This window comes from Antedon mediterranea, chromosome 4 (genome assembly GCF_964355755.1).
Source record: "Antedon mediterranea chromosome 4, ecAntMedi1.1, whole genome shotgun sequence".
Lineage (NCBI taxonomy): Eukaryota > Metazoa > Echinodermata > Crinoidea > Comatulida > Antedonidae > Antedon > Antedon mediterranea.
The window spans coordinates 11836324-11908412 of record NC_092673.1 but is presented as its reverse complement, the minus strand read 5'-3'; the positions used below and the strand labels follow the sequence as shown (position 1 = coordinate 11908412).

Sequence of the window (72089 nt, the reverse complement as noted above, 5' to 3'; positions counted from 1 at the left end):
TGTAACTCCTCGAGCTCCCCCCCATGCTCAATGTTTTTGTTTCTATGGAGCGCCAAAAGAGCAACAATAATAGTACAAGTATAAAAACAGAAAGAAAACAAAACAAATCATGATTTTTAAATTAAAATTTATTTGCCAGTATTTATTTCTTCGTACTTGCATGATTATGCTATTATCATTACAATTTTAATTTTACATTGTTCCATCCACACTGTAGATGGACTCCACAGAGTTTTCAGCCTTCTATATAATTTTGGCTCTTTTGACGTTCCATAGAAACAAAAACATTGAACATGGTAGGCCTACAACTGCTACTGTACTGTAGGCTAGTCATGCGAAGTTTGCAAACAGTTTGTGTGCGAGAAAAACGTCTGTAAAATCATCAATTTAAAAATGTATTTGTTACTTTTTATGTGATTCTTTTTCATAAAAGTGCCAATTCTAAGGTGTGGTATTCAGAATAAATGTTGGGAGTTAAAATACAAGGCAGGTGCGAAAGATAAATATTTGTAATCTTGGGTCTTAGCTTTCGTGATCTTAGGTCTTAGGGGGTCTTAGCTTTCGTGGTCTTAGGTTTCGTGACACCCAGGTTAAGTTAGCCCTACTAACTAGAGGCTAAACTCTAGTCTAAGGCAGGCTAGAGCCTTCTGACCCTACTATAATATAATACTAATAGCCTTAAAATAGAGGGCTAGTTTAGTTAGTTAATCTGTAGGCATTACTTGTAAATGACGCACCTCTCCTCCGGAGGATCGTATAGTGGGGCATACATTTGAAAGTGCATAATTCCTAGTCTAGTTCTAAGGGATGCACTTTCGCACCTACAAGTACAAGGGCCTACTGGGAATAGATTATCTTCAGCTAATCAGAGCCACACACAGACCATTGATAAGCAAGCTTTGTGGTTTCTCTTTTTGTGTCTCACTATTCAAATTCAAGTGAAGTGATTTCAAACTGAAATCGCTCATTTGTCAAATGTGTTTGTGCATAATTGATACAATTAGACCTTTTTATTATCAATTAAAACATAATAATGATGGATGATGAAAGCACAATCATATATCATATATTCATCAATGCTCAAAATAATATCCTAGCACAGTTACCGTACAAGAATAAATATAATGCCTCTCTTTTTCATCATATATTTTATATTTTATTGATACACTTGATTTTAAAACTGTAGGTAAACTGCTGCACATTTTCCCTTGATTGGGAGATACTGGTAACAGGAGCTGACGATGGACTTGTACGCGTTTTCAACAACTTAACAGAAAAGCTTGTTTGTCGATTCAAGGGACATCAGGGTAACAATATTTGAATGATGTTTGAGCTAACCTAGATCTAGATATTTTGTAGATTTTGTAAAACAAGGTCACATTACAAATATTGAAAATAAATACATAATTGAATAATACTTAAGTGCAGGAATAAGCTTTCATAATTCAGTATTATTACATTAAGGTCAGGTGTACTGTATATATTGTTTAATAAAAGGTCTTTTAATGTTAATATCTGTATGTCAAATCTAATCTAATGATATCTATATTATAAATAGCACTAAGCAAAAATGCACTATCTTTTTGCTACATGCTTCGGGAAATATATTCCCGAGAGCAAAATATCATTCCCTGTGGGATGTCAAATCTTATATTTTACCTCTAAGCAGGCAGTCACACGTAACACTTTTAAAAAAACAATCTGACCAATAGGAATATCTGTTTGGGATCCGTTTTGGTTCTTTTTATATTCTCACTAAAAACATTTTAAAATCAAGCTCCTTGAAAATTTATTTTTTTAAATGAAGGTCTGATGCTATATATTTAAACAGTATTCTTAAAGCTCATCAAAACACTACCAAACTACACAGTAGGGCGCATTTTTGATAAATAAAGTTTTATAGTGTAGACAGTTTTACTGTAATTAACTGATAGTGATACAGTTTAGTTTCAATTGTTTCTTCTTTATTTAAAAAATAACTGAAATAAGAACTTTTATATTCTAGGATCTATAAAGAGTGTTTGTATCACAGCAGATAGTAAATACGTTGCAAGTGCCTCTTACGATAAAACTGTTATTATTTGGAATACAAGAAATGGCGAAATAAAGCATGTTCTTAAAGGTATGTCAAACTATATGCTCTCTTTTTTTTGTAAAAACATTGATTGTTTTTCATTTCACTCATTTAAATTATGCCTACAGTACTTATATAATGCATTGCCTATATTTAGTTGATAAATTGATAGATTGATAAAGAAAGTGCTAATTTAAATTAATGTAGGGCACTCAAAAAGTGTGGAAATGGTATGTTTTTCTCATGATGGATCTATGCTTTGTTCTGGCGGTTGGGATCATGACATCATACTCTGGCTGGTTCAGGTACAATATTTTCTTCCATTCTACAGACATGCTATTTAGATTAGTTTGTTAATAGTTAGTTTAAGATTCATTTCAGGGTCATGGCCAGCATTTTCAATTTTCACTACCCACTCCAATTCCCCAGCAGAGATCGTCATATTTTATATATAATAATTATGTTTAAAGCATCTTTGCCATCTTTTTTTAACCCCTCGCTACGGCCTTGCATTTATGATAATCATGTACAGTACATACCTTTATAATGTATTTTTCATGTTATGCGTTACTTGTTTATTAAGGTACTTTGACTGCCAGAGGTTTTTCCAGTTAGAAACTGCAACCGCAATTTCAATGTTTTTACTAAGCTGATTGAAACTCTGCATGTGATCTGATTGATATGTAATTTAGACTAAAATAATCATAAAGATTTTAGCTTTACAATGGTACCAAAAACGATTTTCAAATCACAATATGTATAGGAACCCACTTTTAGTTTTGCGCAGGAAAGTTGAGATATTCGCTATTTTGTGTAGGACAGCACAATATGAAAATATCGCTGGTGAGGTGATAGGCCTATAAAAACAAGTTGTCACCATCTGAAAATGTTTTTCATTTTATAAATCGTAAATCTGACTACAAAGTTTGGCCAAAAATCCACATACTAAAGACACCAGGCCTAAAGTTGGCCCGGAATCGTTTTTGCGACTAGGAATGGTGCACCGACCGAAATGCATAACACCATGAAAGACTTAAAACGTGATCGATTTTTAATCACGACCAAATGATGATAATCAAATATCCATAGCATTTCCAAACAGGTCTGTTGTGTAAAATTTGTTTCACTTAGTGAAACACCAACACACTTTAGGTTATACATACAATAAAAAATAATAAAATTAAAGATTTCAAATTCAAAATGACACCATTATTTTTTATTCAGATAACAAACAAACATGCCAATCCACAAAAACCTTTGCAATGCTTCGGGCTAGCTAGCGCGGCCGATACAATACGTGCCTGTTGATGTTTCGACAGGTATCGTTTTGTAACCAGATTAGTTTCTTTCAAATAGTAAAATATTTACGTTCCAGACTGAATATGGTGTCCATATTTATAGTATATACCAATAATTAACCTATCTACTGGATTTCGTAAAAAAACACAAAACATGGAGATCTTTGTGTTTGGAAACACAAAGCTTGACTGCCAAACACGGAGATCTCCATGTTTTGCGTTTTTTGGCAGTCAAGCGTTGTGTTTCGTGTTTGGCAGTCAAAGTGGTAAGTGGACATTACGATGGGTTTTTTTTTTTTAAATAGGAAGGAGCTGCAAAAAATGTCCTAACTGGACATAAAGATCTTGTTCAGTGCTCAGCATTTTCCTTTGATGACAAACTTTTAGTGAGTATTTCAGCTCTTAACATTAAGTCCTAATAGCCTAAAGTGTTCACCATTGAGTATACTTTGAGTTTCTAATTCAGTAAAGTATTCAACTATCATAATTTAGTTTAATATCAATCCTGGAGCTATACAGTACAGTAGAAAAGATTCCTCACAAAAAGAACCATGGTTCTTTTTGTGAGGAAATTAAATGGTTCCAAAATCTAAATCTCAAACATTTTAAATGCTACTGTTTCCTACTAACCTATAGAAAAATTATTTTGATAAATTGTCAATACTCAGCACAGTTTATAAGAAAAAAAAATTTATTTGACTTTTGTTGACTGTTTATTGTTCTTAAGGCTACAGGTTCATGGGATTATTCAGTAAGAGTATGGAGGCTGTCAAATGATGTACATATGCCTGATTGCATTGTGTTGAATGGTCACAAATCAAATGTTTTTGCTCTATGCTTCTCTAAACTTGGAATGCTGGTAAGATTTTCTATTTTTTTTTCTTCTGATTTTTGATTTTTGTTTTGACATCAAAATTGTTAATGATTGATTTACCATACCATTTTAAACACTCTCGTGTGAATGTCTATAACAGTATAGTTGTGTCAAACATTGTCTGAAATGCAAATGGTCTTATACTTGTATACAATTCTTCATAATTAATTTTAACTCCTAACTATCTATCTCAATTTATTTAGATTTGTAATAACACATTCAACCTTAGGCATAGTCACTTAAATGTTGCTCTGCCTTTACATAAGACTGAATATAAAAAATGTAGCCTTACATGAAAGTGCACTTGAATGGAATAACCTTGGTGTTGACATTTAAACATAAACTTTAATAACACTTTTAAAGATGTATTTTCCTCCAAAAACAAGAAAAATGAAGATTAAATCAGACTTTGAATATGTTATTTTGTAGTTTTAATCGGTAGAAGAAAAAAAAATGTTTTCACTTATAAAATGAAAAACTAAATGGTTAAATTTCACCAAAAACCATTGGCTGGCAGCCAATTTTTTTGCTTTAAATTATAGTTTTTTCAGGTAAATACATTTTTTTCGATCCAATTTTTGGTCAAAGTGAATAATTATAATGTGACATTAAAATGGCATATTCAATAAAAAAATAAAAAATAAGGGGCACAATCATAATATTGTTAAAAAACATTGTTGAAATTATAATTGTATTTTTTTTTGTGCACAGCCGCAGAAGAACAACCATGTGTTTGGCCTGGGCCTACAGTAGGTGGTTACATGAAGTTGAATTGTAAAACAACCATGTGTTGGGCCTGGGCCTACAGTAGGTGGTTAAATGAAGTTGAATTGAATTGTAGAACAACCATGTGTTGGGCCTGGGCCTACAGTAGGTGGTTAAATGAAGTTGAATTGTAGAACAACCATGTGTTGGGCCTGGGCCTACAGTAGGTGGTTAAATGAAGTTGAATTGAATTGTAGAACAACCATGTGTTGGGCCTGGGCCTACAGTAGGTGGTTAAATGAAGTTGAATTGTAGAACAACCATGTGTTGGGCCTGGGCCTACAGTAGGTGGTTAAATGAAGTTGAATTGTAGAACAACCATGTGTTGGGCCTGGGCCTACAGTAGGTGGTTAAATGAAGTTGAATTGAATTGTAGAACAACCATGTGTTGGGCCTGAGAGTATTCACCATCTTAGCCACGGGAGCAGGCCAGTTTCAGTTTCATTTCTCCCTCCGGTATTTTTCCCACAGGCCGTTGCCAAATTTGGACTCATTTAAACAAACCCAATTTGTGTTTTGTATCTAACATTAGGATTGAGGGATAGGGAAGAGGATGGATACAAAGGGGAACCATTTTTAAATATATTCTTTATTCACTCAGTAACTAATTATTTTTGTTCTATAGGCCTATAAATAATATACCACTAAATACAGTAAAACATTTTGCTAAAACTGTCACTGTCGATTGAAATAGTAAAGTACATGTGACGATACACCACTACGACCTTTATGTTTTTTTGTAATTATTAATTAATTACAAACGTTGAGAAGCAACTGTCGGTAATAAAGTTTATTTGTATATTATACAAATAATTAGATTGGGAGACTGAAAAAATTGGAATGTTCCATTCATCGCAAACCAATACATTTGTATAAACGTATATTAAATCTATCAAAATAGTATTTTTAAAGAAAATTGGGCTGTCTTCAACATTATGATGCTGTACTCGAGCTGTTCAACCAGTTTTCAGCTAAAAACAATTATCATAGAAGGAGATGGGTAAATGCGAAGCATCCTCGTATTATTGTGTGCAGGTATTTTTCAAGATGGACATCCATTAGACAGTGTATACGACGATCGGAAAACACCCCTATTTGGGGCAAAACTTAAATTCGTTTTAATTAATGTCAATAAATAATTTTCTAACTCAATTTAATTAGTAAACAGGGTTACACCAGGTGGTTAAAATCAGCACCGAAAGTACGAACCAACTTTATATACCATAGAGTAAACATTCTAGAAGTAACTCGCGGTTTACCAAATTTTATTATTGAAATAACAATGAAGAAAGAAATTATACAATAGCTATAATATTGCTAACAATAAACACAATATCAAAGACAAAGTCATATGTAAAATCAATGTGGACATACATTTAAACAAAATAAAGATAGGTAAGAACTATAAATATTGTATTTATTGAGAAAAATCATGAACAGTTTGAGAGAATACTGTAGTGTTAAATAAAGAGTTTAATAGAAACAGTACTAGGGCCCTTTACAAAAAATACTATTATACTTACTGTACTTTTCAAAAACAGATTTAAATTGGTTTGAATAATGATAAAATATAATGATGTGGGGGGAGGGGGAGGGTGGGGATATGGTCCCAGTGAAAATGTCCATGGGAAAAAATACTGTAGGTAAATATCTGGGAGTAAAATGGTCAGGAGGAACCCAGCCTAGAACACCATGGTTGGTTGATTTAATTTTACTGTAGGTCTTTAGGTGAAATTTATCTCATACTACCTTTTAGCTGTTTAGTGTATATGCCTACATACTGACCAGCATAGTAGGGTTTTTGAAAGAAGCAAGATAGTACATTTGTCTTTTTTTTTTTAAAGTAAGTGAATGTGTAATTGTAAACATAAATGACAAACATACAATTGTGTTGATGATTTGTTTTCTAGGCATCTGGGTCGTGGGATAAAACTGTACACATATGGAATCCTGTACATGGTACAATCATTCATGTTCTTAATGAACACACAGGCTGGGTACGTGCTGTATGCTTTACTTCTGATGGTACTATGCTTGGTAGTGTCAGTGATGATGAAACGGTAATTATAATTTGTCATTTTAAGATTGTGTATTCTGCAATAGAATGTTGTACCCTATTGAGACATAAATTTAAAAACAACACGTTTTGTCTACAGTAGATGCCTGTGACAGATTGTCTCTGAAAAATGTATATATCAACAAAATTGAGTTATTATATTTCATTTAATATATCGCAAAATGCAGGCTGCCTCTAAGCACTGAACAATTTACAGAAAATGTTATAAAACAGCAACAGATTAATCATAAAATTGCAATTTAAAAAGGTGGCATTTGAAAAGTTGTTGGATGTGGAGACCGATTCAGATTTCCTGAGTTTGGAATAGCATTCCAATGAACAGCAGCTGAAGGCTGTTAGAGTTAGTGATTTTAGGGTTCCAAGCATTACAGTTCGATGTGTGCATTTTTTCATTTTAATATTTTAAGTTATTTATATTTTCTCTTAATTTTTAGATTAAAATATGGGATGCAGTTAGTGGTAAATGTTGTAAAACAATTGAGGTACGTTCAACATTGATTATATAATCAAACCTATTCTGGTCATCTTTAGTTAGAACTTTGTAGCATGAACTAAGTTCATATCAACATTGAGCATGAAACATTTAAGTAGAATTTGATAACAAATCATATCATTTAATATACTTCTAAATGTATATGGTTAATATTGTACAATACAATACATTTATTGGTATGAAATTAACGCTTTAATAATTAAAGCATGAAAAATGAAGACCCTTTCACTGCAACAGCATTAGTTCCACCTATGTGAGTAATATTTATTTAAGAAAAAAATGTTATTTTAATAAATTGCAAAAAAAATACTAAATGAGATTTTTGTGGTGTGTCGTGGGCAAAAGGTTGGTCAACAGTTAGGAGTAAAAAAAAACCAATTTGCATATTAATGATGTCATGTGACGTCATTACAGCTATTTTGGAAGTCCTTTTTTTTGTCAATTCAATGATAAAAACTATTTTCTATGATAAATTCTTATGGAATATAGGTTTCCCTCTGGATATTGATGAAGATATGTATAATAAATAAAACTAGATATGAACTAGTCACTTTGACGAGTTAGTTATCCGCACGACAAACGCCACATACACGCTATACGTTGGAATGTTGCGTCACAGAAAAAGATTATACCATGATGACATGAAGAATACCGAATTCTGTCTATTTTGTGTCCTATACAGTATACATAGTATAATCTGTATACATATGACATACGGTGTAGAATAGGTGAAATTACGGGACCCACCTTTGATTCTAATTTTTAACATGATGACGTCATAAAAATGAAACACAAAGATAGCAATTTCGGAAGAGAATAATCTGAGCAACAACATAGTAACATGTTAAAGATGTATTGTCCCTTAAAACACAAAAAATGAACGTCAAAATATTCTAAATTTAAATTGGCCATCATCAAAGTAATATTAAAGTTATTCACTTTAAGCGGAAATTTTCCCCAAAAACAACACGTTTACATAACAGGTAAATTAGTTTGATTAAATTTGGTCTTGAAAATCATCACGAGCAAAAGTAAACAAAGATTTCAAACCACGAGTATATTATGCTTGATGCTAATTAGGATTGTTTACAACTCGTCACGGTTGAGAAGGTGTTTTCACACAGATCGCCAGGAAGTTTTATGATTATGCATACAGAGTAGCCAAACAAGCGCGTTGCATTATGGGATATGTTTTGATTGAAAACTTTGACTGGAAGTCAAAGTTATTTTTGGAACAAAAAAACGTCTATTTCAGTTAAATGATTTTTTTTTCGACTAATTTTTGGTGAAAGTTAATAACTATTATGATAATTCAAAATAACCCACCCTTTTTCGAAATCTTTTATTTTTAATTTTTTTGGAATTCGTCAAAGGGACAATACATCTTTAAAGAGATTCAGCTACGTAGAATATAGATGCGCATTCTTTTATATATGATGAGCTGAGACGCAAAAGATGAAAATCTTTATTCAACTGGTCATATGATGATGTCACAACATCCGATAGAAAAAATGTTTACATGAATTCATATCTACAATTCAACAGCTTCCAGAAAACATTTTAATAATGAGTATCACTTTTCATTCAGAGAAGGTATAAAAGATTAAAATTTACAGTAAAGATGAAAACAAGTTACTCGCGTTTTTGACATGATTAAAGATAATTTATTAAGCAAACAAATATTAAAATCTGGAGAAAATTTAGGTATGGATAAGCGAGATGCGCTCTATTAAATGTGATGAACTATGACAAAAAAGAAAAAAATTCTATATTTTATATTCGGGTGGTCATATGATGACATCATAACATCCTAGAGGTAACAATTTTGCATAAATTCATACCTACAACTTATCTGCTTGCATAATAAGTTAAAAAAATTGGGGTCACCTTTGATCCTGAAGGGCTATAATAGGTTCAAAATAGGCATTATTTTGACAATATTGTAATTTTGACAAAAATGCGCTCAAATTGTCTAATTCAACGTGTTCGTATGGCGTGATTAAAAGTAGAAATGGTCTTAATTTTTTTTTTCAATAACTAGGAAAGGCTAGAAAAATATAATATATATATATATATATATATTAATTGTTTACATTCCGTGTGCATCACGCGGAAAAAAGTGTGCGCAGGAAATTCTGACATGGCAAAATGTCATGATTTGCGTATAAAGTTGATTTGAAATGAATTTTGCGCATTTTCAAATTTTATATGTGCGTGTGTAACTTTGTGTACAACACACCATTTTTTATCCACAGAAAGTTTGCCCTTAATATTAATTAAACTTTTACCAAGTGTCATTTAAAAATGAAATGTTATGTTTACACGTTTTAGAGTTACACGAGACACAAGAATGATTTTGAAAGAAAGAATATTACAGAGAAAAAAAAGGATTTTATAGAATAACAAGGAGTTATGCGAAGGCATTGTGGATAACTAAATATAACAACATTTGGATTATTTTTATCGTTTACAATTACGCATAAATCTTGGGTCAAAATCGTAAAAAAATGACATTTTCCAAAAAAATATGTGTTGTACAAAATAACAATTTTCAGAATTTTTTTTGCCTATTACGATGAACACGATATTTGGGTGGGTGAAATTTGGTAATGTGGGATGTTTTTCCGCCATTATAACTAATAATACAACTTTCCAAATTGAAAATGATATCTATTCCCCAGAGAGCGCAAGTTGAAATTGAAATTTATTTGACGATGATAACACATATAGAGGGTGCATGTTGTGCTAAAAAAATGAATGGCAAATATCTTCAAGTTTATCCAAAATTATAGAGGTTGCTATATATTATAGGCAAAACGATTAAATAATTGTTTTTCCCATACCCTGTAATACCAGGAACACGCAGTGAAAGGGTAAATAAAATCAGATTTTAAATAGGCCATTTTGTATTTTTAATAAATTTAATCACTTCCTCAAAAAAAAAATATATATATAAAATACAAAAATAATGTTTTCACTAAAATGACAAAAACTAACGGTTAAATTCAACCAAAACCCCATTGACTGGCACCTAATTTCACTATTTTTTGCTTTAATTTACATTTTTTTCAGGAAAAGAATTTGTTTGTTTTTTTCGATCCAATTTTTGTGAATAACTATTAATTATGGAAAAAAAAATCAAAATGACATTCAACAACAAAATGTGAAAAAAAAAACGTTTCAAGGGGAAAATATATCTTATTATAAACTTATTATAGGTCTCATATTTTTTCAAATCCTATTATTATTTCAGGGTGAAGTTGAACAGCTTCAAATGTGTTCTTTTTCAATTGAAGGAAGCTTAATTGTGTCTGGCGCCCTCATACCCATTAAAAGAAAGACTACTATGACGATGGATGAAAGTAAACCGGAATAGATTGTAAAATTGTATTATTTCAAATATATTTTAACTTTAAGTCTGAAGTGAGTTTATAGTGCGATCATGTACATTATTCAGAACTTGTAACATTGAATAATCATGAGTTTCAACAGTAGCAGCAGCATTAAATAATGACACTAAAGGGCTATACATGTAGACTAATGTGTAGAGGCTTTACTGATATTTGCCTCTCTCCAGGTGTAAAAATGGGTACCTGGTAAGGTTAAGACACAACTTATATACAGCGCTTAGAGGTTTTACAACATTAGGCGCTTTATAAATTTAGGATATTATTACGGTATGTGATTTGTGTAAATACAAATAATAAATTTAACAAAATTGTTCCCTAATAATATAGATTATAACTGTAAATTGTATACCAACTGAATTGTATGCCTTTTGATGTGTTTTTTTACTGTAATATGCCTTTTGCTTTGTTTTGCCCTGCATATGCTTGGTCATCCAAGAAGTGACTTAGGATGTATGTAACATTTTCTTTTTTTTTTAATAAATGATATACTATATTATATTGTTCCTCTCTTTGTAATTAAATAAATACCTCATCAAATGTAAACACAATGAAATTAGATATCAGAAAAGGACACTAGTTAATGTTTGTAGAGCACCCAGATGGATACCCATAATAAATACCAATTTATATATTATTTATAAAATACATTCTTTCTTTATAATTCAATTCAATTCAAAATTCTTTAATCATCCCACACTGGGAAATTCAAATAAAAAGGTCTGGATTAAAATGATCTTACAAAATATACAAAAGCTTCTTTCTTGATTGTTTTTGACGTTTTATTTTGTTTGGAGGCCCATACATGCATTATGATTATTTGTTTACTATTTTGGCCTACACAAAACATTTGATTGTGTATTATATTAAATTATATTCATTATAGTATAGAACCTAAGATAAACTATTACTTAATTTATCAACAGTTGCCCTTTTATTTTTTAGATAGGAAGGCTATTGTTACTGGGAAAGCTTCCAAAATGAATGTTTACTATATAATAATTTATTTTATTTATAATTTGTGAGTATTGTTATAATTGTAATTAGATTGTAGTACCATGAAGGAATTATTTAGATCAATAATTCATCCATCTAATTACAATCTTTTTTTTATTCGTTTTTTGCTTTCTTTGTCTTTTCTTAATGGTAATTAGCTGGCCTACTATATTAATTATCACTAGCCTATAATATCTAATATTAATAAAACAATGGTAACCTTTTACTAAGAATTACTACAATACAAGTCATTTATCATAATATCTGTGATTCCTATCATCATTACTATTGCTATTTTTACTTATGTGCGGTTTAATTGGAAATTGTAATTTAACATCAGCTTAAAACTCTTCTTTTTAATTAATAATGCTTGTATTGTTAGGCGTTCTGTTCTTTGTAGGGCACCATATTACTTCTAAATAACATGAAATTTCTAAAAATGCCATGCAGTTTTATCAACAGCTGCTGCTGAACACAATGATATGCAACACATTCTCTTCAATACATGCCTTCTCATCTACCTATACATTCACATTTTTTTGCATATAGGTACATATGCATCATTTTTATTTTATTAATTTATATTTTACTCTCTCTATATATATATATATATACTGCGGCCTTCCGTGGTTGTAGGGATGCGTGTGTGTCGTGGGGATAGCTACTCCAGATATATTATCTTTAATGGTGTATATTCCAATGGATTGGTGGTAATAAAGAAATATGAAAACAAGAACCTTTGTTGTAGTTATACAAATATAAACACACATACGGTAGCAATAGCTTATAATGTAGTCAAATAATAATGTAGTTGCGTACCCATCCCTTAAAATTACTTTATCCAACCTACTCACGGGTTGTCTACAACATCCTGTAAGCATACAATTGTAAAAGATCGATATGTTTTTAATAATAACTATGTTTAATCAATTAATAAGTGAGCACCCTTCAGAAATCCATCGCCAGCTTAGCTTCGTGAAAATTATTTTATAGAAAAATTAAATCCGCTTTAAAAACGAAATCGAATCGAAAATACATGTAATACATATAACAGTGATATTTATTAGGGCGTTATCCGTTTATATATAATTATATATACGTGCTGTTCCGCCGTACCACGTCGAGAATGTTAAAGAGCCGCTATCCAATCGAGTTTGAACAATACCATGAAAGCTCCAGTGGGTAATGGTTAGGATATCTGCATATCAAGCAGAAGGTTCCGGATTCGGGGATTTATAAATAATTTTATATTTATTCGGTATAGGCCTATAAAAAAAACCATGTGATTTACAATAATCATATTAAGACAATAATAAGAGTATTATATAGCTACTGTCATTTATCAACGGTTCGTAAATTAATACCATTGTCTACAAAGGTTGCCCTTTTAATTTTTAGATATTAAAACTATATTTGGAGGTAACAGTTTTGCCATTTTCTATCGGTGTAATAGGCCTGTTTATACGCATAATCTTTATGTGGTTTGGTTTATTGGTGTTCTAGGTCGGCCTACGTTATGCACCTTTGATATTTAGACAATTATCCGAGTAACCTAGTTAGTATAAAGCATCTTGATTTCATCGATAACTAATTTCTAGCATGTCATGGTTTTGATGACTCCTATGACAGACACTTCAAAATCAGCATACATGCAATCCAGTTTAATTAAAACGGCCACTTGAAGACGCTAGCCAAGCCCTTCACATATCGTCATTACGTTCGACCCTTGGACTCACAGAATCAATTCAAACGAATATTAAGAAATGTAAAAAAATGATCTCCGTAAAAAGTAGGCCTAGTAAACTAAAGAAGAACTAGCTACAGGTACTTCCTTTTTTCTTGATAAAAATAAATATTAATTTGGATGCGAAATGTTAATAGTTCCTTCCAGTTAATTTAAAGAGTATAAAATAAATATTGGATGACATCACTTTAACAGATACATAACATATCAAATGAGATAGTTTACTACTAGTTTTATTCATTGCTATTATTATTATTAGGCCTAATTTAATATAATTTTAATAATTCCACGGACAAAGCATGACACATAAGCTTAATAATTAAAAAGCTAGGAACCAAATCTTAGTTTATAAGAAGAAGGATTTATATGAAGAATTTGCTAAAAAAAAGTTGAACACGAAAAATTGAATTGTTTTACTATTCGGCCTATTTATTGTAAAGATTCTTTCAGCAGGCTTGTTAAACTGACTTCTCACCTGAAGAACTTATAGCTGTCTTGAGAGTTCCGTTGTGTAATAGTATAATTGTTATAGATCACTAGCGTTCTGATTGGCATTTATGTTATATTAAGTAACTGCTTCCAGTTGCTTTCTATTTTCTGGTTCGTTAACAGTCCTTGTCTGAATTCTTCATGAACTCATGAAAGGTTACCTGATCAAGTTGTCACCGTCTTTACTTATTCAGACGAACTCAACCGCGCAAATCGACAGCGTTATTATTATGTGACTGTTATTTCCTACCAGACGAAAGATTCGTTTGACCAGGGATAATAACAGAATTTGTTCTTTTCCATGATTGGAATAATTGATAGAACAGAGTAATGCGACCAACAATTCTCATTTCAAATTTTATTGAAATATTAGATCTGTTAAACCCAGCCTAATTTATTATATTGGGGACCCTCTTAGACAAGTCTTTGGGCTTGGCAGGTTATCCCCTGCTTTCCATGTTTAATTTCTCAAGTTTAATGTATTTATTATTTTCAATCATATTTATTCTGTTTTATAAATTGTACTGTTCTTCGAAAGCAATAAATAATACTTTACATACTTGAGCATTAAATTAAATGAAAAATAGTCTCTAAGGGAGGAATTATGCAATTTTGATAAACAACATGACCTAAGAAAATACAAATGAAATCAACAAGACAACAAACTGATGCATATAATAAAATTACAAGCCTAGATCATGTTTGAATTTAGTAAGGTGACGATTCAATTGCATGATTTTATAAGCATAAAATTGAATAAAATGTGTATTATGATCTTTCAAATCTAACATTTTATTATTGATTTTTTTTGTCTGCTAACAATGGTATTTATTGAATATCAAAAGTAGATGAGAGTAAATACTTGTAACAACAACAAAATAATAAAACAGTTTATTATCGGCCTATAGACTTACTGTACGTTAAAAAGATAACGTTTGAAAATACTATTTTGGAGCTATTTATTTTCTGAGATTACGAATTTTACTTTTTTATTTATCTTGCACACATGACCGAATAGCAATAATGACAATAGTGATTTTGACTTTGTTGAAAACCCATATGGTTATGGCACGGAGATATCCGAATAATATTGGCAATACTTGACTTACGTTCACATGCCTCGCGACGAATAAACAACCATATTTTAAAGTATATAGATCGATATTCCTGTGTTTCTCTAACTCGTGTGCTATTATTACAAACCATACGATCAGAATAATAATAATCATAGTAGACCAATTCCCATTCATCGCCAATCCAGCTTTCAAAAGTTGTGCGGCCTTCGTGTTTCTGAATTTTATTCAACCACACTATAAATAAGGCCTCTACAATATGTATTTTTTGTTTATTTAGGAAGACCCGCATTTCATTTCAGTCACTTCACATAATCATATGTTTTTTTCAAAAGGTTTTGTAATATTAGTATAACGTTTTATTTCTTGAATAATATGGCCTATCTAATCATTTTAGTTGGCAAGTCAAATTGTTAGGTACGATATAAAAATTGCTGAAACAAACGATGTTTTGTCGTTGTCAGTGGATGCGTGCCAAGCTATTATCTTTTTATTGTAACAGTCGCCCATGTTAAATACCGTACGTCATGCATATTATTTTATTCTGTATTTATTTTAATTGCCACACTGATATAGGCCAACATATCGAATATTATGGTAAATACATTAAGACAATAGTTTTATTTAGTTTATCATTAGGCCACTGTAACCATATAAAGTGGTTTGAAGTTATACCTTTTGCGTTATAAGGCCTAATTAAAGTAGTCTATCTCTTCTTAGGCCTATTATATTTTGTATACATTATATAAATAACTTGTTTTCGTCACTGCGTACACAAACTTTTCCGATCATCTAAAATCACTCAACATTTTGGTGGAGTGTCGAGAGGCTTATGCAAAGTTCGATTTTTATTCAATTTTAAAAAAAATGTTATTCTATGCTGATGACAAAAACCAAAATGTGGCTATAAGACTGTAGTTGGAATATTATACCAGGGCCTATATATAATCTATTTTTTCTCTACGTAATCTGACACTCACAAATGGCGGCGATATGTTTATAGTAGTTAGCAGAGTCCAATAAAAGAAATTAGATTTGATAATATCTGTGTATGATCCGATGAGAACACCCGCCCGAGGTATGGTGTTTGTAAGTGCGTGGCCATTGATTTATCTAAGAGAGTTTTTAGTTCAAATAAACATAGTAAGGTGCAATGAGTGCTAAGGTGCACACATCTATAACGATCAATGGTTTTCGCATTGCAGTTATTTTATATTTGTCTAACTGTACGATGATGATGAAAGTTCCAACGGCTGTATAATCGATTCGCGAGAATGCAAGGAAATACGTTTGCGCGATGAGGCGACAAGCATGGAACCGGCTTGGTCGCTCAACCGAAATAGCAACACCAGTCGCATCGTCTCTTTCTAACGACGGGGTCGGATTTTATTGGTGTGTGTTATACTGCAATTAAAAACTTGAAGAGAACACAATCCCATAGGCAATTAGTTTGGTTAATTTTATCAACGGTTGTCTTTGGATATTGCACCTTATAAAAAAACTCACATAATGTATAAGGAACTACAAGCTTTCTTTCAAATCGGTTATCTTCTACTGGGCATTTTAACGGCCACATAGGCACATGTAAAAATACTGTAACAATTTCATTTTATAGATGAGAATATTGATCTTTAATATTATTAATTTATTTAAGTGTTACTGTTTTTTTCCAATTCCCTTCATTTGTTCCTGAGTGTTCTTTGATAACTTATTTCCAAAAGTGTACCAAAGTGTATAGCGAACACACTAAAGTAAAAAGCGATATGAAATTTTGATTTTTGTTCTTTTTGTGTCGATATATATTAGGCCTAAAATATGTATTACCATGGACCTATGTTACAAAGAAACTAGTGTATCATCAGCCGAATGACTTCTTGGTGTCTGTTCAGACGACGTGTATTGTATTGCAATCTGACATTGTGTTCCCACTAGTAATTGTGGCATATAATTAAATGTAACGGATTAGCAAGTGCAACAGATGAATAAGAGCAGAATACAACAGCTTACGGTCCTAACATAAACAGAGCCAAGGTTTGCACCGCCGCCGCACATCATTATGTCGCCTTCATATTATTTAGGTCTATTGATGGTGTATGCCACAATGCGTACAGAATACTGTGCGAATTTCTTTAAACAATGTTCAAAAGAACATAAGTTGATATAACCCTAACATTTCTTTATACAGCATTCAGATTCAAAAGAGTATTCAATTAGTGTTGAACATATCGAGTATAATGGCATGAGGGCGTGTTTACACACAGGCTACTCTACTTTAGGTCAGAATTATTGCTATATGTTATTGTGTAATAATTTGTAATTTTAACATTTGGTTAATGTTACGTTTCTGAGTGAGTGATTACTTGATTATTAGTAATAATGCTAGTCGTTAAGAGTGTGGACAAAGTTTGTAACGTGTTTACAATTATCACCGTCCGACGAACAGGCCGACCATTATCAATTGTGTCCGTCACGAAGCTTAGCGAGTATTTGACCTTGGTCCCTTGAATACATTTTATTTTCTATCTTGTCAACTATGATTCAAGTTGTCACTATCACTTGCTGTTAGGCCTTGTTGCCCTGTGCTTCTTGGGCTCTCCTCCGAGAACTGATGGCGATTTCTTTCACCAGCTGTCAGCCCGAGAACAATGGATTTTGCCCATCGGTGTATCTCCATCACAAAGCACCGTTGGCAACACAGGGCTTTGCTTTTGTTTCAATTTGGCACGTGCTTACTCTTGAAAATCAAAGTTCAATTTACCTAAATAAAAATAGACTTCCCTCCAATCATCATGAAAATAAACGAAATAAATTCCGCAATATCTATTTGTATTTTTAGATTATTAACACCCGCTATTAATATTCTAAAAGTAGAAATCCGTTTATTGGAATATCTGCATATCATAAAATTAACTCTTTAGAACTATGGCCCTTCAATCACAAAACAAATAAAGACGTCAACAAAGCAACAATGTCACTAGTCAGACGATAATCGATCTGGATTAACTGGATCTACATTAATTAGTGTATTTTTCATTCAAACATAGAATTATTGTTTATTTCAGGAGTAGGCAAACGTAACCGTATTTTTGATATTATATTATTATTAGGAGCACTAGAGCAGGAAATATTGATATATCGCTCTTCCTTGGTATAAAACATAATACAGCATTTATGCATATATTATTTTTAATCCTCTCAGATATATACAGTATATGCCTACGGTAGGCTTATCAAAAAAGCGTTTGAAAAGTACTAAAATGATTTTAAATGTAAACATCAATATTGCATTTTATTATACAATTGAATTAAATTTGTGAACATAAAATCCACAACGTATAGGTCACACGACCATGACAGTAACAATGATGAGTGAATATGAAAAATGTATGTAGACCTATGAAGTGGTTTGTGTTAGCGATTGGTACACAGTGTACTCTATATTACTGTGTATGCCTACAATAATGCATATTATACGGTTATCCTATGTGTAATAGCAAATCAAATACTGTCACAGTAGTAAATGAAATATTTAATGTTTGTGTAAAAAACATAAATAAAAAATCAATGAATGACATTATGAATTTGGTCAAACAAAATGAAGAAAGATAAGGAGAACAAACAATACAAAAGAAATGGGTGTTAAAATGGTATATAGAAATAAAATAAAATGAAACATTATTGTTATACAGTTATATAGAAATATATTCTTTGATGAAATAAAAGTGGTACGTACACACAAGCTAAATAACAATAAGTAGAGGCAAACATGGTATATGTGACTGTTTAAACGATATGTAACTGATATATTAGGTAATGAATATAATACTGCATCAAAGTACCATATTATTCAATGAGAGATTTTAACATAGGAATATATCAGTTTTTAGTGTCTTTTAAAAGTAAGGACACACGGATTACATTTTATCAACTTAAAGTTATTTTATAGAATGACACGTTGCAAGTTATGAATATATATGAATGATCGATATATAAAAAATGCCCGTCAAAAAGACACAATAAAAACAGTTGTTAGTTTTTGCTACTCTGTGTATAACGAACTAGGCTACATTACCTGGAACACCATACGAAAAAATAACATAGGCCTATCTCATATTTTACCATCTATTTAACTATTTAGCATTCTGGCAATTTTAGGATATTCTCTTTTTCGTTAACATATAATGTAGGCTATATATGTAGGCTATATATGTAGGCTATATATGTAGGCTATATACAATTGTTATGTGTTTATATGCATAGTATTATTCTTTGTAAATATGTAATATATAAATAAATTATAAATAAAAGTGATCATTTCATTATAATTCATATACACTCTAAGCAATGCAAACATTTCACAGAAAACAGACTTGTTTTTTTTTTTTTTATCAAAGTGAAACTAATTCGTGACAGTGGAAAATGAAATAAAACAATGTTTACAGTTTAAATAATTTATATATATATATTTTAATTGTATATTTATTTTGTTTTCCTTCAAGATAATACATTATATTGTCCGAGTTGATTGTACTCATTATTTGTTGTCGATGACGCAACCGTATTAAATAATGTCAACTACATTCGTGAATATTCATTAAATATTTAATATTCATAGTAGGCGGATACATTGAACCAGTCAGTGACTACGGTTTTGCTCTCAGGAGGAGTGAAAACGCGGAAGAATACCTAGTGGCATATGCTCCACCCACATACGAAGTGTCAAGTGGTATGAGTGCGAGTGATGCCTTTGACTAGGACGTCGTCGATCGTCAGTCGTTTAAAGTCACTGTTACGTACGCGTACACGTAGATTTTTATCTGTCGATTATTTTCGCAGCGATTGTGTTTCTGGTTGTTTTCAGATAACTTGAACTTTCGATGATATAACAGCAATATTGTTAACGTTTGGATTACTAATACAATTGATTGGATTTGATCATTTTTACTATACTTGGTCGGAACCTGTTGTCTTTTTTTGAAGTTTTGGACTACTTCAAGACATTTTGTATTGATATTTGATTGAACAGGTGTGTGATGAATTGTTTCAGTGTTTACATTTTCTTTCAGAAGATTATTGATAAATTCATAATTTGTGCATGCATTATTGTTCAATTATTTATAGGTCAATGGGTGTGCTAGTTATAGAATTCGTTTATATAAACTACAGAAGATATGACATAATTCGTTTATGAAGGTCGTAAACTAGTTTTATTCATTTTACCAAATTACCTGACGTCACAAGTTGGAGAATACATGAAATCATGTTACGTGACTCACTTCACAATGTAAACCGGTACATAGGCCTACACCAGCATACCAAACAGCCATATATCCAAATATAATAGGCCTACACCAATTAATTTTTTTTTAAATTTTGTAGTTCAAATTTAATTATAGTAATTATACTGTTATAAACCATATTATGTTATTTATAATTATAGAGGAATTAGTTCCTCCATGTTTGTATTTATTTAGCGCCAAGGACACAGCAATTCATTTTGATTGTTTAAAATGGTCAAACAAGAAGTTAAAACATAGGCCTAACTTATTAATATGTTGTTACAATTTGTAATATTTTAAGAGTTAAAGAATAAATCTTGATTTTCAAGTTTGTTTATAACAATATAAACAAAACCTTTTACTTTTGCTTGTCGATAGGTAAATATAATATATTTAATTCATATTGTCTTTTCTAAGGGCGGTCAAAAACTTTACGGTTATAGGAACTTGTTCCTCAGTTTGTCTGCCACATTCTTGACCGCATCAAACAACATTAGGGCCTGTATAACGTTTCTTGTTTTTTTATTGTTAAAAAGTACCTGTTTTTCAATTACCAAATGCCTGTGCAATTTAATTGCATTCAGTATTATTATTATTTAAAATTTCCATTTATCAAAAAATCCATAGTAATTATTATAAACTTTTATTGCGCCAACGTTAATTATTTGGGCTTTGGATTCTGTGCTTACTCATTTGTCAAATGTAATGGGCTATGTTAAGCCTATCTATCGACTGTTGTTTAACATAAACATTATGTAAAAGCAGTTGAATCTCACACCCTGTAAGGTTTGTTGGTAATTATTGATATTCGTCGAACATTGAAATTAATGTTTTACTTATACCAAGCACTATCATCTTACTCTTGGAATCAGACTGGGTATCTATTGTACCGTTATAATAAACGTAGGCCTAATAATAACTGCGTCTTGTACTAAACATCTCCATGCGTATTTTAAAGATGTAAGATCATTGATTGTGATGTAAATTAATGATGGTTTGTGTGTTATTGATGATGAAAATGGTCACAAAATTGGTTCGATATTGTTTTATATACTGCGCCCATATTGCATTGTTTTTTTTGTTGTAATTTTCAGATTCATTGAGTATTGCAATGAAGCTAGAGGGGCAAAATATGACAGATGAGTATCCCATCTCACCACCTACAGGTAACATTATGTTATTTATTACGTGTAATTATTGCATGAGAATTGAATATTAAAGATACTCATGATGTTGGTTATCCGGAATAGCTTAAATGTCATTATTCCACTATTTATTTGATTACATCCCCTCAGATTGCATTAAAGATTTTACATTTTTTTTGCTTTAGATTACAGTTTTTTAAGGGAAATATTTTTTTTCTCGATCCATTTTTTGGTAAAAATGGCATATTCAACAACAACATTTTGTTTTTTTTTAGAATATAATATATAGTAATTTACCGTAAAAATTACGTGAGACTGAAACTACGAAATAAACAAAGCAACGTTAGAGTGGTAGCCTACAAAATATTGTTACTGTATGTGGATGGCCACTAATGCACAATAAAAGTAAAATATTGATATCAAATAATATTGATATCAAAATATTGATATGGTTGATAGAACACGTATAAATAATTATTATGACTTTCATTAAGAAACAACTTACCCAAGGCTTTAAATATTATGACATTGATGGATAGTTAACTTATTATATGCCATTTTATGTTTATTCTAATATTTCATCTTATGTGTGTGAGCACATAATAATATAGTCATGGGTATATCAATTTCTTATTTCTACGTCTTTGATCTTGAATTGTTGCACTTTGTTTATAAAATTTACCTGTTAATTATTAGATAGCTTATTTTATATCATACTTCGAAATGTTTCTGCGTTCGATTGTTAGTAATTAGTTTGTAATAATACACCATTACATTTTATACAGTGAAGGTAGTTTTGGACGAGGCTTGATTTTAATACAACGATCTCTCTCTCTGATTTTTTAGATCAGTCATATCTGATTGTAGGTATACGAAATGATTTACCCAATAAAAATGCAAAAATAAAAGGATTCTTAGGCTGGGCCAGTCCATGTTTGATCGTATGTTTTCCCTCAAAAACCCAAACACGCCCATGATCATCACCATCAAACAGTACGGTACACTAAAATAAGCGTCATCGTTACCATAAATAGTTTTACGCATATGTTAACACATAACGTCATTATCAGGCATGTCATTAGTATTATCGTTAGGCATCACTATTATCTTTGAACTATCGATGAATATTACCGAAAATATTAGAAACAAAAATGTGAAGTATAACTTTGTAATTTGTGATTACTTTGCAGTGAACGGCATGAAACTCACCAAAGAGGTGTGTACAGGCTGCCAGATTGCCATTGAGGATAGATACTTTATGAAAGTGATGGAAAATAGCTGGCATGAAAGCTGTTTACAATGCTATGTTTGTCAACAGCGACTTATTCATTCGTGTTTCTCACGTGATCGAAAGCTCTACTGTAAAAATGACTATGAAAGGTAAATGAATTTAATTGTGCTATAGTTAACATTGAAGGAAATTAAAATAATATGTGGATGGATAAAGATGATGAATATGTGGATGTTTATGGAGGGGATGTTGATTATAGGAATGCAGTGATGGGTCAATTTACAGATAAAAAGTAGTTAGATTTCATTGTCAAGTTTCATTGAAAATGGTCTCACTTACTCTAGCAATGTAGGAGGCCTACGTGAGTCGAAATGTTTTACCCATAAAAAAAAACAATTTTTCCAGATAATTAAAAAGTTACAATGTTTTTATTTAGTAAATGTGGGTTACTATATATAGCATGCATAATGCATGTGTCGGTTGGCGCCAAAACACTTTGGGTGTCGATTTTGGAAGAACATCCACCGATTTATCGAAGAAGATTTCCTGTTGCGATTACAGTATTGAGATGCACTCACTGTCTTGCCGTGATCTTTGGCTTTACTGACAAATAATGACTCTTTGTGTTACTACCGTGCCGTTTCACGTTTGTGAAGATGCTTAGCTCGAATCAACCTGCCATTCCACCTGCCGCTAAGCTTGTTATGAAACATGCACGCGTTCACATTTTCCTCTTCATAGTACGTCTTGTCACCCGCAAGGGTTATTGATGTTTGCTCTAAGCTAGATTTTCCCGCTTTAAAACAGTATCAATTATTTACAAGCAGACTTAAGCAGTAAGGATACAAACATTATCACCGTAAAATAGATATGTATATGTGTGCATGCCTAGAATTATCACGGGTGGTTTAGGTTTAACCTTTGTTTTAACTTAGAATGAAGCGGTTTGCGTAACAACTACACGCGTCAAGACCACCACCCGCGATATACGTACACTCTCGAATGCACGTGTTAAAACTACTGGCCTACTATATCTAAGTAGGCCTACGTCATTCATTCATTCATTCATTCTTTATTTAGCCTTTAAAATCGAAATACATCATGATCTTTGTAATTAGAAAAAAAAAGTATTCAAGCAAAGTAATACGTGGGGCATTTATTTGGCTGATAGTGCTATCCAACACTTTCAATGGTAACATTATGCGAATGCATGTGCCGCCAATTGAATTTGTAACATTGTATGCTGTGATACGATTGAGGTAATAGAATAAACACAGTTCGTCAGAATTGTTGCACGCGTGTTTTAAACAATTGGATACGCAAATTTAATGAAAGTATGGTTCTTTGTTGGAAGGCTAATGTTAACGTCTTTGGAAAATGTAGATCGATGGTTTGATGTTTCTAAATTAATCTATCGAATAGACAATGAGATAGTTTGTTTACCCTAAAATTGCACCCTTTCGATTATCAGTTATCAGTTTGGAAATTGTCGACTAGAAAAATGTTGGTCTCATAAAATATTATTCAATTTTGCAAAGCCTATTATACTTTTTCAGTTTAAGATTTTAGGCATTATCTCATAGTACTGTATATGCCTATTTAAGTGGGTGGTTTGTTTTCCAGAACTCAGTTTAAGGTTCTAATTAATTTCATTAATACCTAACTTAAATGAGTATTGCACGACCTAAGACTCAAACTCAAAACAAGTAATATAATTATTTATTTTCTTCGCGATTTAGATAACAATTAATTTGATTTTGGTGGTAAAACACACGTTGCTGCTTAGCGTTAAAAGCTTGTCTCCGTCATACCAGCTTTGCTAGGCCTGTGCACACCTTATACAATCGATTTCACTTCCTGCAAAAACACTTGTTAGCCCTCGAAGACCATGACAAAACAGTCCTTCCAGCTGACTAACCTACTCAGACAAGAGATCGAACTAAAGTAAATGCTTCATTAACGATTAAGATTTCAAACAAAAGGTTGTGTTTACATTACAACGCCGTTGGTTTTGTTTTGAACTTGCTATGTAAGCCGCTAGACTTACTTAAGTGTGAGTTGTCACTAAACGGCACGCGACCATAAACCTCTACCTTAATGTACTTTTGTTTTTATGCAATCAGTTATTCAGTCATTCCGGCATTTCAGTAAGTAGGCTAACGGAACATGAATCCTATGAAAATAACCTATTAATTAAAATGCAGAGGTAGAATTTCAGCGCAGCAAATGTAATTGTTTAAAAACAAATCTAAAGAAGATTTGTAACACAGATATTCACGACACAATATATATCATTATACATCGAAATTCGATAACTGCACTAAGGTTGATCTGGCTGTGTGTCGATCGTTTTCATTATTTGGACCTTATATTTAATTCTGTTTACTCTTAATCGCATGACAGTATTGGTGTGTTATCTGTATTACAAATGTTTTATTAGATATAATCTCATGTATTAACTGAAGTCCGTAATTCCTGTATTCCACATTGATCTCACACACGTATAGTCATTCTAATACGTTTAGTGGGCAAGTTCTTTCCTTTCTTCAACGCAAGAAAGACTAATTACGTGGAAAAGTTTTTACGATTCACATTAAATGTATCTCAACTGAAGACCGAATAGTGAGTTATCATATATAGAATTTCATAATCGATTTTTAGTAGGCCATACTATATTAACGACAAAAAATTAATATAGGCCTAAGCCATTGCTTTTACAACATCACTAAAGTCTATTTTTGGTATACATAAACCTATAAATAATGGCAGCATAGTGCCATGGGCACGTATTGAACACCGTAACTTATTAAAATATAGGCCTAATATAGGTGAAGCGTTTGAATAAAAATTACTGAAAAGTTTATTAAAAATGTCAATCTTAATATTGCCACGCCATCATCCATCGTATAACTAAATGCCATTTAAATTCTTTTATTTTTCAAAATGGGTGAATATTGTTTGTCTTAGAAAGGCGTTTCTAATTTGTGTCATTGACTTCAATAATTTCTATTCATTCATTCATTTTCTGTTGTTTTTCCTTTCCCCTTCTATTATTTCCGCGGACTTTGCACTCGAGTCACATAAACTTCCAAAAATATTGAGAACCACAACCCTGAAAATGTTGTATCAGAAACGACTTTTTTTACTCTTCCTACCAACAGTTGAGTTAGGGCCGTGAATTTATAGCTGACGTATCAATCTGCGTTGTTTGTAGAAGCTACACTTGTGTAAATTTTAGATAATATTGTTGATTTAGTGTTGAAATATTATCCATGAAATAATAGTACAATCGTAATATGGTGTGTATAGGCCTCACACAATTTCTTTGTGTCAAATTCTAAAACACCGCATTACTATTCATTGATGATGAATAATAAAACACCTGTAATACTAAAATGTACAACTCGTTACGTCGACAGCTATTGTTGTAAACATTATTATATCATTTTAGTAATAGTTCTATGCATAGTGGTAAAAATTAATATTTAAAAAATTAAATAAAACTACAGCATTTTAGTTGTGTTTAGTACCTCCGCTAATTACTAATGACACCACCACCCCACCAACATAATTCGCGACACTGCCTCGATGTGTCCCATTTCTATAAATAACAACATAATTTGAGGATTTATAATAATAAAGTTCGTTCAGTGATGACCTTTTCTAACCCCCACACGTGTCTCTCGTGTAAATCCGATTTCAGAGGCGTTAATTCACCTGGAACAATAAGCAAAAACATCCTTTTATCCCTCGAGTTTTCTGCCTAGGCCCGCCAAAATGTTCAAAGGGAATATCAGTGGGTATCCACGGGGACCGTGCGCAATGATGCGCGTAGCCTATGATGCCCGGTAAATCATTTGCTAGAATCCGGTGATTATGTGTTTGACAAGCCTCACTTTAGTTTACTTCTTTTACTGATGCTTTCGTCACTGAACTGCATCCAAGTGAAGATAATTGTGATCTATTGTAAACATGTCGCACGTTCAGGTTTTATGTCGAGTTGAGTTAATAGGGCTGTCGAGCTTTTTTACTGCAAGTTCTTAATGTAGAATCATGCTGATGTGTTTAGCAGTGGATTGACCCAGTACATTTAATCAACATTGGTCCATAATAATAGTCCAGTTCACTTTGTATCTTCGCTCCATCTTCATTCGAATTACTTCGACAACGGCAATAACATTAATGAATGGTAACAACATAAATTAATATAAGAATAATTCCTATCAGTTTCTCACTAAACTCTTTAATGTCAAAGTTACTTTAGTCTGGCAAAAAATTCAAATTATGGTTGTTAATTTTCAGTGCATGGGTAAAAATCATAAACTCATTTCTAAAATATTCCAAAATAGTCATTAGTGTATACGAATGACACACATTAAGGTATTTTATGGTATAAGGTTTAAGAATATTTGTTGCGTTATCACGTTATAATATTAATTTAAAAGGACGGCGAATAGTAAAAAAATTCTTGTTGGCATCTTAAATAGTATACAAAACGACTATTTTGTTGTTATGTTTTGTATGTTGAACTCATCTACGATTTTATACTAAGAATGAAAACTGTGTTTGTTAGATGTATTTAATTTTGTAGCAGCATTACAAGATATTTCTAAACTACGCGTCTATGCGTACTTTTTGGAACTCAAACAAACCAACTGATACACACCAACAGAATTCTTGACTTGTTTATTAATAATAATCCATAGGCCTATTGTTCTATCTATTTCTATTTACTTACCATGAGAAACTTAGCAGATGATGGACTATTTTGTACCGTGTATTGTCCCTGATGCTATATTTAATGTACGGTACCCATCCTGGACCTAGCGATTATGAGCAATGATAAGAAAGACGACAACGTAGAAAGGAAAATTGACTGTTACACTGTGGTGAGATTTACTCTTCCCTGTTCTATGATTCAAACCGATTTAAAGGATATATAAACACTCTTTACCTTTTAAAATTTAATTATAATTTAGCTTTTGTCGATATTTATGTGAACTAATTGACAAAAATTTGTCCAAAAAATAAAATAGTTTGCTCATAAAATTAAAGTATACCACATGGAGCAAATTTAGATAATTTAATTGAAGCAGTTGCTGTTTCAGGATAATCTAAATTGCAACAATAAATAATGTTAATTAAGACATGTTTTTTTAATTTTTTTGTTGTTGTAAATTAACTTTCGGGTTTTAAATATTTTTAAAGTATAGACAAATATGCATTTTTCATATATAGGCTAAAACAAAATAAATATAAAAACATTTCATTCTAGAACTATAGAATAACCATCTATGCTTCCTTGGATGAAAATGATATTTTCACACATCCAATCAATGATTAATAAGAGCAATAACATCGTGACAATACAACGATTTTATTGTTTTTATTTATCATGACGTCACTTGATTGGATTTTAAAAATATTATTTTTTTATCAAAGACAGCATAGGCCTAAATGATTATCCTATAGTTCTAGAACGAAGACCTTTCTAATTTCTTTTGTTTTATGTAAGAAATGCATGCTATATATTTATCGTCGATCGTTATCGTTATCATCCTAGTGTAAATGGGCCTTAAAGGTTTATAGTACGTTTCACTTACAAAAGAGCTTAATTCCTAAATCAAGTGTTGACTTTCTGATCGGCCATCTTTCAACTGTTACTAAACATTATATCCTGACACAATGAAACATGTTAATTAACGTTAACTGAAAGTATTGCTGTTTCTCTATACCATACTAACTAACTAACCCGATATTCCATGCGAATCGATTGTGTACCTATTATTATTATTATTATTATTAGTGTTTGACTGTGTTTGCAAATCTCTTCCGTTGTGTCAATTTATAAATTATATTTTTATTATTTAACTACTGTTTTATAGGCCTATGCTACTACGGTACACACAAAAATCGTTTAAACGTTTTGTTGAAAATCGAAATAAGTTCAGGGACTAGTCTTTAAATGTATAATTATTTTTTGGAAACGGAACTCTCAAACTAAAGTCTTCCAAAGCTATTATACTTTCTCATGTCATGAATTACTGATACAAGTGGAAATGGAAATAAATCAACACCATTCACTGGCTTAGATCACGGCCTCGTGTTGTCAATACATCCCATGAGTGTGACAAATCGAGAGAACCCTTATAATGATGACATGGGCCATAACCTAACAAGGTGTTAAGTGTTCACCACTTTAACGTATCAATTCACCAAATATTAACTGCGACCTTGGAGTTCATAAATTTGTCAAAAAACCAATACCGGTATATAGTTTTGTGCAAAGATGTTCACTAACATTAACAATGAGCTATGAAGAGCCAGTCTGTCTTGCTTGTGTAGTTAGTTATCAGTCAAATCACTTAACGTGGACGACGTGATAGCTATTGTAGCAAGAATTCTGCCATGTTTCGACCCTTCGGTTATTTCAACAATGTTTATCAATATTATGTACATTATCTAAATAGTATTCAAGAATACTTCAAGAATAAAACAAAGAACAATATACAAATAATATAAAATAACAGAAATAAAGTGTGCCCTCATAAAACAATAAGACATGGTATGGTACACAAGTACAAACAACATTACTAAAATTATATATAGAGATATATAAAGATGTATAAAAATATGGTATATAAAGTATATCAATCAGCAATCATTTGAAACATAAAAAAATTAAGAATATTTAAATTATATATTGGTTAATGTTGACTAACATTCTAAAACTACGGTACTCTACAGCTCTGTTTGTATGCGCTATCAAACTAGTTTGACAAAAAAAGTGTGCCCAAATATAATAGTTATGCTTAAATATGGTAGTGATGTGACATAAGTAGGTAAAAGGTTTTAAAATTAATCAATCAATCAATCAATCATTTTAGGCTGGATGATGGAAAACTTTCTCAGAATTTTAAAACGTAATAATGTACAATGTTTTGGTGTAAACACTACCGATAGAAAAACGTGTTAATTTTCATGCTATCTGGTGGATTTGTACAAATTAGATGTGTGGGCTGGGAGTATGTTGTGAGCTATTAAGTTTTTAACATTTCAGAGTATGCACAAATGATATAAACGATTCGAATATGGACAACAGGGCAACAATGTACTGTACTGAACAAAAAATGTACCGTACTTTTGAAAATATCTGTTTTTTACATGGTTAATTTTGTATCAATCTTCTTTCTACAAAAATACAGCATGTTTTCATTTTGCTTATGTGTTGAAGAATGTTGTCTGAAGCGCATTGAAGCTATGGTTTACCTGTACGAGGTGCAATAAAAAGCGTGATATTTATAGCCCATTTTGTTGGCTGGCTGAAAAAGTGTATATAATACCCAAAATACATTAAACTAACTGTTAGGAGTGGGAAGTTTGTCTAGGCCTATGGTACTAATTATTCTGTCTTTCTCTTTAACAAAGACCACAACTAAACACGACACACGATTTTCAAGTTTGAAATTATTTTTTTAGAAATGTGTATTTCGATCAATTTGCTTGCCGATTGATTTTATAATACTCATGTAGGCCTATATCAAAATAATTTCGTTAATTGACAAACACTTTTAGAGGTGTATTATTAAGAAAACTTCATATCTAGATTAACGTGTTATACAATATTCACATTTTAAACTGTTAAGTCTATTATGTATTATTCAATAATTAAACGAACAATTGTAAGTTTAGAGAGTTAAAATTGTGTGTGCCCATCAACGGAAATGAATTACACGAGACCCATTGAATGAATACTTGTTAATGGTTGTAATTTTTCACCTAAACCTGTCTATTGACTACCACATAAAAACTCTCCTAACCACGAGTCTAAAATTACTAGCTGTAATTGGCTAGCTACGTCGATGATATTACAATTTTGTCGAGATAATGTAGCCTGCCCGTCGTCTTCAATCAATACGTCCTCCTCTTACAAGCTTGCCCGTTTTTCTTATTGCTACATTAAACACAATCGATAGAGGGCCTAGGGCATTCATACAAAACACGGCGGCGCGTGGACAATCGATGGGGACAAGCCTAACACTTGCAACCAACTGGAAAATCGCACTCAAATACCGTACTATCAGATTTCCGACGTTTATTGTAGTGTGTGTTTGCGTTTTGTCCTGTTCGTAATTTTGGGGACTGAACCAACCGCTTGTACCATATTGTATGATAATCGTCGAAAGTCATCTGCGTGCATCCGTATGTCAGTCGGATCAATGTTACAATAGTAATCAATAAATTATCTAAAATTGTACATAAAAAAATCTGCAGTGTAACGTTATTAAACTGAATAGTAAAAGTTGTGGTAGTGGCATTTTAAGTATTCAAAAATAATCAATAGGATTTATTTACTGCATTATACAACACAATGCCAAAAAATAAATGTATTCGGACATAAACTCGAATAATGATAAAAATGACTGACATTGGAAACGAAATACAAATTATTAAAAATCGCTACAAATAATATACGGCTCTATTAAAATTTAAATCGCCGATGGTTACAGTTATCTCTCTCTCTCTCTTAGCGATAAAAAAAACCATTTTTAACATTCATAGCTATCTATTCAATCTGTGCCTTATGCGTTTTTGGCAATGATTAAAAAACTCACACAATGTGGGTAACAATAAAATCCATCAGCATGTGGCTCAAAAATAGAATGACAGAATGTACACATAATAATAATATTTCGAACGCTCGTTTCATTGTATCAAACAGTGGAGTAAATATTGACGTGGATTCTTTACTTTCTTTCTTTACATACGTTAGATACCAGATTAAATACGTCGAGTCTAGCACTGGCTATTCTACCAATAGTAGTTTGTTTTACGGTTATTAGATATTGATTTTTTACAGAATACAGTCACGTGCTTTTTCAGTCAGCAGTTTTGTGTATTGAAAGCAATTTTTCATTTTCTTACTGATACTAAATAGCTTTATTTGTCTACTATCATATAAAATAATAATAGAAATTCTTCTTAAGATTGGCAAATATATTAGTACGATAAAAAACAGATATAGGCCTATAATTATATATAGGCTAGGCCTATAAACCAAAACATTTAAATATAGAATACACACCTCGTTTCTATGTTTCATCGTTTATGATGTTTTTTTTAAAAATACATATTATTATTATTTAATACTGTAGTACACAGTGGATTATGAAGTTAAGAGATGCCGGTTGCAAAAATACTACAATATACTGTAACTGTAGGCCTATTGATATAACGAGAAACAACCATGCCTATACTAGTTATATTGATTTTAAAAGTTTTCAAGTAACATGATTAAATCAAACTTTTTACAATTATTAAAATGTATTGTGCTTTTCGGTTATTTTCTACTATAGACTCTATACATTTAGGCCTATTTTAAATTTGATTATTTGAATGGTTAAAAAGCCATGAATCTTCATAATAATAGGCCTACATAATCCGATGATAAACAACATCGACTTATGCAGTCCTTATTACATCGTTAATGAACATTTAATTTGAAATGAAATTTTTGCGTTGGGGAATGCTTCGTCAGGCGGCACACGAAAGACAGAGCGTCGACAATGATTATATCACTAACTATGAGGTTCATTAACAATAGACAGGTTTAAATGAAATATATTTAGAGATTCTTTGTGCTGAAGGCATCTTTTGCAAGTTTAGTTAATCATAGATTATGAATAAAAAAAACAATAATTTTGTTTCCAACAGTTGTTTAGGCCTATACGTCGGAATAAATGAATGAATTTGTTTTAATTTTATAATTAATGGTAATTATAGTATTATCATCTTCAATATTATCTACTATCTTTACCTGCCAATATTGAGTTACCGATGTATTATTACTAATTTTATATCAAACTATCAGTAATATTGCTATACCACGAACATAACTAGGTATATATCTGTAGGCAATATCACGTCTCCCCCCAATTACAGACCACTTTTGGGACCAATGTTTTAGTATACAAATAATGCACAAGGCAGAGTGCGTTAGTGGAGATGCGGCGCACTCGAGGGTATTTACAATGGTGAGACATGCACAAATATTGTATAGGCCAAGTACGAACTTAGACTGCATTATTTTTTTTATAACATGGGTTTATTTTTACTTACCTTTTTGAGTGAATACGGCAAGTAGGCCTACCACTCTACTCGGCGACCAAATCACCGCCTAGTCTAACCTAGCCTAGCAAAACCAGAAATGGCAAGATGTACAAGTGGTGTGTTTGTGGTTTTTTTTTAATGGACCGCGCTGTAGACGACTGGTTCGTACGTACTCGTATTAAATCGTGCACAGCCTAATCTGCTATACGATATACATGCAGTGCTGTTATGCTTTTTTTTGCTGCGCACTTTTTGCACTCCAGTGCATGATATAGTATAAAACATAAAGAACGCACACGTGACTCATTTCAGCGCGTCTGATTGGCTATATCCTTGAACCCATGTTATAAAACTGAATAAACTTGTCACATCAACATTTTCATGTCACGTGATATCTGTATTCGAATTAAAACTTCTTGTTTAGATAGAGCACATAGCACGAAACGTTTCTCTATGGTTAGAGTTACTTTTGTCTTTTTTAATATCCACAAACCTTCAGACTTTTGTGTGATCATGAATAATATTGTTTCATGATTGAGGTCTATTGTGTGGCGTTATTTGTCCGCTTGATCGTAACTAACAACACGCTGCCAGTCATTCTCGTGTTTGCTGAATTGGAATTCTAAGGAGGCAGAATTTCTCATTTCCTGCTACTCAGCGTCAATATATTTGACAGGAAAGTGTCTAATTAATCGTACCTTATGCGATTCTCTATGTAAACGAGAGATGAAATCTGAGCTTCAGCAACTTTATTGGGATTAGCTTGTTGCACAGCACATTCGGTGATATAATATTATAGAACAAAAACTCTTACACAAATCATGGAGGAAATACATAATTCCTCCTTACAAACATATTGTATTAAGTAATTTTCTATACAATATAGTATATAAATTTTTATATTTAAACAAATTAAATAATGGAATTAAAAATTCACGAAACATATACCGTATTTATTTAATTTTATTAGACTTGCAATACATTGAATTACAAACAATTAATGTTAGTCTCCGAATAACCACTGAAGTTGTAGCTTTAACTTATCTTTCTGATTAAAAGGTTCAAGTACCGTAAATCTTCTAATAACCATGGGTTATTATTCTTTTATTGTTTTTTAGGGTGGGTAATCAATGAAATACATAGCAATAATTATTATTATAATAATTGTTATTATTACTGTATAACTATCTACACAAATTGCATACCGGCCTGAAGAAACTATCAATCCATGTTGATGTTAATATAGTATTTATAAGTAACCAGCAGTAACCCATGCTCCGCACGGTCATTTGGATGAGTAGGCCTAATTATAATAAAAGCGCACTCTTCCTCGATAAAAGTCCTCCTTATTTAAAAAAAAATTGTCAAAAATAAAATTCCTTCACTTTGAAATATCTGTAAGCTAAAAAATGAAATAAAAGACGCTAAAGAAAAATTTGGATTTTTCGTTATGTATTATTTGATATTTTGTTAGTTAATTCTGCTCAGAATTAGTGGTCACATTAAAAAAAAATAAAAAAATGACTTAAATCGAATGAAAAACACGAGCTAAATCATACAAATGACCTCACATTGCTCATACATTTTCCGTAATATTTGGATTCGTTTTGTTTGTGTTTATTTTTTATTCATTCACACATTTTTTTATTTCATGATATTTTTCAATTTTTTTGTAGGAGTTTTTTTTTTACTACTTTTATAATTAAATTGTTGTCTGGTTAAGCGGTGATACTTATTATTTACACATTTCGCGAATTCGAACTCGAACGTAGGAATCGATATCAAGGCGTTTTACTCACTGTTCTAGTCCTAGGCTTATTTTGACAAATTATGAAAATAAAAACAAATTGTATCAAGAATAAAATTCGGAACTATTTACGGCCTTTGATTTTGTTATACACTTTAAAATATTATATGTAAGCTAAAAAATGAAAGCAATACTGGATAGGCCTACTTTTGACTGCTCAGATTTAACGAAAATAAAAGACGCTTAAGAAAATTTGTGCTGTGTAAATTAGATGATGCGCGAAAGCACTAACGAAAGTATAAAATACCAAACTATATTATTATTATTATCGTTGTGTATTAAATATTTGATACATATAGATAAAATAAAAAAGTTGACATAAATCGAATGAATATTGCTGCGGAAACACGAATTGTTAAGTTGTTGTTGTTCAACAATATACCGTATCAAACCATTTGGAATCGTTTTGTTTGTGTGTGTTCATTTTATTCATTTACATTATTTATTTTTAAATTCAATGGTTTGATATTTTGCAATTTGTTGTGTGGGAGATTTGTTACCTATTTGCTATTTGCAATTAAATTGTGGTCTAGCAGTAACCCGTACTCGACACGGTCTATTGTTATATTATAATTCGCATGGCATGAGTACAGTAGGTATAATAAAAGCGCACTCTTCCCGGCCCCTGACAAACTATTAAAATAAAAAAATTGTCAAGAATAAAATTCAACAATTTACGGCCATTGATTTTGTCATACACGGAGTATTCCTTACTTTAAAATATCTGTAAGCTACAAAATAAAAGCAATACAGGCTATGGGACTTCGTGCTGTGTAAATATTAATCTAGGTTGCGCATCAGAAAGTGACAGTGCATGAAGTCTGTAAATCAGTCGGCAGATTAAAACATTTTAATAAGAAGTATTGGAATATAAAAAAAACTACAGCTTCTTACGGACATTGATAAAAAAAAGTGTCGAAATTAGATGATGCGCTCGGACACAAACTTTTAAATTTTGGGTGTATTTTTCGTGTATGTTTTGTGGAAACACGACACCCATTTGAATTTGAATTCGTTTTATTTGTGTTTGTCTTTTTTTTCATTTACATTTTTTTTTCAATTCTATTTTCCAAGTTTGGTATCTTTTTTGCTACTTTTGTTATTACATTGCGGTCTAGTTTTGATTTTTTGATTTAAGCGGTGATATTATTTACACATATCGCGGATTCGAACTCGAACGTACTAAGCATTGATTTCAATGGCCACGGCGTTTTGGTCACTGAGCCAAACCGAAAAATCACTCTGTTCAAATATTATAGGCCTAGGTGTAATCATGGAGAAATTTGCATGGTGTGTAATTAATTAAAACTTCAACTTCATTCGATACGGTTGACTGGCTGCCGAGACTAAACACTGTATTAAGTTGGCGGCCTGACATGGTATTTGTAGATCCCGCCATGGCGGTACACAAGAGAGGAGGTTGCGTAGTTCATACGTGACGTAACAACTCAAGAAACACGTCAAATTAATGTTACTTTTTGTCTTTTTTTTTAGTGTTATCCTTAAAATTCAGGAAAGTGACATAGCCTATCGTGTGCGGCCCCTCAATAAACATCAGTATGCCAAATGTGAGCACGTACCATTCGGCGGCTTCGGAAGAGAAACGTAAAATTACGCAAAAAAATTAATAGCATTAATATATAGATAGAGTACCGTATGTACCACAAATTTGCTTTCAATCCGTATTGAAGTATCCGATGGAAGAAATGCATTATATTTTGAATAACGTGCACGTTTAAAATAGAATAATATGCACAGTACCATATTGGTTTGTTAAAGAAATATAAAATACAGTAACTTTAATTACAAATAAAATGGTCGAAAGTAGGCTAAATAGTGCAATGAATATGTTATTTATGAAACATTACTACAGTATATTAATCTAATGAGCATGATTCAATTATAAAAACAGCTCAAAACCTGTAGATTTAACGTAATAGATGTAATTGAATTATTATTAAATAAGTAACCATTTCTGAATACTGTACTTAATAATATTGGCTTAAGTCGCAAAACAAATTTAATACAGCTTATTGGATTACGTAATGTATGCATATTACACGGCCTAACAGTGAGTTAACCAAGGTTTGATTGATTATTGGAAAGTGTTACTGATTGTGTAATTAAGAAATCTCTCAGTATCGTCATCTCTGCTAAACGTTGCTGTGTACAGCTCGTAATAAGTACTCATAAGCATAATATCAATAATAGGCACAACAACGGACAATCTTTCAGAAATAGGATTTCCATTTAGTGAAAAGATTTGAAGATCGTAACAGTTAGTTCGTAGTACAAAAGATCACTATTTAAAACTCTTATTCTAAAACCATATACGCACTTGCGTACAGATTAGCGGTTGTTAGAGCACACCTCCAGAGTTTTTACAGTGTGATTACACCATAACATACAGCAGTATAGATTAGTACAAAAAGACCTGAACAAATTACATTTAACATTCTCATAGGCCTACATACTAAAACGTCTTGTGTTACATCGAATGCAAAGAGCTCGATAATGGCAATTAATGTAATCAGAATCTAAATTATTCCGTGAAAATATGTCCTAGAAGTCACTTCATTGAAATAAGATAATAATATCATTATTTAGCATAAAATTAGATACCACTTTCCCATGTTTCTTCTTTGGAGAAAAAAACATACAAAACAGATTATATGCGTTATACCATGGAGAAATTATTTCTCCATGGTTAGGCCTATAGATATAACATCACGTTTTAGACCCTAATGCTCACATATTTTACCCATATTTTTAACCCATAAAAAGATGGAGCCATAATGGTCATGTCATCAGCATAACTTAAATTATCTAGGAAAATATTTGAAGTTCCACGCACCACATCCACTAAGTGCAAGGAGTAGCCTCAGACACAATACGATTCAAGTATTCACACTTTGATAAAGAATCCGAAAACAAATAAAATTCAAAATAGTATGCGCCGAAAATCATTAAATTCCGAGGTTTCTAGTCCTGTACAATTCAGGTTTTCCTAAACTTTTAGAAGGCAAATACCAGGACTTACAAAGTCTTCGTTCTGGGCAAACACTCGTCCTCTCCCATCCAGAATATCACGCTTTTTATAGGTAACTTAATCATTAACTAAGCAAAACCTATAACCATGATGAATGTTCTGCATGCTTATTTGCAATAATAGATTTCCATTATTTAAAAATGACATTGTTAAATAAAATATCCCTAATTTAAGGCTACAGTTTTAATTACTATGTTAAATTAACTGAAAATAAAATGTTGTGAATGTACAACTAATATATATCCAAATAATGAGATTACAGTATGTGAAACATTTCAACTTATTATTAAAGTTCATTTTATATTTTTATTATTTATTTATTCGGTATAATAAAAATACAGCCAATTACAAAACGACAGTCAAGGACTGAAAAGAATTGCATTACATTTTGATGAATGTTGTAATAAATGTTTATAAATACTAAATTTTACTGACACAATTATATTTCCAATTGTTGATTAAATGTATGTGCTATATGAATATAAATACATTACGTGAACTATCCATATCAATGGTGGGAAATCCTTTACCTGTAGGCCTACCATCAGGTCATTATCAGTAATCCTCTACCCTTTACCCAAAAGGACAGGCCTACCTGACAGTGGTATGAAGTAAATAACAGGATTTATATTAGGGGCCGAACAGGGTGGAAATACACAGAAACTTAAAAAACAGTGTAATGTACGGTACGGTACCGATCGTTTCAATGACTCCAATGGAAATAAACCAGAGTTATTGGTTTTCTTGGAAAATCCTGATCGAAATAACATTTACTCGCTCTTTTATGTATCTTTTTTGAATGTTTAACAGTTTTTCAAATATTTAAAAAATTTTTATACGGTTTTATTATACGGTTTTAAATATTCTAACATATCTTTATCATTGTTTCATATGTTGTTTTTAATACTGTTTTATTCATGAACATTTTTACTTGTATTTTGATCAAATAAATGGATGAGTGTGCGTGCGGCGCTAAAGTAGTCTTTGAGGGCCGTGTATTGTTATTATGTAGTCCTAGCTAACTCAGTCTAAACATTTTCATGTTATTTATTTTCAGACTTTTTGGAACTAAGTGCAATGCATGCACACAATCAATTCCATCGCATGAACTAGTCATGAGAGCTCTATCATACGTCTACCATTTGCGGTGTTTCACTTGCGTCATATGCGACACTCAATTGAAAAAGGGCGATGAGTTTGTTATAAAGGACAATCAATTATTTTGCAAACTGGATTTTGAAAAGCAATGTGTATTAACTCAGGTTAATTCTCCTGGTAAGTTTAACAATGCAACAAGATAGTATGTAGGAGATGGGTATAAAAAAGCTGCTTATAGTCGTATATGCCTAAGAAACTATGAAGCGGACAAGCCCTAGCCCTAACAGACGATTATAAAAAATGTGATACATGCGACAAGTATTGTAAAATGTTAATTATTTATTGTATAATCAGGTGCAGTAAGCGATAATGGTCATACAGACAGACGGGGCATACCAAAAAGACCTAGGAGTATACTTACAACGCAACAACGAAGAGCATTGAGGGCGTCGTTCGACATTTCACAGAAACCGTGTCGCAAGGTATGGATAGGCCTTAGGTTCTTTTAAAAATTCAGTATGTGTACATAACATCATAAACCCTGGCCGGCTATTTTGAATTTTCTGGGAAAAAATTGTAGATGGTAAAATGTTTAACGTCCAAGTGGCCGATTACTGTACGCCGATACACATCATGAAGTATATTTTCTTCTGTATGTAAAGTGTCGCATTGGGATGAAGACATGACGTGTTATATTATCAAAATATCGGATCAATTGAGTTACTATTTTTATTAATTCGAAAAGAATTATAATCAAAAAAATATTTGCAGCCTATAAAATACGTTTTCAATTATAGATGCGTTAGTTTTTTTAAATATCACTCAGGAAGGGCTAGTTTTGCCCGAAACTTTTTAACTTTTCTTTCAATTTTTTTGATAAAATAGCCTACACTAAATACAGTGTATACACGTATAGGCCTACTTTCATTATTTGCATTGTAGTAATGACACCTTACGATTTCTAATCCTAAATATATTTGATAGGTACGAGAGTCTTTAGCTGCAGAAACTGGTCTAAGTGTAAGAGTTGTACAAGTTTGGTTTCAAAATCAAAGAGCTAAGGTAAGAAACCGTTTGGCGCACGAAATTGAGTTAAGTTTTAACTTATTAAGCGTCTGGGCGTGTTTTCTTCTTGAATTACCTTGAACTGTAGGACTTTGCCTCTTGATCTTTCTTGAGAACTCCTGATTTTGTAAATGGGCGAAATTTTAAATGGTGATCAAACCAGTTGTTCTCTAAACCAGAGTTTAATTTATGGAAGGGGCGCAAACAACATCTTGCGGAAATGAGTTCCAATTCTCAACTACACTTTGCGAACTACGTTGTTCGTGTGTCCCTCTTGATCATTCTTGAGAATGTCTCCTTTCTTCTAATCTTGGTGGGGACCACCTTGATAACTTTAAACAATGACCTCGCGCTTTGTAAAAGTTATCGCTTTTCTATGTAATCTATATTGAATAATGTCAGCTCTTTTCTTCTGTAAGCCAACGTTCGTAGTTGAAAAATCTTGACTCTTTCAGATCAGATACCAATCGAGTGGATCGCTGTTGAACATGTCCAAGCAAATTTAAATCTTTCTGGAACCCTGGAATCCATCATATTCCATTTTAGGCTTAATCATGGATTTATAGAGACAGATATAACTTTTTCATCTTAATACTTGAAAGATCTTTTTATTTCAAACAACACAAACTTGTGATGAAAGCGAAAAATTATTTGAGTGAATGTGTGAAAACACATTTTAGCGCGACTCAGAGCCGTATAGGGTCATTCCATGCAAAATCAACCAGTGCTCCATGGTCATCATCTCTGATTTGCTTTTTTCAGTTGGAAATACATAATGGTTCTAAAGTTACGAATGTTTAAAAATGTGCCACACCTACCTCTATTTTTGGTTGCCATCAAGCACTCTTTAAATATGTTAACCTTTTAATCAAGCATTAAATTTCAATATCAAAGACAAGGCTGTCCAGGCTAAGCATTGTCTCTCTACTTTCAGAATATGTCTATTAAACTAAAAAGGGGTTTCACATTTTATTTTAAAAAAAAGCAATCTTTTCCAAGTAGACTATAAAACACATCAAGGCAAATGTGATTTAATCAACTGTAGTGTAAATACAATTATAAAGCTTTTCCTATTACAGATTCAGAAATATTAGAAAGTTAGAAAATAATAATTCATTTGTATTTAGATGAAGAAATTAGCTAGAAGGAACCTTAGTGATAGTGATGGTAATGGACAAAGGCGCAATTCAAGAAATCAGAACAGAAGACCTTTGAAAGATAAAGATGAAGGTATGGTAAAACCAGTCCCTCATTTTTTAAACAGTATAATTCACTTCTCATATCGGTAGTCATCAAGTATAACAAATATTTATCAATAAATTGTAATGACAATTTAACAGTAGTAACAGGCAAAGTATCATTTCCAATGTTTGTTTGATTTGGACACTTTCTTAGTTTCCGGTATATAGGCTATATATACAATATTACATTTATCTAACCAATAATTCAATTGTCCCTTAATAATGGGTTTTCATGAAAAAGAACAAAAAAGAAATATGCCGAAATGAACACTAATTGTGAGAATTGAAACTTTAGCAAATATAATGTAAAATATCACAAGATTAAGTTCAGCATATTAAAATCTGGATTCGCCAAGCTTAGCACACATATAGCACACAAACAATGGAAATGTGGTGATGTTAGGAAAAAATCAGAGTGTAGGTGATTATGGAGTCAAGTTCCTTGTATTTACAGTACAAATTAAAGTATGAGAAACCAAGATTTGGCAGTATTTTTATTTTTTACAACTTAAACTTTTAGTTATATCCCTATTTTTAAACTTTATTTTAAGAAAGGATAGTTTAGAAACAATATTTTTCAACATGTTTTGTATGGGGCGAAGGAGAAAATACTATAATAAAGAAAAGAAAGAAGATTTTTGAATATCTCAAACATAAAACACACATTGCTTTTCTACAATAAACGTGAGCACTCTGCACATCCGAAAATATATGCAGGATAGTAAATCAGATAGTAAATCATCTATACCGACCAAAATAAAATATGAGCCAACTTTAAACAACAATAAATGCTATATAATATCGTGTTCCCTATTACAATGTTTCAGTTTGTTTTAAGTGTATTTTAATTAACGTATTATAGATGATTGTAATGTATTGTTAGTAGGCCTGCATTTAAACAGAATGTTGTTTTCCAAATTTTTAGATGGATATTCACAAGATGAGCTTAAAAGTGACGATGATGATTTTAGTTTTGACGAATTGCTTCAAACGAAGTATCCAATGTTACAATCTGATCTCGCAGGTTTCACGCAAAATTCAATGATTGGTCAGTTTCAGGATTCACCAATTTCACATCATCCTGGAAATAACATGCAGCAAAGCATGTACCCTGCACACCCTGAACATGAGATGTTTCAGCAGGAAATGCATTCACCAATAGAAGGCACCCTCGATGAAGATCTGATGACAAATCGCGCACAAGTTCCTAATAATGATGGTAGTCAAGGTCATACAAATATTAGCAATCCAATAGATAAATTGTATTCAATGCAGGATTCGTATTTCAATGCAGCAGAATAATTCATTATATAATTGTATAATAAGTATCAAATTTTCTCAACCAAGATAGCAAATTTAAGGAAAACTCTGAAATGATTAAATCGATCAATATATCTGTCATACTTCTGTTCTTCGTTAACAATGTTTTTATTTGCCTGAGATGAACTAACATAGGCCTGTTTAATACTTGTTAATGTCTGTAACGAACATTAATGTTGTATACTTTTTTGAAAATTATGTGCTGAAACTTTTAAGTTTATAAATATTCTACAAAATAAGGATAATTATATATTGAAGAATTTGAATACCAGAAAGTTTTTATAAAGAATGATATTATTAAAGCGAGTACAAGTTGTGATACTCAGCCATTCATTTCCATTTTCATGTGCAATTTAGTAGTAAGCCTATATGGACCATGTGCTATTCTTTGTATTTATATATGTAAATATCTGTAACTCGTTGTATAGTCATATTACTACATACTGTTCATATAAACAACTGTAGGTCATACTCCTTTACAATGTTGTAAGTTGGGCCATATTTATTTACAATAACTTGAATTTGGATTCCAAATAGTGGCTAAGGGACATTTTTAATCTTTGTTGTATCAAACATTTAATCTTCAAATAGCTCAAAATGATGACGGGTGACTTTTACATTTTTAAAGTTTTTAATTACAGTAATTATAATTTATTTCTTTACAATAAAATAACACAAAACAACATGATCAGTCTTTCAGAATGGTTGTGAGACAGAAAGATATATTGTTCCCCTAAAAAAATGATTTTTTTAAATGTTTTTGTTGAATATACCACTTTGATCCATAGTAATAAATAATAATTCTATAATAGTTATTCACTTCAACCAAAATTTGGATAGAAAAAAAAAAATGATTTACCTGCAAAACTGTAATTTAAAGCAAGAAATAGTAAAATTGACTGGAAGTTGATGGTTTTTGGTTGAATTGACAGTTTTGTATTTTTATAAATGATAACATAATTTGTTTTTTTTCTTTCACAGAAGTGATTAACTTTATTAAATGGCCGATTCAAAGTTTTTTTTTATTATTAATCTTCATTTTTCAGGTTTGGGGGACAACACATCTTTAAATGAAATTCATGTGTATATAGTTTTATGTTGTACGTTTCCAATGGTGCATTTTTTATAATAATAATACATATTTGAAATGCATTATGCTGTACAGCAGAATATTAAAGCCACCTTATATAGTTTACCGGCATAGGCCTATTTGTATTTTTATTTATTTATTTTTTTTTTGGTAATAAAGGATTTGCAAGAGTAGTAGATTTACTGTTTTGTTCTTCAAAAATGTACAAACTATCTTGTTTAGTTTAAAATGAACAAATTATTTATTAGGTTAATTATTTTCTATAAAGAGGGATACAACTGATGGTTCTTGAATATATTATGCTATTGTACGTAGTCACATTCAATTTAATTAATAGTGTTTCTGTATAAATTACTATAAAATTCATATTTATTAGGAGAAAATGCCAAGCTTTTATTTAATATTACATTTTATGTTTCCCATATGTAGTAAGTCAGAATGTTATGTGTTTGTTTCAAGATTTAAAAAAAAAACTTTTATAATAGTATTGAATTTGTTGATTTCCATTTTGTTTGTGCGTTGTTTTAAGGACAGTTGTTGTGGCTTGGAGGCTATAACACAAAATCGTAAAACAGTACATGTTGCGACTAGCTAACAACTTCAGTAATATTATTTTCCTGTTCATTATCATGTATTTCAAATTTCAAATTTAGGTTGATTTTTTACTCATAGTTTTTGCACTATATAGAAATATTCCTATATGGACATTCCTAAAATCTAAATATGTGGCCAAACTATAATAATAACAATATGAATATTTAGAGGCACTCTTTACCAAAAGGTCTCACAGTGGTTTACAATCCAAACGAAGAACAGATTTAAACTGGTTCAACGTAGCTGAATTTATTTATTTATTTATTTAACAACATATTTATACAGGATTATATACAATCAAGTTGAATATACCTGTTTTGCATTGTGGTCCTGTTGTGTATACAATGAGGTATAATGCATTCCAAAGGAAAGGTACAGCTGTGGAATTTGCCAAGTTTATTAGGCACTTGGAGGGTGAGTTTACCAGTGGATGAACAAAGGTGAGATTGATAATTGTGAAATTGTTTCAATTGAGATGTCAGAAATGGGAAGCCAGTAAAGGAAATGGGTGTCACATGATCAAACTTCCAATCTTTAAATTCCAATTCTATACGTTTTTAGGTCTAATTTAAGGTCACAAACTACATTTAATGTAAAAATAAACACTATGGTCCTATTGAGATAACTTTTTTCATCTTTAAAATGGTTAAAAATGAAAAATAAATTGATTCTAATAGTTTAAGCGGTCCGCTGTACATTCCAAAATGCAGTGCGCATGGTTTGATTTTTTAATTTTATCTTCTATGGTTCACCTACTTTCGATCAATCGTAAAGGCGAAAACAAATAAAAGAATAGTAACTTTTCAGCGAAAATACCAGGTTTTCCCCAATTTGTAACAACAGATTCTGACAAAATAGAAATAATGCAGCACTAGACAACGTCAGGATAGTCATATAGCATACAACGTCAGGCTAGTCCTATAACATACAACGTCAGGCTAGTCCTATAGCATACAATGTTCGTACGTTACTGCTGTTTACCAGCTAGGTACCATAACCATTACCATAAAACGTACATTTAAGACAAGGAATGAGAGATATTTCAAAGGCGAAAGGTTATAGACTGACATATATGGACATGACAGATGTAGAGGTTTTACACAATTTCTCTCGGAATGAAAGCTGGCAATCTTGTAATTTTCTAGTTCAATATCAACTGAAAATTAAATCTTTTCATAAGCATATATAGTCAAGTGAATTATATTCTGAAGATTTACATTTCAAAATCTAACATGATTAGTTTTTATGTTGTTAGAACAATTAAAATCATTGAATAAATCATTGTATTTCAAATTTGTAACTATGTCCTTTTATCTGTGTGGCTTTTGTCAACAGCTATATTTACAGATTACATTTTGGCAGCATAAAAACATTATAAAGAGGGTTTGTAACTAATCTAATTCGAAAATAGTTACTGTATTTCTTAATATGCACACCATCTTTAAAATAATTATAAGAAACATTCTATCTATATTTATTTAAAATTTGTCTAATGTACTGTATGAAATTGATAATAATAATACAGTAAATATATAAAAATACCTTTAGTCTATATTGATTATATTATTCACTGATATAGAGGGGTAAAGGGCAGGCTGTTGGTTTCTTGCAACCTGAAAGTAATAAACATTTTATAACTTTAAACATTAAATAATTATTCTTCTCGTAAACAGATTCTCTTCAGATAGAGTTTATAAATTATGAGGGAGTGCAGTGGCAGATCCAGAGACGGCACGCCCTACACACTCCCTCTCTATAAATCTGGACCAAAAAAATTATCCTACCATAAAAAAAAAAGTGCAAGAGAAAAATACTTTCAATTTTGATTAAAACACATTGTTCAGCGCCATGCTAATTTAGTCTTTAACAGAGTGTCATTTCCTGGGCCGGCCAACTATAGGTGCCATTTATCATGAATTTTATGTCTTTGAGTACCATTTCCGATCCAGGGACAAATTTCATTTTGTAATTTTGATTAGCAAAATTGCTAATCAAACTGATTTTTGAGTCAAGAAACATAGTTTTGTATTTTATTTTTTGCTACACAATTTTAGAAATGTGTAGCAATATTGTTGTTTTGTATAGCTTTTTGCTATGCTACACTGGCGAAATTATTCCCTGCGATCCATCTTGGGGTGTCATTTAACAAAATTCGTGCTTCGCCACAGGCCCCACCATGGGGTGCTCTGTCTCGTATACTTTGTGACTGGTTGGCGACCGGATCCGCCCCTGCTCAAAATATAGGGGGACATGTCACCTTTTAATTGGCTAGTGGACCTATCTCAGTTTTCTTATTTAAAATAAAAATCAATACATTTATAATGTGAGAGTGGCCATCATATTGGTGTTGACTGTCTACAGTTGAGCGCCTCTTTTGGTAATCCTGGATCCACCGCTGGAGTGAGTCAAGACAGTTTTGTCTAGGTATCAGCTAGTTTTCACACTTATTATTGTAACTTATTTTTATTATTTTTTAAAAATATGAATGTTACTGTACCTACCAATTATCTTTGCTCCATTCCGTATTTTCAGTCTCGGCAATATGAAATGTATAAACATGTCTGGATTTGTCAGAGTGATTATGATCACTCTTATGTATTACTTCACCATGAATCAAAACTAGAGATCCTTTAAAAAAATGACGAATAAAAATATAGCAATAAACTTTAAACAGCCACTATATATAGTAAGATAGCTTAAGAAACTAGATTTCATTATAAATTATGTGTATAATCTATACACTAAAAAATAAAATTGAACAAACAATACGGATAATAAAAAAAAAACTTATTTCGTTTCCCAAGGTGAGACTCGATCTCGGTACCTTGAGTGCCATAGACACGAGCACAGACCACCGAGCCATACACAACTGACTAAAAGTTGTAGAAAGATTCCTCCGTGTATTTACTATGCAGTAACCACTTTGGTGCAAATAGATTATTACATACCGCAATGAATTATAAATTTTTACTACTAGAGGGTTCGCTCGCTTCGCTCACGCACCCTCTAGTGGGTGTACCAGACTGGTCTTCGAAAACATGACCAACGCCTCTGAAAATTGAGGCCCGGTTGACACCTATGTATATGACTGATGAGTAATTGGTACTAATCATAAGAACGTAAGATGCAAATAATAATAGTTGTAAACAGTATACGTATAATATACATATTATAGTATATATAATATACATACTGTAGTATTATATCCCGTATTATATATATTATCTGAACGTTACACACAGGAGAAAACCGTTAATAATAGGGGTCATAAATCACCGAAACAGTCTCTAACTTGACCGTACCAAGAGACCAAAAGCATAGTTTATCAAAGTGGGTGACAGTGAGCGGGGCATTTTTATCACAATATAATATCATGACCACAGCAATTTGTTAAATTTTGGAACAAAATGATCAAATAACAACTTTCGTAGCCTACTTATATATCGGTCGTAGTAGACACCAACATTGAATCGCACCTAAATTTTTATTAAATGATTAATAAATACCATAAATAATTAGTTCAATTAGCCTCCTATAGTAACATTGAATCGCACCTAAATTTGATAAAATGATTAATAAATAGCATAATTAATTAGTTAAATTACTAAAACAAATTGTATTTCACGTAAAGTAAAGGCCTTTATAATTGATAGTTGAATATCGAAAACAAATAAATTGGAGTTCACGATTCAGTTGAATCACTAAAACCACATTGTAGCACGTAAAAGTAAAGGCCTTCAATAATAGTTAAATTACTAAAACAAATTGTAGTTCACGTAAAGTAAATGCCTTTAATCAATATAATTGATTAGTTGAATATCTAAAACAAATTAATTGCAGTAGGCCTAGTTCACAATACGTTGAACCACTAAAATATTTTTGTATTTAATATTGAATGGGGCCACCAACGGCCATTTTGCCGGAAGTGACGGACCCGGAAGCCAGTTGAACAACAGCGCGAGTGTGTGAAAATAACCCTGTGATATCCACAAATTTCGATAGGTAATGCTAAATTTTGTCGTTGTAAAAGACAAAAATGGAAAAATAGCGTCGATGTGAAAACTAATGTTATCAAATCTACGTTTCGCGGTACATCTGAGATAGATAAGGTAGGTATCTTAGGCGGAGATTTGTACCGAAGTTTTTACATTGTGCTCGCCTATGTCAGAATTAACCATAATTTATATATAGATGATTTCATCTTTAAAAATGTAAAAAAATGATGCACTGTCAAACTATATACTTTTAACTTTAATATATGAACTTTTGAAGGAAGAAAGTTAATGTTAAGTTTGTTATTTTGGCCTAAGAAAATGTCATAATTTGTTTTATTGTCGAAATTAATTTTTTTTAATTTAATATGCAATTAATGATGACATAATCAACTTTTGTTCTCTTAATTTCATAATAAATCATACATATGATACATACACTTCAAGAAAATGAAATAAAAAACAGGTTTTCCCGAGCATTCTGACAATCTATATTAATTCTAAAATTTAGCATATTTTCACCATTTTCTTAACTAACATGTGCGTAGCCTGTCACTTTTGACGTGCTCATATAACGCAATTTAGCATTGAAAAGTGAATAAAATTTGATGATATTATTAAAGAAAGGTTGTACAACAGAAATCGGACAAAAATAATGCGCATTAACGTTTAACGCGCAGTGCGCGTGCAAAAATCTGCACACTCATGGCAATTTTTTAAATTGCCTGAAATGTACTCTAATTTCATCGAAAATAAATTTTGACAATTTTACAAATTTTAAGCGCGCGTACGCATGCGTTATATGCGCTATGCACGTAATTGTATTGCCATATGATGAAATATGACCTGAAATTTATGAGTACCAAAGTTTGTTTAATTGTGATTCATGCTTGTGAAGATATGATTACAAACGTGATTTCGTAAAATCGCGCATAGACAGCGTAATTTTTGATTGCGCACCGTGATAACATAACCACATCGATTCCTGGCCATAAGGAAAATACTCTGAAAAATTGACTTAGCTAGATGAAAATGATGCCAAGATAATTCACGGACAAAATAGTGCTAAGGAAAGAATAAATAAATAAATAAAGATCCTGACAGAACCAAGAGGTTATATGCATTAATGCATATAACCTAATAATTCAGAGAGATAATAAACAAAATTGTATAGTTTGTATGTGTGTTGTGTTTAATAAAATTTAAATTTTAAATATAGTATATGACTAAATCAAAGGCTAAAAAAACCGCAATAGAATGGAGAATGGTCTCTGTTTTTTATTTTCCTTGAAAAAAAATCAATATTACGTTTAGGGGATCCCTATTTTTTAGAAACCTCGAAAACAAAGACCATACCAAAAACTTACTCAATATTGAAATGGACAGAGGTAGCAAAGATGCACGAGAAGGAAGCAGTGGCAAAGCATGAAAGAGAACTACCACTTACGCTATCAGACCAAATTGCTCACAAAGCTATAGGTCCAGGTGATATATGTATGTATATATGCAAGATACTAAGACAAGTGGAACAGTAGCCGTGATCCCAACTAGCGCCCCTCTTCCATTAGAAGTGGAAGTTCATGATTTGATTCATGATTAAGATCCAATGGTCAACAGAAATGTGCGCGAACACTACTCTGTTACGCACCAACTCAAAATTTATTAACAAAAACAAGAAATATTTCTTACAAAAAACATTTTTAATCATTGTTCTCAGATATAATGATTTATTTTATTATTTGTTGATACAGTTTCTTATTGATTATTTCCTCTGGGCTTTTAGTTGGCTAAAGCTGCTATTAAGACTATTAAGCTGTAGAATTGACATTTTTATCATAGATTTCTGAAAAGTAGACATACTGTAATAACCCTTCCAAAAATGGATTTGCCACTGCTTTGATACTGCAAAAATGTCTGGCCCATGGACTTAACTGTAAATTACCTCTGCCAAGGAGGATATATTTATAGAATGTTTTTAAACAATATAAACATTGTTTGTTTTAAAAATTAACGGGACAATTTAAGTTTTTTGATACCCTTATTGTTTGTTTATTTTTTTGGTACTGAAGCTGTCCTCTTAGGGGTTCTAATGTATTTAAATACTAATGGTACCTTTTTTCACTTCAGTTGGAATGAATTTTTCATTGTTGAATACAAGATGAGGACCCACAAAGGTTGTAGATAAACCATCTTCAGTTCGAATCATCCTTCTACTTACTCCATCTGAAAAAAGTAAGTAAATAAATAAGTAAATTGAATTATTTATGGTGATTTTTTTTATTTTTTGGGATTAAGATTTGGACCTGATCAAGATCAGTGACCATCTTTTATTACAACTTTCTTTTTAACAGCAAATATATTTTCTAGACATGGGTTGGCTGGTAGACAACCAGACTCTTAGGTTTATTATCTATATAAGAGAGAAGGGGAGAGAGAGTATGTGTAAGCTTGTTCACATTATTTCTACTACATGCTTCCACATTCCCTATGTTTTTTAGATCTAATTTAAGGTCACAAACTACATTTAATGTAAAAATAAATACTATATGGTCCTATGTAGATAACTTTTTGCGTCGGTCAAAAATGTGAAAAATAAGTTGATTCTAATAATTTTAGCGGCCCGCTGTAAATCCCAACATGCATTGCACATTGATTGATATTTTTGTTTTTCATCTGTAATTCACCCACTTTTCGATCGATCGTGAGAACAGAACAAATGGGAGACTCCTAACTTGTCAGCGATAATACCGGGTTTCCCCAATTTGCATCAACAGAGTCTGGCAAAAATAGAAGGACAATTAATGCAGCAACTATACAATGTCAGGCTAGGTCAATGTTCGTATGTTACCAATGTTTACCAGCTCGGCCTACAAAACTAAGCCAAGCTAGGCTAGGCCTAAAGACCGTCCCTGAGAGGTCATTCACTGCAAGCTACTTAGGTAGTGCATTGTTTCTCACTTTTTATCATAATTTACCATAAAACTTACATTTAAGACAAGGAATGACCTGGTTTAATGTTTTTAAAGTAATTATGCATTATTTTTACAAAATGTCACAAATTGTAGGGAATGGGTCTTTAATATTTATAATAAATGTCAACATTATCTTGGATTCGACTAAAATGAAGTCTAAATGCCTCACTTTTTCCTATTGCACGCATACTGTGCATAGTGCATACTGTTTCAGGTATCAAAATGACCATCATTTTAAATCACTACGGGAAGGTGTTCATTGTTTTTTCTTTAGATATACCTGTAATGATTTATTATATTAATTATTCCAGGGTAGGAGCATTTTAAACCCTAATACTAGTCTATAGGCCTACTACCTAGGGAAAACAATGCATACATTGCCTGTTAATATTTTGCATCAATATTAAAATAAAGAAAGAATTATAAAAATCTGACTTAGTTTCCGAGGAAAAAGGGTCCAAAACTTCGCCGAAAATAATAGTTTTTAGTCAGTAGGCAATTAGTAATATATTTTGTAACAACATTGTAAAATTCAATCAAATATAATATTACATGTTTATTGAATAAAAAAGAGTGTTTATTTAACCTCATTCAAAGAATTTTAATACATTTTTTCCCGACGTGTGCTGGACATGTATTCTTTAAAAACAATGCGACTTCAAGGCACACACACATGAGAAAATTCTTCCGCAGTGTGCTGATTCGCGTCAACCAATCGAAGGGCGAGAATAAAAATCGTTCACAGACTCTCTTTTCCCAGACATTTTTTGGGTCCAGCAGTTTGGACCTATAAATTAGTTTACAAAATTAAAAAAATGTCAGCCGTAGATAGCTTTCGCTTGATAAAGCTTCTTATTGATTATGTCCTCTGGGAATATAACTACCTGGAAGCGCGGCGCGAAAACCATCACAGAGAATTGTGGGTTTATCAAAACGAATTAAGCATATGTACCTGAATGGATAAAAACTACTTAAGTAGAGTGGTCTAATAATGAAACACATGATTGATATGAAGTATAACAAAATATTATAATTCTTAATCACAAGGGCTCAAAATTAACATTTTCAGGTTTTATGTAATAATATTTTCTTTCATATACCAACAAATATTAATAAAATTACCCTTATGGGAGCCAGGTATGAATTGAAGACAGCTATTATTCACTGTGCAATCTTCCAGTGGTATCCAAAAGCCCATGATTTTCATTGGTTGTGTATAAAGGAAGGTTGAGTCTTGGTGAGGCACAACTAGACAAAAAACAAACATTGATAGAGCTTGGTAAATATAGCTTCTTAATTATGGTAAAATGTAGACAAATCTCTGACAATGACACTCTGAAAATACAAATTCATGAATGATCCAACACATCATCTAATAATCTATTTCCTTTTCCTCCACAGATTTAGATATGTGGTCACTGACGACTCCAAAAAATTTTGGACCACTTTAATATTTTACTAATTTTAGGCTGTATGTCCAAACTACAAATGGATCTTTACCACATTTAAACTACAGACATACATTTAAACTAAAGACGCTTTTTATTATTTTACTAATTTTTAGGTCAAAACTACAAGACGATTCTTGATCCTTTTTATCTTTTTATTCCTGGCAGAGATTGGTCGATTGCTCTTGTTTTCAATATATCTGGAATTGCCCACCAACATAGGCTGCGATGTCATCATAAAATTCATTTTTACCAAATGAAACACATTTGTACCAAATGAAACACATTTTCAATTCAAATGTTATAAATATAAAACAAGATTAGATTCCTAGCAAACTACTGTGCTTTAATTCATTTTACCTGCTTTTTATATGTATTTTAACAGCTTTTGTTAAACTTTCAAATTAGTATTTATACAATGTGTTTTGATGATCTATATGTGTTTTTCTAATATTTTGTTGTAGTTCATTTATATATTTTATGAAATGCTATACCTGTCCATGCAGCATTTATAGAAAGACCAATAAAACAGTTAAACTCATTAAATTGAAACTCATAATCATACATTAACAATTGTCATAATTATAAAATTGGAAAGATAAAGTCTTACCTTCTCCTCCAACATGAGGTGGTTTAAAGATGTACATACTTTGTACAACTACTGGTTTCTTGAAGCCTAGATTCTTCGCAACTTTCTAAAATTAGAAAACGAAAAGAATATACAGTGGAACAATATATAGCTTGAGGTTATACTTACTATCTTTATCTAATAACAGATATACAAACAAAATCAGATTAACTATATTATTTACCTGCAATAAAACTATCTATTTTGACAAACCTTTTTTGACGATTTTCGTGGGCCCCTTATTTCCATAAAGGTATCACCCACTAACAATCAACCACTAATGTAACATTAACCAATAAAGTAACAAAAATCAACCACTAATGTAACATTAACCACTAACGTAACAATCAACCACTAATGTAACATTAACCACTAACCAGGGTTCGTACACCTGTGAGCTAGTAAAATTCCAGGACATTTCAAGGACATTCAATGTCAATATTTTAAATTTTCAAGGACATATACCTAATATTAAGTTCAACAGATTATTAAAAAAAATGTTTAAGATTGAAGAATTTCGTAGTTACGATGTTTTTCAGAAATTCAAGTACTGTAGCCACTAAAAAAACATACAGTACTGAAAACATAGACGTGGAAAATCGAGTAACATGACACGTAACAGTAAAAGCCTTTGTGGAACCGCTCCAGACTTCCTCCTGTCGAGGGTAGTCACAACGCGTGCCGTCACTAGCGGTATTGAACAAAGGCTGCCGTTTCCATAGCCACCGCACTGTCGACGATATTTGGTAATTTGATACTATAGGATGATGAGTATAAATGAAAGAAATCAAACCATATTCTAATTCACTCTAAACTTTATTCAAAACGATCATACCCTTTACAAAAAGCCGTATACGAACATATGCAATGTTTTGTTTATGTTTCGTATAGGACGTCCACTTCGTATACAAAACGTATACGTCAATTCCGAAGTTCCTGTCCGCATAATCAGCATATACGAACCGTATACGACAGCGTATTTGATCATTTATAAACAAGTTCCTCCGTATACGATACGACCCGAACTGCTGCATCCTGATATACTACAACGAACGCGAAAAGGGGCAGTCCCACTTTTTGCAAACAGCACATGAAGATAGCGTACGTTGGTAGCTAAACTTTGTTACTTGAATTTTACGGTTTTATATAATACTCAGTTTACTATACTTTATTGTTTATTTTGTATATATTTAATAATGTATAAAGGTAATTTGCAAAAAAAAGAAATCGTACCTGCATGCAAATCTGTACCAAATAGTTTACGTAATAAATTAATAGCACAACAGGGATTGTGAAACTGTCGATACGGCAATGGAATTCGACTAGAGAGTGGCGGCCATTTTGAAATTTAAAATGGCCACCATTTGTGTTAATCACCAATGTTGTTGTCATAGGCCTATCATTTTATGTGATTTCAATCAACATCATAACTTGCACATGTTTTTATAAAAAATGTTATCCATTTCTAAAAAATGGCGGCCATTTTGAAATTCAAAATGTCAGAATACTAATGAATATAGGTTTATAATACATTCTTATATAGCAGAGAACCCATATAAACTTAAAATATCATTCATAATGGGTGTTACTTTGTCCAATATGGTACATTTATTGGATATTTTACGTATTGGCGGCCATCTTGGATTTGACACCCTTTAAGCTTTTTTAAAAAAATGGCAACATATTTTTTTCATTACTTTACATCCTAAAGACACTAAATCAGCTGGAATTTTGCTTTTAACAAAAAAATGACACAACATTACATAGTGGCCTACATTAACTAATGAAACAACATTTAACCACTAACGTAACAACAGTAGAAATGATATATTTTATGGAAAAATTCTTGGTTGGAAATCTTGTTTGTAAGTTCAGTTTTAATCCTGTTTGTTATTATCAATTAAAATGATTCAATCGTCGCTATGTAAACAAACAAAATAGAGGGTGGTATTTATGATTTATTTTTAAAACCCTGGTGTTGCTAGGTTGGTGTGAAAGGGGTATGTCCAGAGTTTTATCAACGTTCTGAATGGTCACAGATCCTGGAGTGTCTCCAGAGATCACTGCAGAGTTTTGGTGAGAAAGGGGTGATAGACACTTTTTATATTTCCTATTTTAATGTATGGAATTGAGGTTTGGGGGGAGGCTCATGTGTGTCATATTTAGAATGTATTTTTCTTCCTCAAAAATTATTTTATTTATTTATAGTTAACAACAGCGTGGCATTTATCATCGTTCTTTTTAAATTTTTCTTCATATTACCTTAAATTAATTATTTCAACATATAGTATGGCATATTTCATAATTATACTATTTTTTATGCTGCTTTTATGTTGGTGTTAAGCTTTGATTAGTTTCTTTTAACTAAATCTTATAACCTTAATAATAAAGTAAAATGCCCTCAATCTGCTAATATTTCAAAGGTATAAATAAGTCACGCAATGAAGTTATAGTATTTATAATTATTGTTAACAAAATTAAATTTGTTTTATTTACTGTATTCACATATTTAATATAGTAATAAAATAGTATAGTGTATTATTATCTGGCTTATCATTTCTTAATACGTTTGACAGATGGCAAGATTTTGGTCACATTATCGATGTAAACAGCAACAGAACGACACGGAATCAAGAGATTGAGAAGTATGTGAAAATTGGTCAAGATCGTTTTGCTCAAAAACGGCACCCGTATAACATTTGGAATCAGCATTCTAAAATGGTATATAAAATATGATGCAACAAATTTCCGAGCTGGATGACATCTATCTTGATTTCCTCCTGGTCTATAAGCCTAATTTTCTTAGTTGGTTTTTCACATATTGGATCGTAGTCTTGGTTGATTTGACATGGAATGACCAACAATATTAGCATTTTGCTGATACCTGTATCATATAGATAAATAGTGAAAGCAAGGGTATTGTGTGCCAGGAAGTAAGACATGTGCTGGTACCTGTAATTAAATATTTCAATCCTTTTATATTAAGGGTACAACATTTGCTAAATACTATACCAGCAATTTTCTTGAGGGAGGTGCATCATGAGCAGGCACACATACCTGTCATTAATAATTGTTTATTTGGTTTATTTTTGGGATATGGTAGGCTGACACAATGCAAACCTTTTGTGGAAATATCCATTTGGGGCCCTACCCTAACATTATTTATAGTCTCACATAATAGTATTGTTCCATAATGGTTGTGTGTGTTACCAGAGTTCATTATTTATATTATGCATTCACTGAGGGGCTGCTGTAATCTGTAATGTGTTGGTTTAAATCTCGTAATATTTCTAATTTTTGGTGGATTGTTTTCCTTGTTTGAAGATTTGTGCCAATGTCTTAATTATGTTTGTTTGACAACTTGTATATAATTAGTGTTCTGAATGGAGATTCTTGCTCTTTTTTATTTGCAATCCATGTAGGCCGCAATTATTGACCTTTTCGTATTACACTGCAATAGTAGTGTCGACCTACACCTACACTTTATACGTCTGAACCCTGTATATGAAAATGAGCCTTTTGTTTCTGGTTTGTATATAAACTCTAGCATAGTCGGCGTGCCTTCTTAGTGCAGTATGTGTGTGACCAGCTTGTCTCGGCAGAGCTCTGCGCATAGGTGTGTGTGGACTAACTACTTGTACAAATTATGTTCCGTTAGTATGAATGATATGGTAGATCAATAATTAATAAATTTGATAAATTTTCTTCTAGGATTAAAGACACTAGACCTACATTTTTTTACCTAATTTAGAGTCACACACTAGATGTTATGTAAATATGTAAAAATAAATACCATATGGACCTATTGTGATAACTGTTTTCGTCTTTAAATGGTTAAAAATGTGAAAAATAAGTCGATTCTAATAATTATAAATGCCAACATGCATCCCACGGATAGATATTTTCACATTGTGATGTGATGCACCCACTTCAATCAATCATGTGAAAGGGTAAACAAATAAAAAACCATAACTTTTAAGTTAAAATACCAGGTCTTGCCCAATTAAGAAACTTAATTCAACAACATGACAGCGTCAGGCTAGGCCTATAGCTAGCGTACGATGTTCATACATTACCGCTCTTTACCAGCTAGGCCTACAAATCTAAGCCCAACTAAGCTAGGTCTATAAACGTCTACAAGAGAACTTTTGATGCCATTTTGAGATACAGGTAGTGCATTGTTTTTCTCTTTTAATCATAATTAACTGTAAGCTTAGTTCCCACTAGAAGGTAACGCAAGGACGTAAACGCAACGCAAGCGTTTTAACCAATGACAAGCGAAGTTATAGACAGTTAGCAATCACAAGCGAATAAGCCATCGCTTGTGATTGGTCAATTCACTTGCGTTGCGTTACGTCCTTGCGTTGCGTCGCTAGTGAGAACCACGCTTTAGAATGCACATTTATGAAATGACCTGGTTTAATGTTTTTTAACTTATTTATATGCATTATTTTTACAAAACGTCAAAAATTGCAGGTCTTTAACAAAAGACACACTGCATATTTTGACACTGTATTATTTATATTGTAAATTATAAAATCTACTGTATAGTGAATTTAGAAATGCAACGAAAAAATCCCATATGAAATTGCAAAATCTAACCTGAATCATTTGAGAGTGTGTGACGTTTTTAAACACAGGATAGTACTCATGTAAAGCATGTCCAATCTTGTTTAAAGCTTGATGCTTATTAGTAGTCAGTTCACCTACAGTACAAAACATCCACATATAATAAACATGCACAGTAAAGCAATTATTTAAATGAAAACAACTATACTTCTTTACTACATTTTCACATGTAGTTATCAGGTTAGTGAAATTTATCCACCAATTTCATACAGTATTTATTGTTATATACACCGCAACGCGCCTCAGACACTCCACTCTGGTGGTAGAACAAATCTTCTCAGATACGGACTTAAAGCTGGAGGTCCAGTGTACATATCTGGCTATGAGTGTGCATTTTAAAGAACCCAGTACATCTTTCTGAAGAGTAGGGGATTACATACTTGGTGTACTGGCCCTTTTAGCCCCTGTCGTTGTTGACAGACGAACATGCTTCGTTTAGTGGCAAATTAAAATGAACATTTAATTTGATTTTAGTTTAAGAAATATTAAATTCTGACTTTAAAGTCCCTTGTTAAAATAGGAGCACTGTTTTCCAAAATGTTCTTAACTCAGCCTCCAAAATGGTGCGGCTGGGGTCTTGGAGACTTATATTTTGTTTCATATTTTAAAATAGGAGCGGATTTACGATTGCTATCTTCATGTGTTAATTTTGATGATGTCATCATGTTAAAAAAATTAAAATAAACGTGGGTCCCATACATATATTATACTAGTAATATGACACAATTCAACACTAAAAAAATATTTACTCCAGGTCAAAGATTCTTCTTTTACATACATGATGTTAAATTTGCACAGATAACCTAACTCATACAAAGTGTCCAAAGTCAGTTAATCTGCATGCTTTTTGGGGACATTACATCTTTTGCTTAATTTTTTTCTGATTTTATGCTTTCGTCTGAAGTTTGCTGGTGGTTTGTGTGAACCCAGCTTCAAGAAAAGCTTTATTACATCATTTTATAGGCTATTGGTAGCTGATGATTACCGTATGTGATGTCATCTTTCAAATATATTATTTAAACTTTTTTTTAAGTGTAATTTTAAATGGTCTTGCAATAGTAATGACGACACTGTTCGAAATCTTCCTACATCAATATTCAATCTTTTTCTCTCTAACTCTTTCCTTCTTGCCTCATAGTTCTGACATTCCAAGTTGCAATTTTTATTTGCTCGGAATTATTGTCAGTAGCAGTATTACGATCTGGTCCAATGTCGTACATGGTATCCATACCGAGTGAGGATTTATTACTCTCCTTAACCAGGGAGTTGTTATTAGTAATAACAACTCCCTGCCTTAACACTGTTAGGTTTTCTCTTATTATGAACAATCATGGTATTCTTGGATACTACGTGGTGGAGTCTCCAATTCCCTTCCACGGTACGAGCCAGATGTTTTACTATCCAGTGGGGCCATTAGTTATTCAATTTATACATTAAATATCTCCCTGTTTATTTCAACCACTCGCAATCTTATTATTTGCTGATGATGTTAAGTTGTTCAGAGTGATCTCATTTCCACAGGACGCAGTCCTACCCCAGAACGTCTCGAGTACATTTTCTAGAATCTGGAAACTTAAGCTTAATATTGACAAGTGTTAAAAGTGTTATCCACCACTTTAAAAAAAATAAACCTGTCCTTGATACTCTTCCAGTTCACAAAGATCTTGGCATTTTTTTAGATTCTAAATTAAATGTTTGCTTTCATGTTAATTCAATTGTTTCCAAAGCCAACAAAATGCTGGGCCTGATCTAGAGAAATTGCAGACTCTTAAGTTATGGAAAGGCTCTTTTATCTTTATACCATTATTAGGCCTACTTAGAGTTCTGCACTGTTATTTTTAATTCTATTTCTCCATGTCAAGCTCACCGAATTGAGTAAATTTAATCACTTATTAACTAAGGCTTGCCCACTACTAAACTTGATCTGCTTTGTGACAGTAGAGTGCTCTTGACATGATTTTTCTTCACAAGATTATGACTGTAAATAGTTATCCGCACCTTGGCTGATAACCTCCTTTTTTTTCTGTATTATTCTTCTTTATTTCCACCCTATTTTTGCGCGTTGTGTTTCTGTAAAACGTCTAAACATAACATTTCGTAACTTTATCAACATATCGACATTTACATGAAGTTGTGCACCTCCTATTTTTGAAAAACGTCAAGAGTTGCGCAACAAGACTTGCGCATGATTTTATAAATTTAAAATGGACCTGAAATGGATTTTCGATTTTTTTCATTTTAGAATGATGTTTTGGGGGCTATTAGGTGTTGCTAGAATGTATATTGTTACAAAATATAAATTGGCCCTTTTGGGGAAAGCCCCATTTGAAAATCAAAAAAATTCGCGGGTGACGTCACTTTGCGAATATATTCCTATCCCTCCAATGGACAATTTGCAGTTTTTTGGCTATAACTCTTGAAATCTATGGAGTATTTTCTAAAAAATGCTTGTGCATATGCAGAAACGTATTTAGAATTTTTTTAGATAAAATTATTACCGTATAAACGGTTATTCATCGAGTAAATGACGATTTAAAATCTTAAAATCAACGTTTTTTTTCTGGCAATACCGAAGTTGGCCTGGCAACGTTGTCCGGGATACAGCTCCGTGCGCAATGATGCGTATCCATATTTTCCGTTCGTGTATTTTGTATATCGTTCGTAATTTATACTGCTAAAATGTGTTAGGCCCTAGTTTCTTTAGTTTTTAGTTTAGCAGAATTAAATTAGTAATATGAGATGATAATTTATTTGTCACAAATCAGGCAGTTCGAAAACGAATTTTATTCATATTTTACTTTGGCTTGACAATGAACGTAGCAAGTTGTTGATATCGCTTTGGTCCTTGGATGCACATGAAACGGAGCCTCGCCGCATGATGTGGGTGGTGGATCGACTCCGCGCGCTGGATTGGGGGCCTAGGCCTAGTAAAGGTTTGGGAGGTAGGCCTTCTAAATTCGGGTTTTAGAACAAACGAAGTACATTTTAGGGACCTATATTTCAACAACATTAGATATTGAATAAATTAGTATTAGTGTCAACGCTTCCCGTATCTTTCCAGGCCGTCGATCATTCACTGACTATCGGGCGGCATACACGCTCTCGATATCATCGTGTGTATATGTGACGTCGTGAATATAGAGGCTTCCGACGGCCGTTGAAATAGAATATTGCAATGGCGTGAGTAATTTTCGCTAATTTACCATGGTATCTTAAAATTTCGTTTTTACTCAAAATACTATACATTTTGTTTTTATTTGTATGGGTTTGTGTTAATTTGATACATTTAAATAACATGTGTGAATTTCTTGAAAATCGAAATTCCATTTCAGGTCCATTTTAAGTGATTGATCACAGATTAAAAACCGAAAGTCTTTTTATATTGACACTTGGTGAAAATTTTATTCATATCAGAGTCAACTTTCGTTTTAGTGGAGGTTTTTATCTATCAATAACATTTTTTTTTTAATTAAAAAAAAACTTATTAAATGTAATATTTCAATTTGTAATTTAAAACGTTAATCTTTCTGATCACTTCAAGTTAACGCATGACAAAAATATATATATCAAAGAGGATCAAATCCAGTCATACATGAAGGATTTTCAATCTTTTAAAGTCAGATAGCATACACTTCTTGTTCTACAAGTGGTCTACAAATGTATGTGTGTTTTTGTGTACTGTAGGGTAAAATTATTACCTTTTTCATCGTGCACACCCTTTTCAAAAAAGAATCGTATTTTGTCCCCACTTTCCATAAAATAACGGTTTCTTTTCTGAAAAAACAAACTTAAGAGTTATTAAATTGTACTATAGTGTACTAAATATGAAATAGTTGATTGAAATTTATATTTATACTGGGTAACCTCTTCAGTCAAAGACTGGTCTCCCAGAAGGCCCAGTTGGTGATCAGTGGCTGTGATGTACTAATACACCGGGGTAACCCCCTACTCGTCTCGAAAGATGTACTAGGTTCTTTAAAGTGCACACGAGCTAGATGTGTACACTGGACCTACGGTTTATAGTCCTTATCCGAGAAGACTCGTTCTACCACCAGAACCATGGAGTGAGTGAGCCTCGAACCCCTGCCGATGTTATGGCTACGTAATTACGGTTCCACTGTCTTAACCGCTCGGTCACTCACTCACACAAATAATAGAAAATAAAGAAATTGATTTCCTGTTAAATATACCCCGGCCTGACATATCTGTATTTATTTATCTGAGCATGAGATATTATAATATATGATCCGAGTACCAGCTTGAAAGATTGAAACTCAGATTGTGTTCAATGCCTTCCCAATGGATTCAGATTTCTATTGATTGTATCTATCACTTTGGAAGGCATTGACTGAAATACGTGTAGTCTAGGACCGGAGTAAGATTTGTATGCATTTCTCTCAACTGTTGTTCAGAATATACATATTTATATTTGGTCTAACACAACTTTTAGCAAAAAAATGACAACGCTTTTACTGACCTTTGACCCTAAACATTTTTGGTTAAAGTATTCTTTAAGATGTCAATAGACAACATGCATGGTATCAAATGAAAGCCTATAGCATATATGCTATCCACTGAACTTTTAAAAGATAATTCGATTTAATTTACAGGTTTTTTGATACGAATAGTTTCTTTTCAAATTCACCCGTTTGTTTTCGGCGTTGCTGTTCTGTTGTTAGTCAACTGAAACTATTGTTAGTTGAAAGGCTGGTTACATAACCATTACACCAAATTCACATACACATGCTTGTAGTGAAATTAGCCTAAATCACACACAGCATTAAGACACACAAAAATATATATATATTTTCCTGGAGAAATCTTATGTAGGAGGAGGTATGCACTCTCGGAGTGGCTTTCTAGTTTGTAGATGCAACCGCATACCTGATCTTTCTCGACCCGGTCTTTGGGATGAACTAGGTTTTGCCTGATCTTGTTGGATGGAATAAAGAAGGTGTCAATTTGATGCTCGTTGAACACTCTCTTTATGCGTTCTGACAGGCCTTTAATGTATGGAACCCTGATGTTGCAACATGATTTTTCTTTAGTTGGTGTTGTGATTTTGATGAAATTTTGTTCAAGTTTACATCGTTGTTATTGTTCTACCTTCTTGAACGTCCAATCTGGGTAATCGCAATTCTTTAAGGTCTGCCTGATGTGATCCATTTCCTGTTTCTGTCCTTGAGGTGTTGAAACTATGTTTTCGCATCTATCCACAAGGGTATTGATAATACTGAGTTTGTGTTGTAATGGGTGATTAGACAGGTCAGTGTGTGTCAGTTTCCTGTAGAACGGTGTATGGTGCTGTTGGACATGATTTCGGTGGTGAATTTAATGTTGTGCATAGTGTCGATATCTATATATAAATTTACAGAAGGGAAAAATTCGTTAAATCATGCGTTATTTCTAGAATGTTTACTTCATACTCGGTTCCGATTTTAACCACCTGATGTAACCCTGTTTACTAATTAAATTGAGTTCGATAATTAGTTACGGTATTGACGATTAAAACAAATTTAGGTTCAACGATTTTCCTCAAATAATAGTGGTCTTTCTGGTTGTGGTATACACTGTCTAATGGATGTCCATCTTGAAAAATGCCCACACACAATAATACGGGGATGCTTCAAATTTTCCTATAGTATCTCCTCCTACGATAATTGTTTTTAATGGCTGAAAACTGGTTGATCAGCTCGAGTACAGCATTGTAATTTTCTTTAAAAAATACTATTTTGCGTATACGTATACGTTTATACATGTATTGATTTGAGATGAATGGCACATTCCAAATTATTTGGTTTAACCATGGAGGTATAGGTTTAACACAAGTAGGTAAATTTATGGGCCCTTAGAGAATAAATACTATTATACAAAACTTTAAGCACCTATTAACCACTTTTGGTCGCCATTTGAATCGCAAATTTCTTCTGTGAGTGTTTGTACTGTTAGATATAATATAAACATATATACAAATAAAATGTATTATTACTGTGAGTGTAGGAGGCCCTACTGTTAGATTATAAACACATAATAATAATATACAAATAAACTATATTACTGACAGTTGCTTCTCAACGTTTGCATTAATTAATAAATACAAACAAAATAAACGTTGTAGGTTAGTGTATCGTCAAGTGTGTATTCACTCCCTAAATTGGTTCCTTGGCTTAGCAGAATGGCAGACAATGTTAGTATTGGAAGATTGCTTCTCATATCCCGAAACATTTATGTTGAAGGAGCAAAACTAAGGAAATGAATGCAGTGCACTGAATTCTACTGTAACTTTTACTATCTTCCGAAGTTGTTTAGATAGATGAATGTGTTTACTTACACTATAAAGTATATAATATTTATACATAAAAACCAATGTGAATTTGATAATTAGATACTCAAGAAACAAGTGATATAATTAATATGTAAAAACCCATTTTTTAATCCCTACAGTACCACACTTAATTTCCGATAAATGCTCAAAAAAATAAATGCATACATCATGTTTATTAGGTCAAAAGTCAATTACTTCCGGTCATTTTTTTTACAAACTATTTAATTACAATATAAATATGCATGGTATACAGGATAAATAGGTCAATTTAAAACTTATGTTTTTATTTTCCATTACAGAATATATTTGGTAAAAAAAACAGGATACATGAAATAGATAATCTACAGTATGATAAATTCCTATATTAATTATTATTATATAAAATTACCTTATTCTGGTCATCTTCAGTTGTTGAAAATGTTTGTATTGTGTGTTCATTTGGTTTCATTTCTTGGACAATATCATAACATTGCGCCTTCAATTCTTTGATATCAGCTTCTGATAAAAATTTATCAATGACAAGATATCCATCTTCTTCAAACTAAAAAGTGTAGTATAAATTATTACAGTAAAATACAATACAATATCACCTACAATTACTGTAAAAATGTATATTACAAAATAATCTAAAAATAATTTTTATATTCAAGAGGACGAAAGCTTAGAAGTGTATCCCATGCAGAAGCTTATAACTTACTACGACTGAAAAAATGGTTATTTTTTTGGAAACTCGGACTGGGCATGCTCAAACCCTAAAGCACGTCTGGGAGAACAGAGTCTATGAGATGTATGTAGTCTGGCTGTCAACGTAGGCATTTATCATTGAATAATGGTTAAGTCCTTCCTCTATGGTAAATAGTTTGTACACATCTAGCTCGTGTGCACTTTAAAGAACCTAGTACATCTTTCGAAACGAGTAGGGGTTATACACTGGTGTATTAGTACATCACAGCCACTGATTATAACTGGGCCCTCTGGAAGACCAGTCTTTGACTGAAGAGGTCGCCCAGTATAAATAAAATATTTCAATTTAATTAAAAAATGTGTATAGAATAATTGTTTGATTGGAATGTTTGAATAAGTAAAACAGTTGATATTACCAATTACAATTACAACACTGAACAACAGTAGTTAGTTGACTCATAAGGCACGGTAGTAAGTATTAAGTGCGGCCTGAATAAATCACATCACTACCGTGGTAAACCTATCCACCCGGCAGCAAGAGGATCGCAGCTATTCTCTTAAAGTATTCTAGTAGAAGTAGACTACTGTAAGTCTCTCTAGCTCGGAGGATTAGGCGGTCAAACTAATCTATATGCAGTAGGGCCCGGTATCACCCAGTATGGTCCTAGGGCCTAGGATAACCAAATAATATCAATTACATGTTATTTTAACATGCTCTAGTGGTAAATTTAACTTATATAAAGTTTGAAAAATTTAACTTTTATTCTATATTTATTCTTCTTCACCACAAAACATTAATTATTATTACAGAAGTTGTTGTATTTGACAGGGAAAAAAAATGTACAAAGGGTACAATTAAATATCACACAATTTTAATATTAAGAATAATGTTATAAAATACTTGATAACATTTTATCATGGAAGATTACTGGGCATACATTAGTACAGTATGGATTATGGTCAGGTATAGGCCTAGCACCTGTCTAGGCCTAGGTCTAGGCCCAAAGTTCGACTGAAATCGACCGCACTCAACAACGTCTTTGAACCGTGCGGGTCACCATCTCACTTGTTACTACGCTGATCATAACAAAATAGAGAGTTCATATTTCTGTATTTTACAAAATATTCAACAGTTAAGTCAACAAGAAACTAATACATTATTTGTTATTATAATTAACTCTTACCTAGTATATTTTGTATATTTCAGAAATTAGCCATGTAACCATAAATAGTGAGAATTTAGGATCGTTATTTGTAAACAGTACGATCACACGAACTGCATTGACTTCCGGGTTTCAAGTAACACAGATATTGTGAATAAAAGAACACTTTATATTTAATTTCTTATTTCATTATAATGTATAAAGAAAACTTGTATATTTATTAAACACACATGATTTTTAATAACACTATAAATCGATAAGTTGAGTTGGAAGTTGAGTACTAAAATAAATTGGATTGTTTGTTTCGTGTAAAATTTGAGGGCTCGCACGAACTCTCCAATGTACAAATTGTTGTCGTCTGCTAACACTAAGGGTGCCTCCTGGCTTTTCTCCTGGAATTCATATGTTTGAAAAAGTAATACAAAATAACAATAGACATACTTGTCAATAAATGATCAATAACTAACTCATTGTCTTGTGTATTCTGTATGTCTTTGTATTGTTATGACTTTGCGTTGAGGCGTCAATGGCAATTGTTAACAAATACCCCTTTCACACCAAAAGCAAAACTCCGGAGACACTACGGAGTTGACGCCCCGCTGTTTTGGTGTGAAAGGTAAAATCAAGAAACTCCGGAGTTTAAAACTGCGGGGTTGAACAGCTGAACATTCTCCGGAGAGCGAACTGCGGGGACACCCCAGTGTTTTGGTGTGAAAGGTACCAACATCAAAACTCCGGAGTTTTAGGTCAAAAGGTCATCCTCACACGATTACTCATTGCTTTAGTTTATTTCAATAATAAGTAGTATCAATAAACATTATATTACTTCTGAGACTTTTGAAAGTAATTATTAAATTTAAAAAATATTATTAATTAAAATGATTCTAATGATCGTCGCTATGTAAACAAACAAAATAGAGGGCGACATTTACAATTTTATTTTATAAACCCTGGTGTTGCTAGATTGGTGTGAAAGGGGTATCTCTGGAGTTTCTCAACGTTTTGAATGGTGATAAACCCCGGGGTGTCTCCGGAGATCACTCCAGAGTTTTCGTGTGAAAGGGGTAAAAGAGGCCAAGCTAATTTTTGCGGAAGAGCTAAGCAGCATTAGATGGCAAGATCTTTTCGCGATTAAATCATGTAATTGTAAGCTCCAATATGATTCCATTGGTGGCATGCTTCATGTTTATTCCTCTAAAAGAATTCATGAAGATGAACACAGATAAACCATTGGTTACTGCTGAATATAAAGGTCTCATTCGCAAACTTCGCACTGAAACAAAGGCACATGGAATCATATAATGTTCTTCGAAATGCATTCAACAGAGCTACTAAAATTTTTTTTAAACAGTGTTACCAGAAAGAAGTTTCCCAGTTATTCAACACAGACTCAAATTGGTGGTGCAAAAGACAAAGACATCTTAAATATTTCCATACGGGGAGGTGCCGCATTTACGGGTATATTTTCGAGGGCCTGGTAGCACAAGTGTGGCAAATTATGGAGAGTTGGTAGCACAAGTGTGGGAAATGACAGGGTGAAATTAGTAGTCCCTGGCCCGCCCACCCGTGTCAAAATGTCACGATTTATCGCCAAATTTTGCAGGTATTTTAGCATAATGGATGCTATAAGCCCGGCTATATAAGCCCATCGCTAAATACCTTTGAATAGGCCTAGAGTTTTTGCATCAGCAGAAGAACACGAAACATAGCCTAGGACAAAATCATTCAACTGTGACCACTCTTGACTCTTGATCATCGTCGTCATGCACCGCGCGGACGAGTGATAAACTTGTCAAAACACGTTCCTGATTTTGCCATGAACGGTCTCTTTGGCCATGCGCAGATCATGCCGGGAACAAGTACAAATATTGCCCCCTCTCTGGCGTGGCCTTGTTTCTGCCGTCTTTTTAGAGAACACTGGATTTTTATTTGGTAAATGGTAGTTCAAGTCCGTAGTATTTTTCAGTAAAACAGGTAGCGCAAGTGGCTGCTGCACAATTTTAAATATTTTATCATTTTTTATGTTTTAAATAATTTAATTTCATTTTTATATGTTGTAATGTACTTGTAATTTTAAATATTTATTATTGCTATTTTAATATTGTAAATTCGATAATGTTTACTTTGTTGCAAATAAAGAATTTGAAATTCGAAATAATCCTTCAAGTACATTAGATGAACCAATAGCTGAATAAATAACGGTACAAGAATCTAGTCCAATACCTACCTTGGGCCCTTTCGAGCATCCACGAACAGTGTTGACGCTGATAATGCCAGATTGCTTGACATATTGAAGGCCGCAAACAATGACAATGAATATCAAATTGTATCTACAGATGAATTCCCAGCAACAAAGAAGAGTATGCCTGATAATCTAAAGAAGTACTGTTGACTGAGTTGAAGATATTGTATATGGATGCAGAAGCCCTTCGACCAATCATGCTAAACAAGCTTCATCATGCACATCCTGGAGTTCGAAGAGACAGAACATGTATGATAGTATATTGGCCGAACATTGATCGAGATATACAGAACATGAAATCACATTGTAAATTTTGTCAGGATAAATTATCTGTCAATCCCAGATAACCACTGATCCAGAAACCCTAAACAACCAGATTTTGCCTTTGTTAATAGTAGAAATTATCTGATCGTAGTTAATTGCCTAACTGACTGGCCAATTATCGAAGATATGGGTAAGGTTACTACTACATCAGCTACGACTAGGTACCGTAATATTCCTTATGAACAACGTTTGAGAATTTTTGGTCTTCCTACCATGAGATATCGAAGGCAGAGAGCGGATATTATCCAAGTTTTTAGGATTGTTAAATCGATAGTTTGTATTTCGATCAACACATTTTTTTAATTTGATCTAGAATCTCGGACCCGTGGACACCCATATAAACTCAAGTTTAAAAGCTCTCGTCTTAATATTAGGAGGGACACGTTCTCCAGGAGAGTTATTCTCTTATGGAATGCTCTGCCTACGGATGTAGTTTCATGTGCTACGGTGAACTTGTTCAAAGCAAAACTTAACGTCGCATGGTCTAACCACCCACTGAAGTTTTCACCCTATATAGAATATGATTTTATTGCTAAGAGGGGCTTTTAAGCACTGAGTGCTTTGCCTCGATCCCATAGACGAAAGTGTACGGGAAACAAGTAAACAAGTAAGCTAAGAATAAAATATTCTGTAACTAATGTTGTGTACCAGAGGTATTTTGGTGCGACGGAGGACCACATTCCCCTCCCAACGATTTTAAACAGTTCGCTCATAACTGGCAGTTCACCATAAAATACAGCTCACCTTATCACCAACAATCAAATGGGAAAGCTGAAGCTACAGTACAGTCAAATCCATGTAAAAGCTAATCCGCTTTTCATCTTCAAATCGCAAATTACCAGGCAAAGAACAGTTAGCAAAAGCGCTCTTGCACTACTGAAATATTCCAGGAAAGATGAATTATCTCCTGCTTTAAAGCTATTTGGACACCCTATTAAATATGCTACCAAGGAACCATCGTGCTTTTAATACCGACTTCCAGAAAAATCTTTCTTCAACCTACAAGTGGATACCAGCTCATTTTTTAGGATAATAAGATAATGAATGTATAAATGTGATATAGTAGGCCTAGGCCTATCGTATAGTAGTTAAAACAAACAGCGTTATGTAAGACAATGAGTGTTGTAGGCTACTTATTGATCATTTGTATTTTTTGACAAGTATATTGTTATTTAATATTATTATGGTTATGATTTTTTCAAAATGAAGAAAAAAAAAATACTAAAAAAAAAAATCTCATCGACAATATGATCGTTTTACATGCAGGTATTTTAGTAAAATTAGACACTACATTTTGACCATGGAAAATCCATTGTACAATATTGTGTGCGTGTTTTTTAAACAGGGGAATCCCCGGTAAGCAGAAACACTTAGCAGCCACAGAAGGCGCAGCTCCAATTGGTTTTAGAAATTGTGAGTCGCCTTTCAATCAACAGTGCACAATGACTATGATCATTTTACTGAAGAAATTCCTTTCAACCCTTTTGGTTATAAAACAATCCAATTGCCATACGTAATAAATATCCTCATATCGGGTGTTTATTTAATTTTAAATTAAACAAGACAGTGAAGACTATGGTGAAGAGGCACGGAATAATACGTACACGGACCACTACGAATACACACACGCACGTTATCATTTTTACGACATATTTGGTGGTGATGATGCAACTTTATAATGGATAATGATGGGATTGCCTTTCCGGGCTTTTTAATCATTTAAATGTTTACTTTAATACTAATAATAGTAAACTGAATGTTTATTAATAATAAAAATTGTTTTGCGTAGTTTGTTGCATATAAAATAAAAGTAACAGATGTAGCCTATATGATTCCTATAAAATTTCACACTCAAATATTTATGTACTGTTAAATTTCGAATAATATTATTATCTTAAACTATGTTTACAAATTGTCATTTTTTTAAGGCACACATCTTTCTCCTAGATCTGTAAAATAAAAAATTGAAACAATTTAATTATTAATAATAAATATTCATCGACCAAAGCAAAAATAATTTAGATCATATTGCGATCAAAATTAAACGCGATCGATTTCGAACGCGACCGACATCATCATAACATTCGAAGTAATTACGGGGTTTCCCCGCTGGTGAGCTAGCAAATCGTTTAAGTGCCCGCAACAATTAAGTAAATGACGTCGGGGCTTCCTCTCTGATGGGAGCGTTGCCAATCGATGTTCTGAGACCTGAGACTACTACCCTAGCTAGTACTACACGACGGGGCTTCCCCTTTTTATGCCTATACACCCGTGTTATTTTGTGTTCAAATTGCCCAAGAATATCAATTGCAACGTAATTTTACGCACTTGTAAACTATTTTAACGTTTAGGGGCGACTTTGCATGGGGCGACTATGAGAAGGGGTGAATTTGCGAAGAAAAGGGGAGACTTTGTTGCGATGGAGCAACTGTGTCAGGGCGACTTTGAGATGGGGCAACTGTGTCGGGCCGCAACTTTGTTTTGGGGCGACTTTGCGACTATGTATGGGGCGACTTGACTAGCATCCTACTAGGAATGGATCCGTATTACCCTACCTATCTAGCTATCCTTGTCGAATTATACTTAATAATAGGCCTACCTACCTAGCCTAGGCCATACATGGAGCCATACATAGGCTATAATGGGCCCTCTACTAGCGAGGTAACAAGCCTGCCTAATTATAAATATAATGTTGTATAATGCAATTATTTTTAATATGAAAAAAAAACCTTTTGACATTCAGCTGCTGTTGACATTACTGTATTATTAATAATATATTCGAGGCAGAGGAGTCAGTCAGTGGTAATAGTACTGTCAGCAGTCCAAGAGGTATTCATTGCGCCATAAAGAAAAGATAGTCTACCTAGGCTCCTACACTATCTTTGCATGATGCGCGAGAGCAATCCGCGGTTGTCACTGCAACCATAATGTTTTCCATGCGGCAGGGCGCCGCATACGTCGGGATGTATATACGGTAACTTTTTGTAACGGTAAAGCTATCTATAAATCAGGACAACAGGAGTGGAACAAACATTCCAACAAGATGGATACCGTAAATGTGTTCAAAAACATTATTTTATATAACAAATAATAATCTAATATAATACACAAAGACCACATAAATTGCAATCCATATTCTTGTTTAATAAAGCACAGTGAAGTTTTTATAAATTAAATAAATTTTTAATCGCAATGGAATGAATTACTACTACCCGTAAATCTTCTAATTTTAACCTGGGTTATTATTTTTTTGATTGTTTTTTAGGGTGGGTTACTATTAGATGGGTGGGGGTCACTATTATAGTAGTGGGTTACTATTACTAATCTTAAATTAGGCACTTGAAAATAGTGGCTCAACTTTTC

General features: G+C 32.3%; 3 protein-coding genes across 4 annotated transcripts in view; 2 read left to right on the top strand and 1 right to left on the bottom strand.

The window, feature by feature from the left end:
* Positions 1–11487, top strand: part of LOC140046637 (uncharacterized) — a 13618-nt gene extending 2131 nt beyond the window's left edge. Inside the window, exons 2-9 of the mRNA XM_072091331.1 lie at positions 1187–1307; positions 2006–2122; positions 2282–2379; positions 3678–3758; positions 4100–4231; positions 6922–7071; positions 7523–7570; positions 10835–11487. Coding sequence (XP_071947432.1) covers positions 1187–1307; positions 2006–2122; positions 2282–2379; positions 3678–3758; positions 4100–4231; positions 6922–7071; positions 7523–7570; positions 10835–10957 — 870 coding nt within the window. The 3' untranslated portion in view covers positions 10958–11487. The remainder of the gene's footprint in view (positions 1–1186; positions 1308–2005; positions 2123–2281; positions 2380–3677; positions 3759–4099; positions 4232–6921; positions 7072–7522; positions 7571–10834) is intronic.
* Positions 11488–20071: 8584 nt separating this feature from the next.
* LOC140046634 (LIM/homeobox protein LMX-1.2-like) lies at positions 20072–44116 on the top strand. Its single transcript, XM_072091328.1, has 8 exons — positions 20072–20316; positions 21664–21735; positions 22905–23094; positions 38969–39186; positions 39364–39491; positions 39994–40071; positions 41202–41304; positions 42241–44116. The coding sequence occupies exons 2-8, from the start codon at positions 21681–21683 to the stop codon at positions 42615–42617; spliced, it is 1149 nt and encodes a 382-aa protein (XP_071947429.1). The 5' UTR covers positions 20072–20316; positions 21664–21680; the 3' UTR covers positions 42618–44116.
* A 148-nt stretch (positions 44117–44264) lies between these two features.
* Positions 44265–71627, bottom strand: LOC140046635 (phytanoyl-CoA dioxygenase domain-containing protein 1-like). Of its 2 annotated transcripts, XM_072091330.1 has the most exons (10): positions 71456–71625; positions 68388–68627; positions 64702–64854; positions 61687–61762; positions 57962–58065; positions 53342–53426; positions 52406–52531; positions 50424–50534; positions 46821–46947; positions 44265–45932 (listed from the first exon to the last, which is right to left on the bottom strand). In XM_072091330.1, exons 3-10 carry the CDS (start codon positions 64759–64761, stop codon positions 45887–45889), a joined length of 735 nt encoding a protein of 244 aa, XP_071947431.1. In that variant the 5' UTR covers positions 64762–64854; positions 68388–68627; positions 71456–71625; the 3' UTR covers positions 44265–45886. The 2 variants fall into 2 exon arrangements, with proteins under 2 accessions (XP_071947431.1, XP_071947430.1); XM_072091329.1 differs by lacking the exon at positions 68388–68627 and having other exon boundaries at positions 71456–71627.
* Positions 71628–72089: the final 462 nt, after the last annotated feature.

Bases quoted from the DNA above. Each gene is read 5' to 3' on its own strand.
- LOC140046634 (XM_072091328.1), top strand. From the start codon at position 21,681: ATGAAGCTAGAGGGGCAAAATATGACAGATGAGTATCCCATCTCACCA. The intron at 21,736-22,904 runs GTAACATTATGT...ATTACTTTGCAG, and splicing joins TCCCATCTCACCACCTACAG to TGAACGGCATGAAACTCACC. The intron at 39,492-39,993 runs GTATGGATAGGC...TATATTTGATAG, and splicing joins CACAGAAACCGTGTCGCAAG to GTACGAGAGTCTTTAGCTGC.
- LOC140046635 (XM_072091329.1), bottom strand. From the start codon at position 71,482: ATGTCAACAGCAGCTGAATGTCAAAAG. The intron at 58,066-61,686 runs GTAATAATTTTA...TTTGTACTGTAG, and splicing joins GGGTGTGCACGATGAAAAAG to GTGAACTGACTACTAATAAG. The intron at 45,933-46,820 runs GTAGGTACAGTA...TATTACTTTCAG, and splicing joins GAATGGAGCAAAGATAATTG to GTTGCAAGAAACCAACAGCC.